Source organism: Rousettus aegyptiacus, unplaced genomic scaffold (assembly GCF_014176215.1).
Source record: "Rousettus aegyptiacus isolate mRouAeg1 unplaced genomic scaffold, mRouAeg1.p scaffold_m13_p_4, whole genome shotgun sequence".
In the NCBI taxonomy this organism is placed as follows: Eukaryota; Metazoa; Chordata; class Mammalia; order Chiroptera; family Pteropodidae; genus Rousettus; species Rousettus aegyptiacus.
The window spans coordinates 82,461,277-82,533,365 of NW_023416307.1; positions in this window are offsets into that span (position 1 = coordinate 82,461,277).

Genomic DNA, 72,089 nt, shown 5'->3' on the forward strand with positions numbered 1-72,089 from the left:
ATACTGTTTTCCATAGCAGCTGTAGCAATTTACATTCCTATCAGCAGTGTATGAGGGTTCCTTTTTCTGCACAACCTCTCCAGCATTTGTCATTATTTGTGCTGTTAATTTATTTTAAAATAAATTAACTTACGCATAACCAAAAACAATTGCATATTTTATACATATTTATAGTTCTTAATATTGCATATTATAAGTTATAAAATAATGTAGACTGGCCTTCCATTATATAATCATGTTGGTAGATTTACATTCTAAAGATATGATTAACCTGCAAATGAAGTATTAGTTGTTACAGAGATATCCTAGTAATAATCATTCACATTCTTTGTTCTGAGATTTTTTAAAATTAATTTTAATGTAGTTAATAATAGATTATCATGTTTTAAAATTATATTATTTGTCTTTAAATATCTTACTATCCAGGTATTACCAGTATAGATATGATCAAAATTTATCACATGATAAATTTTTAGCCTTTCTTTTTGTCGGTTTGTTCTTAGTACAATTTATAGTGGAATTTAAATATATAATAAAAATATTCTGTTATAGTCACACATTTTTACCATTTTTGATACTCTTCAATCTTTTCTGTATATTTCTATCCAAAATAATTTCATTCAGTCTAAAAAACTTTCTTAAGCTTTCATTTAGTGTCTTCTTTTTCTTGACAAAATTTTCCTCAGCTTTTAAATGAAAATGTTGAAAAATAATTTTGGAAAGATATTTTTACAAGATATGGAATTGTAGGTTAGTGGTTTCATTTTCTTCTGGTCTTAGTGGGAAATGAACTGTCATTTTTACCATATTTCAGAGTATGTAGTGTGTCTTTTTATTTGGTATTTTTAAGATTTTCTTTTTTTAAAAAATATTTATTTAAATTAGTTTCAGATATACAGTACAATGGTTAGACATCTATACAGTTCATGAAACAATTCCCCCAATTGCTCTCTCTGTCCTCTGGACCTCCACCTAGTCATAATATTAATACTAACTGCATTCTCTCTGTCATGCTCCGATCCCTGTGACCAGCTATCAACTACTAATTTGTACTTCTTTAACCCTTCACTCCATTCTCCCACTCCAACCCTCCTCCCCTCTCTGTCACCAAATTGTCCACTATATTTGTGAGTCTGTTTTTGATTAGTTTGTTCTTTTCATTCCTTAGATTCTGCATATAAGTGAAATCTCATGGTATTTGTCTTTCTCATTCTGACTATTTCACTCAGCATAATAACCTCTAGGTCCATCCATGTTGTTGCAAATGGTAGAATTATGTTTGTTTATTTGTTTTTTAATGGCTGAGTAATATTCCATCGTATATATGAACAATAATTTCTTTATCCTATCGTCGGTTGATGGACACTTAGGTTGCTTCATATCTTGGTTATTATAAATTGCGCTGCCATGAATATTGGAGTGCATAGATGTTTATGAATTATTGTTTTTGTTTTCTTTGGATAAATACCCAGAAGTGCATAAAACTTCTAGAAGAAAACATATGCAGTAAACTCTCTGATATTACTACCAGGAATTTCTTTTTAGATATATCTCCTCAGACAAGGTAAACAAAAGAAAAAAATAAACAAATGGGACTACATCAAACTAAAAAGTTTGTGTACAGCAAAAGAAACCATCAACAAAACAAAAAGACAACCGACTGTTTGGGAGAAGATATTTATTAATGGTACACACATGTCTCATCCTTGTCACTGATGAAGAAATGAATTTCCAATCAGTGACAATTATGAGAGGTAAGATTTATTAGAGGTACGTTTTGAAATATAATATTTGGTCACGCCCAAACTGGCTAACCACATGGGGAGTAGGCTACAGCACGGAAAAAGATTGAGAGCTGTAACCCAAAGGAATGGGGATATCTTGTCTATATTTGAGCAGTGATGGGTGGTTACAAAGGCATTCATAGGTGACTGGCACATGAGGTCATCTCGATTGACACTTGGGTGCTGCATAATTCTTTGCCTAGTGTGCATGTGCTTATATAGAATTCGATCTGTTATAATTAGATTTGTGAACTTCTGGGCATAAACTTGGTATTGCAATGATGATATAATGAGGCTGAGGTTGTATGCAGGTTAAGGTAGTACCTTCTGCGCAGGTGTCTGTAATCGAATCAAACCAGCTATAGTTTATGGCCCTCTCACCTGTCCTTTGTCTCCTAGAATGCAAGAGGAATTCTTTAACTACTGATAAGGTGTTCTTTAGGTGGTCTCTAGGCTGGGTCTCCATTTCTTTGTTACCCTGTTGTTCATGTCTGACTAGCTACTTAACAAAATGACTATTATATTTTGTGTCCTATGAGTTCTGCAATAGTAGTCTTAGGACATACTTTGAAACGGTAGCATTTTTCAGAATAAAGGTCATGTATATTAGGAATTTTGACAATTCCATATGAAACCTTTTGATGAAAAATAGAACTCTAGCATAATATAGTTATTTTTGTTTGACAACAAAGTTTTATGATCTGTGAAAAAATAAATTAGTATTTTAACAAATAATTATTTTCAATATAGTATTAAATAAATTTTAATGTTAATCTGGACTTGAATTCAGATTTTTTGCAATTTTTTTTTTTAGATAAAATGCCTAGTATAATTTGTACAGAATTATTTTAGCTTTCTTTGTTTTAAAGGCTAGCGAGATAAAATTCCTTATCTGCAAATAGCTTTCTTAATTTGATATATTTATTTTTCTTTCCATAACTTCTTCCAATTGCTAAAAGTTGATATTTCTCCTGTCTTTTATATTCCTCACTGGTGCTCTTAGCTTTTCTTTTCCCTAGAGTTGAAATTATTTTCTGAGTCTAAGCTTTCTCATGCATTCAGACATTTATAGAGAAAGAAACGCAGTACTTCTAGCGATAATATTATTCTAATTAAAAAAAAAAAACTGGTTGCAAAAATTTGGTTCAAAAACCATCATGAAAGAGGAGAAATGATTTTAAATCAGAACTGAGTTAGTCATTCAGAACTTCCTTGCTCTGATCACCCATAGATTTATGCTTGAGTCTTTAAGACCTGTAATTAACAATTGAGTAGAAGCTCGAACATCTCCTTGGAGTATTGAGAGAACAAAGCAGCCATGGTATGGGTGCCAGAAGCTTCTGTAGTGATAGAAGACACTGCCAGCTGCTTTGGCAGCAACATAAAACAATGCTTCAAGGCAGACATCTCACCTTCACATTAAGCATTGTCAGTCTTAGAGTTTGGCAAGTGCTCACAGAATGTCTAGTAGAAAGATTTAACAAAGTGTACTAGGGATATGGGGCAGAAGTGAAATTAGTTAGCATGCTAACTGGATTGCAGTAGATATTCTCCAAGGAATATGGGTGAACCACCTCCTGAGAAGTCTTAGAGTTCTCTGAGAGGCATATGAGACCAGGCTAAAGTTACAAATTAACAGTAAGGCTTGAGCCAGAAGAATATTTATTTTTAATGTTATTGAACTCTGACTTTACTCACTTAATTCTTGTGTCTTTCCTCCTTTGATGTGATCAGAAACTATGAAGTATTCCAGTCTCCTACCCAATAACTACGGTCACAGAATATTCTCTTTTCTAGTCTTAAGGACATAATTTCCTAGACATCTTTGAGGAATTCTGCTTTTCTCATGACTAATCTAGATGCTTGCTAATTAGCATTTTATGGTTAATGGAAATAACTTTCTAAGAAACGAGTGTTGCCTTGAAGTTTCATTATTTTTTAATAGCACTTAATGCACATTTACTATAGGTCTAGGCTTGTTAACACAAAAAAAATTCTAATAACTAATATGCTATTTTTTTGTTTATTTTTCAAGAAAAGCAAAACTTTTAAAAACAACCATCCAAAATATTTGAAAAAAACTCAGAAATTTTACTAATAGTTTCATGGAAATTAGAAAATTAAATTATTCCAATTCATTATCCAAGTAACTTTCTGTTGAGAACTTGTCTAATATATGAGCAAAGTCAAGTTATGGATGCAAGGGTAGAATAACCTAATGCAGATCCTAAGCCAAAACGTCATGCTTACTTATCTGTTTCTATAATTACGGGCTTTGTTTTCCATTTAAACAAATATGCACATATTGGATATGTTTGCTAAATAGTTTAAGAAACTTCAACACATATTTTAATAATTTCAATGATATTTTTATATCAAACTTTTCAGATTGGCCATTTAACTAGGAAAATGGAGTGTATATAAATATACTTGAAATATTTTCACCAAAGAACAGGTTATTCAACTATTTTATAACATATGCATTTGAAAGACAACTTTAATATTAGTTTTCAACTCCCTAGATTTAAAGAAAGGTAATAAAATGGCTTAGAATTTTAAAGTTTCTTTTTTCATGTTTTAAATTTACCTTATACAAATAATGCAGAAATTAAATAGAACATTTATTTCAAACACTAGGCTCCTGTAAGAATACAAGTGAGGTAAGGATGAACATGTTTCCCAAAGCAACAAATGAACAATACTTCAGCAATTATGAAAGAAAAAAGATAATAAGTCCACATAGACCTCAAAATAATTATTTCTGGACTTTGTCTTATCTTTTGTTCATATTGAAGCTCTGAAATAAGGGCCTCTTTAAACTAAAATCAAAGGGAGAGTGAGTGTGTGGAATACACATGGCTGACAGATGCTTTGCTCTTTGTGCATTCTGAATACTTTTCAATAAACGTATTTTTCACTCTTTTTTTAATCTTAAAAATGTGTTTGGATTATTATTTTTTTTAATTTTAAGCATCATTTCTATGGCACTCCAAGGCAAATGTTTCTGCTTTTCCCACTGTCTTTAGTAGAATTTCTGTCTTTTGTCAATGGTTCTTACTCGATTTCTGAGATTTGTCACTCTTTTCATGATTGCTAGGGTGATGCAGCATAGCCCAGAGATTGCCACTTTCCCTTAGTCTAACTCTACTTCATATGCCTCCTATCTCAGCACTGATTCCTGAACAAAAACTTTTATTAATATTTATGTCTTATCCAGAAAGACACCTTGTTATTGGGAATGGAATGTTGTAATGAATAATCATAATACATCTGGATAATAATTCATATACTTTAATCTGAAGTTTGAGTAAAGTCTTAAGGTTTGCCCAGCATATGCAATGTTAATCTGAGGGATTATATTGACTTTAAATTCCCTATCAACTCCTATGTAAAATCGTAGCTATTCCTCTCAAGTAAATCCTATCTAAACAGCTGAAATGTAATTACATATGATTTACTAGTTGTAATTTAAGGATACTATTGAGGGGATCAGTTTTGTTCATAATTCAAGAATTTACAAGTATGCTGCATGCCGCATTTTTTTTCTAATAGTAAATTATAGATGTTTTTATCTATTAATTATTCCAGTAAATTTTATAATTTTCAAGGAACAACCAATATTTTGGTAGTCTTTGAACATCCTAACCAATTAGTAACTGTGGTATTGTAGATGAAAGATGCTTATTTAAATGTCAAGGTATCTGAGTTCTAATCCTTTCTGCCGTAGATATTAACGATTTGTCCTTGGATAGGTTTTTTCACTTCCTGGGGCTTTGTTTTTCTCATCTATAAATTGAAATTTAAGTTTGGATGTTATCTATTGTTTCTTCCCATCCAGAAAAATATTTTTTTCTATGACAAATAGATAACCAGAGCAACCAATTTGCTAATAGAAGTTGTCTTTTCTCTCAATGCTGCAAGTAACCCTACACACATACCCATGTATCTATGTGAATGGTATGAACATTGACCTAGGTCATCAGTTAAATAATTGTGGATTCATATGTAATAATTTATACATATGCGAATATAAACATAAGAGCTTAGAATTTTATAAACAATCTTGCAGTCATTTCTCCTACTATGTTTTGGACGTTCTATCTTAATCTGTTCTCTATCCAGATATTCTGGCCGCACTGACCTCCTGGTTATTAGTCCATCACACTGAGCCTGCTTTAGCCCTAGGAATTTTAAACTTGAATTTTCTACTTCCTAAAATGTTCTTTTCCCAGATATCCATATTCCTTTTTCCCCCCTTTCTTTTAAGTCTCTGTTCTAATCTCACCTTATACAAAAAGGCGCCCTTATTCATTCTACAGAAAAATGTATTCATCTCCTTTATAAGTGTATATTAATACATATATAAAGAGAAGAAAAATAGGTTAAGTGACTTGTAAAATGTTATTTGAATATCTTGAGGTAATATACATAGAATTGACAAGTGACTGCTGCTTCTGTGTATTAACTGCACAGTCATGACAACTAAGCATATTGTCTTTTGTGGAAGGAGCATTTATGTGAAATTTCATTACTGTGATGAGTTTAATTCTACAAATGCATTACTTTTTAAAACAATTTTCCCATCTGCTAAACCATGAAGTGATAGAAAATATATAGATAGCAGCTTCAGAGGAGAGTTATAATAAAACACCAGGGAATGATAGGAATCTCTTGGAGATTTTAGAAACCAGAAATTTGTAGCTCTCTAGAGAAGAAAACTAGTCCTGGTGTGCAAGAGCTCACTATGAACTCTCTAAGGTGACTGGAGGTTAGCATCCCTGGAACCTAGGCTCCTACCTATAAGGAAGTTATTTCAAGTATTAATTTAAAATACAAAAAAGAAAAAAAAAAGCAGTGAGTACAAAGGGCTATGATGTTAATATAAAGAAAAAGATTATTAAAGGAAGAAATATGATCTTTCGACAAATGCATTTTTTCAATAAACTTTATTGTAAAAGTTGAAGACAATGTGTCTGTGTGGAAATTAATCACATCTCAACTGTGGCACCTCACACATCATAATGATGTATCCAGGTCATAGGCATCCTGAAAGCACATCAGTTGAAATCATGACATAAAAGCAATCTCTCCCAAAAGTCACAGTAAGATTGCTTCTGTTTTTAAAGCAGTAACTTATAAGATTTAAAAAATGTCCTTCTTTCTCACATTTCCTTTTGAAGAAACATGTGTGTGTGTGTGTGTGTATAATATATATATACATATAATAAAGTGCATATACGTTAAACACAGAGAACAAATACTCTTAATTTAAAGCTGAATAAGATTTTAATGAATACCTGAGAAATGAAAAAAATCCAAGTCACAAATCACATTTACCCAAATATTCTTAATTAAAAGAAAGAAGAAAAATAAATTATAAATATAATCAGGAGATGTATTTTTTACATATTTATGTGTTTATGTATATTTATGTGTACGTGTACTTAATCTAAACCTAAACCTTAATCTAAAACTAATTAAATATACACAGAAACAAAATATGTTTTTCTGATTAATGTCTTTGACATATGAGCAAGAAAGGGTACTTTTGGGGCCATCTTTCATAATCTTCCTTCTAATGTAGTCAACCTCTTTATGTATGTATATATGAGTGTGTGTGTACACATATATATTCAGATTTAAATAGTTCTTTTTACCACCTTCCCCAATTTAACCTAGTCTAAACTATGACCATCTCTCAATGAAATTCTTACAATAACTTCTTATATAACATTTCTGGTATTAATATTAGCCCATGAAGGAGACACACTCCTCACAGAGAAGTCCTTTTAAATTGTCAGTTCATATGATCACTCTTCTTAGATTCTCTAGTGGCTACTTGTTTCACTCACAATAACACTCATGAGCTTAGAATTTTATAAATGGTCTTACAATAATTTTTCCTACTATGTTTTAAACCTCATATTTTAATACTCTCATCCTCTTTCAGATACTTCAGCCACTCTGGCCTCTTGGTTATTATTCTATCATACAGGGACTGCTTTAGTCCTAAGAATTCTGAACTTCCACTTCCAACTTACTTAAATATTCGTTCCTCAGATATTCATATTCCTTTTTTTCTCTTTTCTTCTAGATCTCTGCTCTAATCTAGACTCTGAAAAGCAATTCCTATTTATCCATATGAAAAGATATCCATCTCTCTCAGACCCTACTCTTATACCCTATCCTTATGTATTATTTTCCTTTGTAACATCAATCCTCCAAGATCATTATTACATATTTTTAACTTATTTGTTTAACAATAAGGGAAATGCCATATCAGTTGGTAGCCACTGATGACAGACTGGATATTCACCAACAGCAGTACTGAGACACACTTTGGTTAGAAGAAGGCTAAGTTGTTGAACCAATGCATAACTTTATTCCATTTTTTATTTGTTTGTTTGTTTGTTTGTTTAATGACTTTCTTTTAAAGTTGATTTACTTTTAAAGGACTTATAACACAAGTGATGAGAAGGATGAAAAGTATGAGAAGTAAAGATCCTTTCTTAAAGTAAAGATTCTCTAGTCCACCTGGATAGGTAAGTTATTCTTGTGCAGTGAATGATTTGTGGTAGGTATTGATGTGAGACACAAAAATACACATGTCTTTTTTCCACTTGTGTAGATCCATTCATATTTCTCTTCTCTGATTCCATTTTATTAGACCTTTCAAAGCCCCTGACCAACCATCAACTCCCTTCTCACCTCAAAGCATTTATGTATATTTTACCTGGAGCTAATTCTCCCTCTATATAAAATAAAACAACCAGCTATATCATTGATAACTCAGAATATTCCTGAGTAGTGTTTTAGAGCAACAACGATTTATTTTCAGACCCTTTAGTAAGCTGATATGTCCCCATCTACTGTAGACCATTGAGACAAAGATCTTTTTTAAAACACTGCCATACAGAACTTCTGGCTTTCACAGCATTCCCTGAGTTAATACTTGATTGAAATAAACTTATGATTTCTCTTTTTTTGTGACTTCTAAAAGAAGTTAACAAAGGAGTTAATAGTTGAAACATTGAACAAAATTATTAAAGCAGTTAACTAAGCAAGATATTTCCGAAATTGTTCAAGTGAATAATCTAAAGATGTTCTTCCACTTGTGCTTAATCTTAATCCATTATAGATGAATGTCTTAATGATTGTGACAGGGGTTATCATAATCTTACTCCTTGCCTGCAGTTACGGTCTTTTTACAGTCTAATCAGTAAGTGAAAAATTTCTAGAATCCTGAGGATCTGCTTGCTAGGGTTATTGCTATTAATGATACCTTATTTTGTGTTCCTCTGAATGCACAGCTTGAAACAGGGTCTTGTGTGAAATTAATTCAGTATATTTTCCAAGAGAACAGGAGTTGGAATGAGATGAGGAAGTAGAAAAAGCCCATTTAAGGGAGAATTATTCAAGTCATCACCATGAGACACTTATTTCAACTAAGGCCTTCTGAAAAGCATGCGGAATGTCTCCAAATGCTATTTTCCTTTTCGTTAGCTCTTATTTTTTACTGACTGAAAATTAGTTCTGAATGATAACTTCCCCATGTTTCTGAGGTACTCCAGTTGCTATGAGAGTCTACTGAATAGGAGTCCCAGGGAAGAAATAAGATGGTGGCATGCTCATTAAGTGAGACTCTGTCAGCTTAAAGTGAATCTTGGCCTGAGCAGGCTGCAGGGTGCCACTTACTCCACCCTTGAATGAAATCAGAGATAGGGCCTAATTGATGTGATTGAGGCAACTGATGTTACTGTTACCTTGGGCTTCATAAATCAACTATTAAACAATTTGGTCAATTTTTTTGTGTTATTGAATTAGGCAGTTTTCAGAATTCACTTCTATCCCTTTTTTAATAAAAAAAAATATCTAGACAACGTATTCTGTCTCCAAATATTGTATAACTCAGTGATTTTACATGATCATAATAAAATGTTAACAGATTATAGGAAAAACAAGGTAGGAGATTTAAATCATAATCTTCAAATTAAAAATAAGAAAAACTTTCCAGATGTTATATAGCAATCTCTAGATCGTCAATTCCATAGGTAGAGTTTTTGAAAAGTAACTGGACTAAAAGTATATCTATGAGCCACTTATTTCACCTTTTCTTTCACAGGTATCTTTCTCCTGTTTTGCAGACGAAAGGCATGCTTCTCAATGGCATCTTACTGTGGCATGTTGTCCCAGGTATGGCACCTTGCAGGGGAATAAATAAAGGTGCAGTTAGGAATGCACTGCTCTTAAGCCGAGACCCATAGAAATAAAGCAACAGAAATTTATTAAGACATTTTGAGGAGGCTGATTTTTTTTTTCTGTTTACACTTAGAATTTATAAGGAGGATGTTTTCATATGATACTTGTGAACTTATTTATTAGAATTTAAAAAATAAAGATTGTTCTGAAGGAAAGAAATTACTTCTGATTTGATTCATTTGATAATATGAATGAGATTTGTCAACTCACCTCTATGGCAGATACTTTCCAGAAATGAAATTAACTAAATATCCAACCTCAACGTATAATGAATATATATTTAATGAAATGTGATCACATACAATACATTGGGATATAAGTTTTGAAGCTATTCAAATTTATGTTAAATTCTATATTTCAATTTAATGTGTAAGGAATAGATAATTTTAAAAATAAAGGGTTAGGAGAATAAATGTTTTGAGTACAATTAGAATTAGAAGATAATCACTAATTATTATATTTGCATTTAATAGAATATTATCAATAAATACCTGAGTAATACTGGAAAAGATACTCACCTCCCAAGTTAGCCAGAATAAGTAGGTTAAAAGAAAATGTACTGAAGTATCCGGGACTTAAAAAAGCAGGGAGCTGATGTTGAAACATGGCTTAATTCATGCTGTAACTTAGGAAAACAGGACATGGATCAAAATAAACAATTAAATTGGTTGAAAATATCTCCTTCTTCAACAAGGGAGCTGATGGTCGAGGCTAAGCATTTATTCTCATCAGCAGCTTTTTTGATAGCTTTATACAATTGTGCATACTTCTAATTGAATGCTTAGGTAGCAATCAGAACCTTGCTTGGATTTCTTTGTTTTCTTATATCTTATCCATGGAAACAGCAGCAAGAACTCATTTCTTTTAACTTTGTTCCTTTCTTCTAGCCTCTCTCATTACTGTTGCACTCTCAAGCTTTTTAGCTAATTTTATATTTATGTGTTTGAAAATAAAAATACTAAAGCAGTATGGTCTATGAAGCCATTATAACATTATTAAGATTTGTTATACAGAGCTCTCTCTTCGTTGCTACAATATAAGAGGATAATAATTACACAATGAGATCACTTAAAATATCGGTATGTTTTCAGTAAAAGAAAATTAATTTCTTTCTTTTTGGTGAATTTATGAAAGAATCTTGTCAAATAGCAACCCTCAAAACAATCAGTGTGGTGTGTTGAAGCTAGTGATGGACATTAAAACAAAACAAAGAAAAGTAAGACTAGCAAGAAAAAAAACTTTTAAAACTGTTTTTGATTTTTTTGGTCATCCTCCTTATAGGCATTTGATATTGTAATCTAATGTTTATTTATCGGCATCTCATACTTCTGATAAATTTCTATATGCAAGTAAGTATTATCATTATATGGTTTTAGCAATATGTATATGAAGGTAATTAAAATAATCACTTCAAAAAAATAACAAACTTCTTGATATCTCAAAAATTTTAGAGGAAATGGTACATATTTATATCAATAAATTATATTAAGGATAACTTCCAATAACACAGATCTTATCACGTGCTAAGTTATGTGTTAAGCACTTTGCATACATTATTTTATTTATCCCACAATAACCTAATAAGGTTGGTTGCATTAGAATTATTTTGCACATGTAGAAACTGAATGTATTATATTAAATAATTTATCCATATTTTATATTAAATGAGAGCAGTAGAATTTGAATGCTGCCCTGCTTAATTCCAAAGCTCATGTTCTTAACCACTATGTTTTACAGTGTTTGTTCCACTGTCTTTTACCTTCTACTTGAGGTTCATTCATAAAATGACTACTACTACCACATTCCTTGTTCTTTGGAAATGATCTTCCTTCTTTAAAACTTTGTCCTGAGAAAGAACAAAAGTATCTAATTTTGTTTCTTCTAAGCACTGCTGAGTCTGACTAGAGTTTTCAAAACAAAGTTTGTAAATAGAAAATGAGAAGAAACACATACATACACCAATCCTATATTGTACAGATATTCAGATGTTTGGACTGACTAAAAACCTTCCTCAGCTTCTATATTCTACGTGAGTAGATAGCGGCACTCTGGCTCTAAAATGAAAATACATTGTGTAAGATAAATGAATGAATTCCTTTCCTTCCAGGTTATGCTTTGAATATACCTATTTACTTCTTGTTACTCAGAAACAATCTCATAAAGCTTCTCTCAGAGCCTACAGCTACACTAAAGAGTCTAGAGTCCTAATCACTCTCCTGGAAATTCCCTTAAGTTCTCTTTCTGGTTCAAGAAGCCTCAGGAGTCTACAGCTATATGCTTAAGTGAGACCTCACCCATTTGCATAGGGTGAAGTGGGGAGGCAAAAAAGATTTCAGGGGTTTATGTGACTAAATATATGAGTAACTTAATAATAAACAAAATAAAAAATTAAATTTTTATAAAGGTGTTATCTGTATATAAGAAAACAAGTGGAGGAAATTATGTATACAGAGTAACATTTTAATTATGCATGAACTAGAAGGAGAAGGTGGCTGGAAACCAAAGGCATATCATAAATATTACAGTCTCTTAGTATTGGTGACTAAGGAAAGACTTAATATGCTATTGAAGCTGAAATTGTGGCAACTGTCTGTATACTTATTTTGCTATTATTCTCCAAAGCTTTGCTGTTGCTGGCTGGACTTTTTACACTTTCAGATTTGATATGGTTTTTTTTTTTCTCACTTATTTAGTCTCATTACATATTTTAGTTCACTTTGTGTGTGTGATTGTGTATGTGTTATGTAGAGGGCTTAGAGATACAGTAGTACATATGTTAACTTATCCATTAGCTAAAAAATATTTTATTGAATGTATGCTATGAGCTAGACACTGTTCATTATATTGGGTATAATTCAATGATGAAGGCTGACAAAATCTGTGCTCTTGAAATATATATTCTTTTGGAAAATGTATTTAACAAAGTAAAAAAGAAAATACAATGCAATAAATGTAATAAAAAAAAAGCTGGAGAAATGGATGGATGGATAGTGATGGAAGTTTGTGGTAAGTAGTTTAGGTAACTGGGTCATAGGGTGTTCAGGTATTTGATTAAACATTCTGAGTGTGTCTATTGAGGTGTTTCCAAATTAAATCAGTAGACTGAGTGAGACTGAGTGAGACATTGCCTTATCTAATGTGAATGGGCATCATCTAATTCATTGAGGCCCTAAATAGAACAAAAGGCAGAGAAAGAGAGGATCCTCTCCATCTCCCTGCCTGTCTGGTTGAGATGGAACATCATATTCTCCTGCCTTCAAACTGAGACTTACACCATTAGCACTTCTGGTTTTCAGCCTTTCAAATTTGATCTGGAACTGCACATTAGCTCTCCTGGGTCTACAGCTTGCAGAGCAGGTCATGGAATTTTTTTGTCTTCATATCATCATGTGAGAAAACTCTTTGTAATAAATGTATGTAAACCAATAACATATATATGTATAATAGGATATATATATATATATGTCTGTGTGTACACACACAAATGACATACATAATGAGATATATATATTTGTATATTATGTATTTTCATATGTGTGTGTATGGGTGTGTATATCCTATTGGTTCTGTTTCATTTCTTTGAAGAACCCTAACTAATACAGGTGATTAGGAAGGCCTCTCTGATTAAACAAATAAAAAGTCTTGAGGAAGAATAATTTGGTATACTGAGGACATCAGTAAGACCAGTGTGACTGAAGCAAGTGGATAGTAGAGAGTTAGACGATGAGACTAGAAAAGTGTGCACAGTTTAGCTGTTACAAGTGTTAAATGATTAGAATTTTATTCTAAATGTGTTGAAAGGTCAATAGATATACTTATCTTTTGAAAACATTGCTGTGGTGATTGTGTAATGAATGCACTCTTGAGAGGCAAAAAGAAAAGAGTCATGTTAAATGGTCCAAGAGTTATGGTGCTGGCTTAAATTTGAGAGATCACAAAAAGGGGAAAGATTAGGGACATGAATGTGAAGGTAGAATTGATAGGTGTGCATGGGGGGTTTTACTAGGTGTATGAGGAAAACGGAATTAAGGATAACTTATAAAATTGTAGTCAACCTCTAAAGCAGGAGGAGCCCCTACCCAAATTTGTTTTGGATATTCAGACTGATGTTGCCAAATTCACACTAAGTGGGTATGAAAAGTTTCATTGCTTACACAGTTGTGGTCTCTGGAGAGAGCAAGGCAGGTCTCAAGAAGGCTAAAATGGTTTGAGAATGCCAGGAAAGGAGATTGGCTGAAGGTTTAATGGTGGTTGTGTGGGGGGCTGATTTAGTGTTCTCATGTGTGGTTTGAATCTCCCCACTATAACAAAGGAGGGAGCACCTGAGATTCTCATCACCCAGAGGGGAGGCATGAGCACAAAAGGGAGCAATGAGGCTTAAAAGCTTTCAACAAACATCATGGATGGAGTTAGACTGCTTGTTACAAAAAGGTCTAGATCTGAATAACTAAAATATGGTAGTATATGAGTATATAGTAGTGCCATTTCAGGAGGAAGGGAAATCTGAGGGAGGAGCAAACAGTATTGGCTGGAGCCGGGGAGTGAGGTGTTCTGCAGTGTGCTTACTAGTCTGAGGTATCTATTTTATTACCTATCCCTTCCTGTCTCTTTGCTCTCATTTCTTGTCACCTTTCCTCTCCATCTGTTATAATTAAAGATATTACCACTTATGATTAAAAGTGTCTGGTAAAAATATGTTATATGCTTAACGATCTCATGATCCAGTTTGGTAAGCAGTTAAGTAAACCAACAATCAAATTACAACATGTGTGAAAAATGCTATGGAAGCAATATTTATAGAATTCCAGAGTATGTTGGACAATTAGTACCTAATGCTACTTGGACAAATGGGAAAATGTTCCATCGGGGAAGTAACATTTAAGCTGAATCCAAAGAGTTAGATACCTGGAGAAAGTAGAAGCTGGGTAAAGTTTTATAGGCAGAGCAAGCAGCATCTGCAAAGACATGAGAGTAATTATGAGTTGGTAAGTTCAAAGCACTGACTCTACCAATAATAAAAAAATATTTCTCAAGTTGTAATAAATATAGTTTGCTTACTGTTAAAGAATGCTCTTCGATCCCTACTCAGTTGTTCATACAGATTTTTTTTTAATGTTTGCCTAACATTAACTTGGATAGTGAAAGTACAGCAAATCTTTAAAATTTTAGCATCCAAGGCCAAAGGGAACCTCTAGTATACTTTGTACATGAAAGTAAAAATATCCGAGCCTTTTTATTTGCACTCCAGGATATCTGGGACACATCTGTGCATTATAGTTGCCACATATAAGGCTTGGTATTAACAAAAATTTATTATTTTGGTGAGTCTGTACTATTCTATTTTATTTCTGCTTTAATAATCTCTGATAATACTGTACTTTTGATTTAAGCCAGACTTGTTTTGTTTTATGTTTCTTATTATTTGGAGAATGTTAGGTCAACTAAATAGATTTCAACTCATTTTGAACTATGTTGAGCCACAGAAGTGGCTCAAAAATTCTGTGTTGGAAAGCATCCTAGTTTGGTGGAAAAGAAGTCTATGGTCAACTAGCAGTGACTGACATAGTTGGAGAGTTAGAGTTACAAGTGTTTTTTTGTGTCCCATATTTAGCATCCTTATTTAAATGAAAAGATAAAATAGGCAAAATTCATCATTTCACTTTGTACTTCTATTTTAATGCCTCTATTCTTCTAACCTCTTGTCATCCCCAAAAACAAGTATATATTCTGTTTCCGATACTGTTATAAACTGAATGTCATAAAATGTTTAAAATATCAGAAATAAAAATGGTGTATCACAACCCAGAGTGTTTCTCTTATAATAGAGTAATTACAGAATGACTTTATATATTGTCTGAATAAAGGGATTTAAAAATATCTACATTGGTGGAAGGCATAGTAGCCCTTTTATGATGCTTTCTAGTCATCCAGTAGTACCCGCCAGTTTCCTAATAAGGCTGCCACTGTCTCCTTGGACTTTAGGATTCAGAGTTGTTTGATTTCTGGTTTGGTTACTTGCAATTCCCTTAATTTCATTTTACTCACCGAAATTCTAGCTCTAATAAGTCTTTTCCAGTTTTTATTACTTAATTGACTATTTCTATTAATTCTATATAGTAATTAGCTCATTTCCTAAGCCAACATGGATGCTTAATCAATATTTATTATTAAACCAGCGAGAGTTAATACTTCCAGGTATATAGGAGAGTTCAAATTACTATGTGAATTTGAGTACTCAAACAGGATTATACCATTTGAAATCTGTAATTAGTATTTATCATAACACATCAAATATATTTCTTATCAGCAATTACCAATAGATAAAAAATGGCTCTAATCCAGAGTGCAATCTGTTTTTATAGTTTCTGTGGACATAACTTGTTTTGGCATCAAAGCAAGTGTCAAAAGCAGTCTTAGATAATAAGTGCATAATACCATTATGTTAGTTATTCATCCTTCATGCGGTCTTTATTTCATTTTTAAGTAAAATTTTGACTAAGGAATGACTGAAAAAGATAATTGAAGATAATTGGTTAACTTAAAATCTTTTCAAATACCAACTTTTGTAATGAAAGCTACAAAAATACTTTAGCCAAGTAAAAAACTACTATGTTGTCGACTGAATGAAAGAAAAGAGGAAATAAAGCAGACCATATTGAATGTAGATGTGAAAGAAGTATTAATAAATGAAAGATGGGATTAAAATTACAGATAAAAACTCAGAATCTAACTTACTTTTAAATTTATTCTGAAGTTTATATTTGATGCTTTTGGATTGATTTCTCTTTCTCCTAAAAACAGATGAAAAAGAAAATGTTTTCCTTCTCTATACTGATAATATTATGTTAAAATTGCCTTGTATTATTATTAAATATGGTAAATATTCAGAGTAAATATTGCCTAGCTTCATGCAAATGTAGACATTTTATTTCTATTGAGTATTGTTGTTTGAGGAACAAAACAACTTTTTTTCAGCTAAAAATCTTTTTCTTGAACACATTTTTGTATTAACTTTTGATTGGCCCCTCAGAACCTTTCCCAAGTTTGCATTATTACAGCTGCAAATTTGTGAAAATCTCATTTCAAAAACAACCAAGAATATATTAGTTTTATGATCTAGTAATAGAATGTCTAGTTTTACATGCTCAATTTTAATGAAAATATGTCGAATATAAAAAGCCTTTCAAACTGTCACCTTCCATGTCAAACACATGCAGTTACTGTTTGTATATTAAAATCCCTGCTGGCCTGACAGCATGCCTATGCATTTTTTTTTTTTTTTAATTAGAGTACCCACATCTCTTCTCTGTCTTTCTGTATCACAGAGGGAACAATCTCAGTTACTATAAGCTCTAACCACTTCTGGACATGACTAGATCTTTTAAATTATCCAATTATAAGCAAGCTGTTTTCATAGATATTTTCTTGCTCTTTTTCAGATGTGATTGTGTGTACCATAATGAGGTAATAGGAAGGGCATTATCATCTATGTCTAGTGTAATCCTGGAACAGTGAGGCAATAAGTAGAAGCATCTGCTGCTTTCCTAATTGTGACTAGTGTCGAAAAAAATTAGAAGAATAGTGAGGGAGAACTTTTAAGGTCCCATTTCCCAAGTTAGGCACAAAGCATCTGGGCTGAGATTACATTGCAGGCAATTTGTGATTTCTAACAACATACACACACACACACACACACACACACACATAAAATCTTATAGATCTATATAATCTTATATATTATCATCTATATCTATGTCTACAATAATATTAATAATAATAAATCTATGCTTACAATATTATATATAATGTAATGTACATTACATGTAATGCACATTATATATATTAACCTTAAGAAGAAATTGATGTATATATTTTGCTGTTTTAGGGTTTAAACAAATAAGCATCAGTCTGTACATTTGTGGAAGATGTTTCAATTGTCCATTATCTAAACATAATAACATGTTTCTCAGTGCCAATATTATTGGTGGCTCCTTTAATTCTCAAGAGTAAAAAGATTGATATTATAAAATTATTATATTGGTATATGGTGAAAATTAAATCCATTACATTAAAATGAGTGGATATTCTTTGGTTGGAAAGCATATAAATCAGTTCAGACTTGCTTAAGTCCAGAAGAGATTTTTTTTTTTAATCGAATAAAGTTGATATTTTAAACTACAAAAATCTGAAAAAAAATATTGACAGATTGGATTCATGTGTTCTTTTTCCTCAAGATAGCTATCAATGAGCTTTAGAAGCTAAATTTGCATTTTATATATGTCTTAATTTTTTAGTAAATAAATACTGTTTTAAAAGAGTACAGGAAGTTGTTGAAATATACTATGAGAAATTAGATGAATTAAATCCCCAATTTATTATGTGTAAACTAGTAAGCCAAAGAAAAGAGTGGTCTGAAAACACACACCCAAAATATTCTTCAGAAGAACAAATGTAAAACATGGGAGAGAAGGTGAACATAAGCTAGCCTAACAGTCTAGAAAGTCTAGGGATGGAAAGGAGCTCTGAGGGAGGAATGAACCACCGTTCTCACTTGCAGTATGTTCCATATGACACACCAACGTTTCTGGTACAATGGACCGGTGCTTCTATGAGCTCTTATACCTGTTGATCTGAGGTGGAGCTGAGGTAGCAATGCTACCTCCGGGGAGCAGCTGCAGATACAGATGAAGATTCACTCGCTCACTGCGTACCTCCTCCTGTGTGGTCAGTTTACTAACAATCAGGGACTGATACTGGTCCGCAGCCCAGGTGTTGGGAATCCTTGCCATAACAGATTTTGATTAACACAACCACCCTAGTCCTCCTCCAGGCTGTCATCAGAGAAAATAATTTATTTCTTGTGGCCAAAGTTTAAGAAAGGATCTCAGCTGAACAGAATTGCATACTAAGAAATCAAAATTTTTGAATTTTATTTTCTTACATAAATGAAATAGCTTTGCTTATTTTTGGTTTATGTATTTTTCAGTTTCGCCAGTGCAAACAGTATACCAGGTAAATAACAACAACAAAAAAAATACTACGCAATTTTAAATTGTATGAATTCTATTATATGACCAAAACTAAGGCATTTTCTAGAAGAATGTAACTATATCGAGTCACTTTATTATCATAAAAATTACTAATAAGGGTAAATAATTAATATTAGTATTAAAATACACTTATTGAGTTTATAATAGTTATATATTTTATCTGTAATTTTTATTTCAGCATGTAATAAAAACATTAGTTAACGATTTTGAGTAAGTGCATGTAGTGGATACTGAGCAGTGAATTCGATCTTCTTACTGATGACAATTTGAGGTCAAGATTATTAACAATCAATTATTCTCCATGTTTTACAGATAGAAAAATTGAAGATTAGAGAGTAACTCACTTGTCCAAGAACTATGGACATCTGTGTCTATTCCCACCTATGTATATTCTACTTTCTTTTCATTATAAACCCTAATTTTTCTTGATAGAATATGCATTTTCTGTTTAGTTTATGTACATTGTGGACTGGGTATATGACTCAGGACACAAAATTCAACTCAAAATTGATCACATATCTAAATAAAAGTGGTGAAACTATAAAATTCTTGAAAGAAAAATGTAGGAGTAAATCTTTGTAACTTTAAATTAGGCAATTATTTCTTAGATATGATATTGAAAGCATAAGCAACTGTAATACAGTAGTCCCCCTTATCTGTGGAAGATAGGTTTCAAGATCTCCATTGGATGTCTAAAACCAAGGATAGTACTGAGCCCTATAAATACTATGTTCTTTTTCTATTTACATAACTATGAGAAACTTTAACTTATAAATTAAGCACAATAAGAGATTAATAGGATTAATAACAAAATAGAAATTTTATAGCAATATACAGTAATAATAGTTATGTGAATGCGTAAATTAAGTAAAATAAGTATTACTTAATTACAAGCACTGCAATGTCACAACAGTTAATCTCATAACCCAGATGGCTATTAAGTGACTAAGAGCTAGGTAACATATACAGAATGGATACAGTGGAGAAAGGGATGACTCATATCGTGAGCACGATGGATTTAGATGGTGTGAGATTTCATCATGATACTCAGAATGACATACAATTTAATATTTATAAGCTGTTTACTTCTGGAATTTTTTATTTAATATTTTTGGACCATGGTTGACTACCGGTAGCAATTCGTGGAAAGGAAAATCGCAGATATCTTTGTCTGGTCATGGTATCAGTGCAATACTGACCTCACAGAATAAGTTGGGAATTATTACTTTCTATTCAATTGTTTTGAAGAATTTGTGAAGAATTGCTGTTAATTCTTCTTTAAATATTTGATAGAATTCATTAGTGAAGTCATATGGACTTGTGCTTTTCTTTGTGGGTATCTTTTTGATGACTACTTTAATCTCTTTGCTTGTTATATATCTATTCGATGTTCTATTTCTTCTTGTGTCTGTTTTAGTAGTTTGCGTTTTTCTAGGAAATTGAGCTAAGTTATTTAATGTATTAAGTTATGTAATATGTTTATATTTGTTCATAGTTATTTAATTTATTAGCATATAGTTGTTCATTTTATTGTTTTAAAATCCTTTTCATTTTTGTAAAGTCAATAGTGGTATTCTCTATTTCAGAGGTCCCCAACCTCTGGGCCGTGGACCAGTACCTGTCCATGGCCTGTTAGAAACTGGGCCGCACAGCAAAATGTGTGCAGCAGGCAAGCGAACAAAGTTTCATCTGTATTTGCAGCATCTCCCCAGTGCTAGCTAGCATCACCGCCTTAGCTCTACCTTAGATCATCAGACATTAGAGTCTCCTAGAAGCACTGGTCTCTGATGCCAAAAAGTTTGGAGACTACTAGATTGCTCATATCGATAACTTGAGTTTTATCTCTTCTTTTTCTTGGTCAGTCTAAAGTTTATTCTATTGATCTTTTCAGAGAATTTTGTTTGTTCGTTTGTTTTACTCTCTATATTTATGTTTTAATCTTTATTATTTTCTTTTTTCTGCTTGTTTTGGTTTAATTTGCTCTTATTTTACCAGTGTCGTGAGGTGAACGTTAGATTGATGATTTAAAATCTTCTTTATTAATATTGACATTTACAATTATAAATTTTTCTTTGAGCATGTACCTAGTTTTTTCCCATATTTGAGGATTTGTATTTTTATTACATTCATCTCAAGACATTTTATAATTTACCTTGTGATGTCTATTTGATCCATTAGCTCTTGAGGAATCATTTTACTTTTCACATATTTAAGAATATTACAAATTACCTCCTGTTATTAATTTCTAATTTAATTTCATTGTGGTCAAAAATTTCAATATTTAATTCCTTTAAATATATTTAGTCATGCTTTATATACTAGTATATGGTCTGTCCTGGAGAATGTCCATGAGCACCTGAGAAGAATATGTATTATTCTATTGTTGGGTGAAGTATTTCATGTGCACCTGTTAAGTCTATTTGATTTTTCATGTTGTTCAGATGTTCCATTTCATTGCTTATCTTCTTCCTATTTGTTCTATTTTTTTTTATTTAAAGTGTGGCATTTACACCTCAAATTATTATTGTTGAACTCATTATTCTTCTTTTTCATTATGACAATTTTATTTCAAGAAATTTTTCATATTTCAGAGAACCTCATCATTTGATAAATCCCATAATAAAAATATATTCATTTTAATATGAACATTTACTATTTTCTTAAGTCTAACCCAGACAACCGGGTTTCTCCCAAGAAGGAAGAAAACAAAATCTGGACCATGTACCTGGGGAATATAGAAGAGAGGACACTATTAGACTAAAAAAAAAAAAGCATCCAAATTTTTTTATGGTCCACTTGCCAAAAACATTAGAAGACACAAGAGATAAATTACTTAAATATTTCAAAAATTATTCAGGTAGAACAAAAAGTGACCTTATTGTAATGTTATAAAATAATTCCTGTTACTAACTTAGAATGGTTTTGAATAAATTGAAAAGAATTAATTTAGCAAAAAATGATTTGGAAAAGCCTAATAATTGATTTTGAAGACAGTGTCTCTTAGGCATTCAAACCTTTTCTGATTATGTCTTTCATCATCTTTTATAAAACAGGAATAAAAATGAGAGCTCAAAATAAAAGAATGAGGATTTGACAACACTGACAATTATCTGCTCAATGTTTTTGGTTTTGACAGTAGCTAAGAAAACTAAAGAACAAAGATAGAGGGTCACACAAAGAAATAAAAATTCATCATTGTAGAAAAAAATTAATAAGTCTTTATTCTCTTATTTTTCTTCACTTAACAGCAACAACAAATTTGTTTTCGGTTATCTTTCTGATCATCAATAATATTAGGTACTAACATTTTCTTTTATTATTGACTTATTTTCAAGAGAATTGAGCTATAGCTGATCAAAATAGATATGCTATTATGAGACAAACCTGTGAAAACATTTATTAAGAAATTGGAAAAACGAGAATCTAGTCATCATGTTGTGAACAAAAAAGTTAAAAGACCATCGCATATTCTGAAAAATATAAAACCTTATTCTATCTTGTTTATCTCTTTTGTGCTTTTCCTCACTTTTCCTCAGAAACCACGATGTGAGGTATAAAGTTGCAATGCAAATGGAAACTAATTGTTCTAGGAACTTGGTCATAGCTTATAACTATTACTTGACCTATTGTACCTGAGACAATTTTTTCCAAAGGTGCTTAAAAAAGTGGTTATCTACAAAGGTGAAGGAAGGGTGGAGTTGAAGACAATAATGGTCTTAAAGATAAAACAAATGTCGTCTTTTATATTCGGACACAAATATTCATGAAGAGATTATATGAGGCATTTTGATTAGATCGGTGAGTTATATCTAAAATAGTTAAGATTGGTTTTTCTTCCAGAACAGAAAAACAGAAATAAACATAGGTTAATCAAGAACAATATATTTACATGATCCTTTAGGACAAAAATAAGTATCAAAAATACGAATGATATTGGATTGCTGAAAAAGATCATGAGATGTTACTCTAGTGGATTGTGAAGACAATAGAGAATATGAGATATGAGAAAATGGAATTATTGCAATAATAGTGAGATGTGAGGAAATCATACAAAGCAGAAGCATGAAAGCAAAATAAAGGTGGTTTAAATGCAGTGCGTAAATAAGTTTGAAATTATAGGAGCAGAAGTACACTAGCAGAATAAAGGTGATTTGAGAGAATAAGTTGGTTTCATCTCAACTAGCATATAGCAAGGCTAGCTGTGATGTCAGGGGTAGATTGCTGATGGTAGGCTCAATGGATTTGCAGAGATCAGGAAAGGGTCCCATAACTAAGCTACTTAAGCTAATCAGATTTCTACTGCAGCAGTTCACAGGTTAAATTAGGGCAGCTTAGAAACCAGGGAGAGATAAATATTTTACAGAAAAATATCATCAGCTTTCAAAGATATATTGCATAGGTAACCAAAGACGTACATTACTCTGTCTCTCTGTCTCTCTGTCCTCTGTCTCTCTGTCTCTGTATCTCTCTCTCTCTCTCTTTCTCTCTCTCTCTCTCTCTCTCTCTCTCTTACACACACACACACACACACACACACACACAGTTCTGCCTGCAAAAGTTACATATCTAAATAAATGAAATAAGAAAAAGGAAGGTACTAATATTAAAAATGTGTTTGGGCAATAGAATTAATCTTGATTATCAGCTCAATTAAAACAATCTTAAGAAAGGGACAGAATATATTTTAACAATTTAGAAAATGTAATGTGTTCAGCATGCCTGATTCTCGAACTTGACAATACCATTTCCTAGAGTTATGAACTTTAGTGAATGAATTAGTCTCTCATTTTCTCATGGCTAAGATAGCATAAAAACAATAGTGCCTACTTTAAGGGGTTTTGCAGAAATTAAATAAAAATATTCATGTAAAGTGTATTGATTCTTGTCTTGAACATAACAAGCACCCAGAAAAAGCTAGCTTATATAATTATGATTATCGATAAAGCTCATTGAATGTAGAAATTAGAATTTATGATTGGAATTTTCAGCTTCAGTATTTTTAAACACAAAAACAAAAGATTACTTAAAGTAGGAAATATAGTTTGCTAAAGCAGTTTCAATTGTATTTTTTAAACACATTTCATTGCATACTGTTAATATACTCTTTTTAAAAAATAAGGCAATTATAGGAGTTGTGGACACAATTCAAAGTAATACATTTAGTAGGCATACTATCTCATTTATTGCATTAATATCTTGTAAGATGCATGTAATTAGACTTTGTCTAAATTAGGAAATTTAATATCTCATGTTGATAATTTTAGCATGTTGGTGTTGTGTTTCAATGAAATGTTGAAGTTCTTAAATTAGGCCTTTCATTAACTTTGAATCTCTTTTAGCTTTTAAGTTTGTTAAATAAATAGTTCTTTTTAAAAGTGGAGATAAAAATAAGCACCTAAAGGAACAACTATTAGGAAATCATATTAGTAGTACAGTTTTGGCAGGATAAAGGTTCATATGAGATTGCTTGCAGGGAGATGACTAAGGGGAAACAGGTATGAGAGTCACCTGGAAGATAAATAGATGACTATGATTTGGTGACAGTTTCAATATGGAGGGATCAGAGAGCCATAAGTCAAAATGCCTCAGAGGTGTGAAGTAGGGATGACTAAACTCAAAGGAGTTATTAGTAGAAATGGAAACCTCAAAGAAATGATTCACTTTGGCCAGGTATGGTAAGATATTTATCAAATGATTTTAATTATCTAGTTCATATGGCTACTTTATTCTATTAAGAGCAGTGATCTTGATTTCATTTATAATCAACCCTAGAGACAAAAGGCTTCATGTAGCACCAAATTTCCTTAGTTTTTAAAAAACCCCTAGACAGAATACTATAGGATATGGCCATTAAAACATAACAAAGATCTTATGACGCATCCCAGGCACATAACTGAATGTCTCAGGCCTTTGGAACCCCAGACAGTCATAGTCACACAGGAGTTCTCAGTATGCATTTAAAACTTTAGCTTAGAAGAATCAGAAACACGTTCTCTTTACAATGATACACAGTTATCTATGTAGCCTCCCCAATGTGTACCTGATGGTGTCCATTCCTTCATGCTTTGGCAGCTCATCAATACGGGTCACAAGTTTATAAACAATTTCACCAATAGATGCATAAACTTAATCTATTACATCTTGCTCCGATGCACTCTCATGTACTTTGGAACTGATATGAGTAAGTTCCTAAAAATGTTTTGTGTTAGTGTTACAAGGGGTATTGAATTGAGAATTAAAGTGTTAGGCTTCTTTAAGGTTAGAGGAAAGGCTGCATAACAAGCCATTTAATTTTCCCCTCTACTAGTTTATTTTTTATTTTTTAGACACAGAGTAATTGTTTTTGGAATTTCCTAGATCTTTTGCTTAAATACTTAGTGCGTCTTCCTGAAGCCTATATTTGAACCATATAGGCCTGTATGTTACCTCCTTTACGTAATATGTCTGCTAATTTAATCTTTATTATACTCAGCTTAAACAAACAAGTTTGAGCCTAATGGCTATCATTATTTTAAATTATTTGGATTACATTATTTCAAAAGTCAATTAGTACTCTAAATATGTAAAGTCAATTTATTCTTACTGAAATATGTTTGTGAGTATGTGGAGAGAGAGAGAGACAGAGAGAGAGAGAGAGAGAGAGAGAGAGAGAGAGAGAGAGAGAGAGAGACAGAGAGACAGAGAGAGAAAGACAGAGAGAGACAGAGAGAGAGACAGAGAGAGACAGAGATTGAGACAGAGAGAGAGAAATTCTATTGAGATATTACTTGTATGAGCACCTGCATGATCCCCTGTAGGAGATCAGGCAAACCTAGCTTGAGATCAAGTTCTAAAGCCTTGGATGGAGGAAAAAGGGAGCGTATACCTAGGACCAAGAAACCTCTGTGTGATTAAGAGAGTGGGACATGGCAGCAATCTGTACTTGAAAGACTAAAGAGCATGAAGACATTTGCATCAGTATAGTGAGGCAGCCTGGAGAACATGGAAGGCATTTCCTAAGCACACTAATATACTGTCTAGTTCCTAAATCCTCTTTTCTTCATATACAGTGGAGATGGTGCAGACATTGCTGCCATTTAAGTCATATACATGTATTTCTATAACTGTTTTAAAAATGTTGAAAAGGTATTTCCTTGAGTTTTATGAGCACCTACTACTCTCCCCTGCCTTTCCCCCAGGACTCTGCTTCAGCACTACACGGAGTGCACATTCTGATAGTTTGATCCCATCATATTTTCCTTTATTTTCACGTTTCATTAAGGTATAACTGACAAATAAAAATTATTTATATTTAATGTATACAGTATGATGATTTGATAACTTATTTCACTTTGGGAAATGATTACAACACAATCAAGTTAATTCCCACAGCAATCACCTCACACGGTTACTTTGTGTGTGTGTGTGTGTGTGTGTGTACAGTCCCATCATATTTTGAATATCACTCCTGGCAGGCTTTCAAAAAAGGGCTTTTTTGGTAGACTATTGTCCTTATAGTACAGCTCATCCCCATTCAGTGTCCATTTTCCCCATTTAGTGTCTCCTTCTTCGTGTCAAGTATCAGTGTCTCAGACTCTGGTCTTCATGTTCGACTACACTTGGTTCTCCTAACATTATTCCAGGACTTTAGTCATCCCAAACTCTGTTTTTTGTTTTTTTTTCTGTATCTGCTACTAGTAAATTATGTAGGTAGTATAACCTAAAATGAATTAAAATGTTAGATATAGAAACAAAAATATTTAGAAAGAGCAGTACAAGCATAAGGTAGTAATGTGGCATTTCAAACTTGGTGGAAATCTACCTACCTGATCTGAACACATTTCAAAAGATAAAAGAATGAATTAATATACAAATGAATACATTGTTTGAAATATTTGGTTATCTATGTAATTCTGGTTTGACTCAGGGATAGAGAGCATTGAATGTTTCCCTGAGATATACCTTTATGACTCTCAGAGGCTCTAAAATGCTGAGTTAATATAGTTCAGCCTAGCTCTAGATGACTCAGGCTAATTACAAGTCAAAATCAATTTGGTGCATTCTCTATAAATAGAAGCATTTACCAGAGCATCCTGTTATCAACTTGGACTTCAGACTCTATAATTTGTGTCACTTCCAGAATGTTGCTCTTTTCAAGATTTTTTTTTTTTTTCATAAACTTGGTTTGACTTCTGGCTTTAAATTGGGCAGGGAAAAATTAGGCAGTGTTTCTTTAAACACAATTCTTACAGCCTTGGTTGTGCCTACAAAGTAGATCTCTTTTAATCTGTGTTCATTTCTGTAATATTGAAAGCTTCCATTGATTCTGATAATGATCCCTACATACTGGCTGAGAAGAAAGCCAAGAACATCAGATCAAATAGATGGGATGGTTATGGGCAGATACTTGTATTTTTCAGCTGAATGGGACTTTATTTTACCTATTTTATTATTGAGGCATCTTCTCTCATCCATTAGGTACCAAATGCAAGAATCATATGATTGTATAAAATCTTTCTTGAAGAAAACTGAAAAGCCAAAAATAATATGTCCCTCAATCTAATATAATCAGGCCCTCTCTATTACTTTGTCACAGTCCCTTGTAAACTTTAGAACAGATGTTTTTAAAAGAGTTGTGATGAGGCTTCCACTGAGACTGAAGTCTTCAATTGCTGAATTCATGAACAACATAGCAGGTAACTGTATTAAGCAATTTTACTAAGTAACAAATTAGGTTCCAGAAACCAGAACTTAGAGAAAAAACATTTCTCTCTCACTTTCTCTCCTCATAGCTCGCTAAAAAACAACCAAAGACCTAGTTGGCCTAATTTTTATAATATTGTGTTTTGTCCTGGGTTAACCTTCTGGTTCCCAATTTCATTAGGCTGGAATTTTTAAATGCAGATTGCATTCCATCTTTGTGTCTTCCTTCAGCATTTACTTTGGATAAAGTCATAAAATGTCTCCATTTTTTTCCTTCAGTATTTACTTTGGATAAAGTCATAAAATGTTTCCATTTTTTTCTCAGTACTAAAAGTTACGTTCCTCTTTTCTTTAAATAATTAATGGCCGGTGAATACTTTATATTAATTGACCTTTTTATTTTTGTGTAGTATTCTATAAAAGTAAAATAATAAAATTTAGATTCACCTTTTTATCTCAAGCAACTTGCAATTTTAACCCCAGCTGATATTTTTTAAACTAACTCATGGATTTTTATAATTTTTGAGAATTATATTTCATGCAAACTGTAAGTAAGCCCTTTCAATTTATTTTCCTTAGAAACTCTGCTGTCCTCAATGCTGGTGTTTGTATCTAAAAGCTCTGGCTTCTGACAAATAGAAAACAGGACAAAAGTTGTCAGAAAAGTTGTATACACCAACTCATAAGTGCCATGACTTTGTTGTTGTTGTTGTTTTTGTTTCAAACTTAACTTAGAGAATTCCTCACCTTTTATTTTCTTTACCAAAAAAAAAATTTTTTTGAGAAAAAAAAAGTGTTTCCAGAATTTTGTTCTTTACTTTATACAAATCTGTAAATAATTAATAAAAGCAAATTTAATAAGTGGATACATCATACATAATCTTTAGCTCTGAGATCTCATTGCTAATTATTATGGGAAACTACTACCACCATAGCCCAAGAGAACACCTTTCTACAGAAATATTCTTCACAGCTTCCTCCCCCCCCCCCAATATTTTGGGTTTTGATTTTTATTGGGTTCATTAACTATCACTCAATTCTTCTAAATTTCTAACATTTCCTTATTCTGATCACCTTCTCCTTAAGCATATCAGACTCAGTAAAACTTTCTCCATCTTTAATACAGTTTTATGGCGACTCATAGAGGATGATCAACCTTAAATTCTGTTACTTGATATTTAGGTATGAGGCAAAAAATTTCTCTGAAAGTATTTTGAATCCAATACTTGATCGCCTCAATCTTCCTTTTTCTTTCATGTTTTAAGTTGGTCTCAAACTTGAGTATAACATCGTTTCTTTACCTTTGAGTAGAAAGCCATGTTAGCTCACAGTGACATTATTTGCCTCCTCAATAACATAATATTTAGTGGAAAATCTCTTTATCTGAGGATCAAGTGGCATTATAAATTATTCTAGATTCTTTATCAATGATCTTTCCATACAGTGTTGCATTCAAAGAGATATAAGAAATACAGTTATGGCTATTTTATTAAGGAAATGCTTCTTGGTCAACACAGTGTTAAGGATTTAAAAAGAAGGATGGAAAGATGTTAGAAAGAGAGAAAGAGAAAAAAATGAAAGTGCGTGTGTGTGTGTGTGTGTGTGTGTGTGTGAGAGAGAGAGAGAGAGAGAAGAGAGAGAGAGAGAGAGAGAATTTATCAAAACGACTGTGATATATTTCCATGATTCCAGAGTTACTGATTTTTGTTACCCTATATAAACACAGTCAAAAGCTTTTAAAGCCAGATTACAAAGGTGAAAAGGAACAAAAATTGAGATAGTATAAAAATGTTGAGAACTTTGTTAATTCATAAACTCCATCTCTATATTTGTGTATGCGTGTACTTGTGTAGGTATAAATCCACACACAGAAACACAGAGAGTTGGAAATAAATTAAGACATGCTAGTACATATTCTCAGCATCTGGGCTGATTCTTTCCCCCTGGTTTGTTACTCAAAGCTACCATATACTTTCTATCTTCACAATCTAACGGCATGTTCTAATCAATCGCTATGTACCTAAAAATAAAATAGATAATAGTGAATTAAAATATTCACTTATTACAGGAAAACTTCTAGATCTGGGGCAAAAAATCTGACTAATGTTTCCGTAATTGCAAGTCACTGATCTTTTTTATCCAGATTTCAAATGTAAGACAGTTTAAATATTCATGAATGGAATCTTAGGCCTCCTTGAGAAAGGATGTTACAATATTGACATTAGTGCGCATTATAATTACTCCTCCAATCCTTCTCCAAAGGGAAATATAGCTATTCTCTAGGATATTTCTGTATGAGCGAAGAAAACATGTAATTATTTTAGCTATTACTAGACACTGTCTGTAACTTAAACTTAGTTTTCATGGACCCGAAATGACTCTGGGGTCTACCAGTAAAAATAGGGATTTCCATTGGACAAATATTACATATTGTCCCAAATTCAAAGGTCAATAAATGCATTGGTTTGACATTACATAACTACTTGCTTATTCCTGAATGGAAGACAGACATGATAATCAACAAGCAGGGCTCGTTTTGAGAATTAATATGATAAGGACACTCAAAAGCCCCTAGAACTCCTTTTTTTTTTTTTTTTTTTTTTTTTTTTTTTTTTTTTTTTTTTTTTTTTTTTTTACTAAGATTTCAAATCAAATAAATAGCATAGAGTGGTGATTCCCACCACATGTCTAATTGATTTGCTTTTGGGGTTCTGAGGTAGGCAGACACATCTTGAAGAACTACTAAGGATTACCTAAATTTAATCAGAGTATAGGTGATTTTCTGGATGGTATATATTTTTACTCAAATACAACTTCACAACCTCTGGCAATTGGGACAAAGCAACTCCATGGCCTACACATTTTTCTCCAAACCCAGGAATCTCAGCCACAACACTATTGAAATTTTGGGCTAAATGATTCTTTCATTGTGTGGGGCTATTCTCTGCCTTTTGGGATGTAAATGGTATTCTTGGCCTCTAGCATTAGATACCAGTAGCATCCCTACCAGTTTTAACAAAAAATGTCTCCAGACCTTACCAATTGTCCCCTCACATGAAAAATTACCTCCATTGAGAGCCAAGACTCCATATCAATTTTCAAATACCACCAGCAGTGTATTTTGCCTTATAAAAAACATCAATAGCGGTTAATTTTATGTGTCACCTTGACTGGTTCAAGGAATGCCCAGGTATTTGGCCACATGTTAGCTTGTGTGATTCAGAAATTATTTTTTGACACTATTAACATTTGAATAGGTAAACTGTGTAAAGCAGATCATCCTTCCTAATCTGTCTGTCATCCAATCAGTTGCAGGCCTAAAAAGAACAAAAAGACTAACTCACCAACAAATAAGGGGAAACTCTCCTGCCTAACTACTTTGCATTGGAACATTAGTCTTTTCTGGCTTTCAGATTTAAATTGAAGCATCTGCTCTCTGGTTTCTGAGCTTCCTGGCTTTCAGACTAGAATTTACACAATAGGCTTTCCTGATTCTCAGGCCTTTGAATTGGGACAGGAAGTGTACTTTGACTCTTTTGGATCTTCAACTGGCCCATTGAAGAAATCCAAATCTTGGGATGTTTCGGCCTCCACAATCATATGAGACAATAATGAGTACAGGCTCATGGAATTCAAAGGTATTACCATCTACCCACAAAACTGTAAGCCACCTGTGAAAAACAATATAGTAGCCTATTGAAGACTCAGTTATGTTTCCAACTGGGAGAGAGAATACTTAAATATAATGGTTTATCAATTGTAGGCATGATTAATGCTTTCAGCTAGTGACCATTATTGCTGTTTTACAAAAGGAAATGTAAAAAGGAGTGGCAATGGAATACATGCCCTGGTAGAATAGTTAAACAATTATCACTATGCTGATGGCAAAATTTTAAGAACAAAAGCTAATTTTTTTTAGAAAAATGAAAAGCAGTACATGAAATGAAATGTCATAGTAAATTGCTTAGCTCTGCAGTGAACACAATTTTTAGAAATTGTGAAAAGTGTAAACATTGAGAGTTCATTAAAATAAGCAAATAAACTGGGAGGATGAGGAAAGACAGTGGGAAATAAAAAAAGCTAAATCCTCTATAAAGAAGTTAATATAATCATTTTAAAATTGATAAACCATGAAGTAACAATGTAAACATATTATTTAGAAATGAATGGTGATACCGTCTTGAAAGCAAAACTGGAGGGTAGAAAGAGAAAGGTAGAAACTTTTGTATTGTAATTGCTACTTGATTTAACTGTGTATTTGTTCCTTTGTTCAAAATATTATGAATTTTAATAGTCTGTGTGCTACAGTCACCATGAGGAATTGGTCTTTTTCTTTCTCCTCTTTCAGTTGATATTTACTGCTAATTGAGCTTATTGTAGACTCTTTATCTTTCAGTACTACAAATTCACAGTAGGCTAACCAGCTTGACATGTCGTTGGGTGCCAGAACTGGGCTGGGACTGAATACACAGAGGGGCTCTCAACTCCATTCTTATTCACATAGGCCTCAAAAAAGCCACATCAGAAATCACTAATTAATATTTATTAGAAAATTCTGGTCATCAAATACAGTTTGATATTCAAGAGTAATGAAATCATGCCATTTTCTCTACTGTCATTATCTTTCCTCTTGACTCAAGGGTCAATAAAACTACTTTGTTCCTTTCAAAATAGAAAGTACAAATCAAAAGTGAACACCTGAAAATTAGTGGCAGTGAACATATGCGGAGGTCAGGGTAGAGGGCGCATCGAGTTCAAATAGTCTAAAAGTCCTATTATATATAATTGATTCTTTTTAACTATCTCTAGAAATTTATCAGTGCTATGTGGTTTAGTTCAGTCTTTCATCATTCTCACTGAGATCATGTTATAACTGTAATATTGGCCTCAATGCCTCCTGTAGGTCTTCCATATTACTTCCAGAGAAATTTTTTTGAAAAAACAAATGACATAATACGTAATTTTTATTTAAAAACCTGTAATCTTTCATATTGCTTTAATCATATTGTATAATTTATTAACCTGGAAAAATAAATCTGACTCATTTTATCCTTCTATCTACCTTATCTTTCATCATTTTTCCACTTATATCCACTACTACAGCTTGAATATTTTTTTCTTCCGTAGTTAATATTCAGACAGAGGCATTTTGTTTAGGAGAACTTTTATTTAAACATTTAATGTTTAATATTCTTTTACTTTTAAGTCTCTTGAGTTAGCTCCTAGTTCCTACTTCATCAGTTTTCCAGAGTCAAAAGAAACTGGATGCTTTAGATAAAAATTTTAAGTACAAAACAGTTTTGGACATCCTTTGTTTTTAACTCTTTTATTTATATCATAATATGTATAGTTGACTTTCTCCATGCCAGACTCTCCCCTTCATGACATATCACATGCTAACAGCTTCTTTGATATAGATCTTTGCAATTAAATATCTACAGATGTCTCTTCATATTTAGTATCATCATCACTTCTCACATTTATAATTGTGTGGCTATAGATTATTCTTGATTCTTTTTTATTTCCTGCTCCATGCCTATTCTCCAGCTCCATTTTTAATCTTACACTTTATTTTCTAGCTATACTACATTGTTTTTGCCTATGTTGTTTCTCTGCTTAATATGCTCACTGTTCTTTATATTCCACTTGGTTATCAATTGTTCACCCTTCGGCACCTCTCTCCTCTCTGACTGCTTGTGATTTACTTGGGGACATTTTTAATATGTTAAATCAGTGGATAATGATAGGGGAGAATATTGTAGCAATAACATATTATTTTCTAATGTTTGCTTTGCTTATCGAGAGCCCTGGTTCTCACTAGAATGTAAGCTCTTAGAGGACAAGACACTAAATCAATGTCTGAATTTGGCTAAAAAATTATGTTTATTAATTTATTCAGCAAACAGAAAATCCACATACAGTCTTCTTTTGACTATTTCTGAAGCTTCAGGGAGATTTTCAGGAGCTTAAGGTATAAATTTGAGGTCTATTTTAAAGAAAACCATCCTCTAAGAGTCCTTTAAGCATACAAATTCTTTTGCAAGTTCTGCAGAGAAAAGGATAGGAAAGACATAAAATTACATTAGTTTATGTCCACAAAGTTATATATTTGGTTATCTACTACTTCTTAACTTTTTTTTTTTTAAGAATCTCTTGCATTAATACAATAACAAAGTGTTAGTGCATACTATAGAGCTGGCTGTCTCCTAAATATCTAAAATATAATATTTTATTTATATCTCACAATGGCTCTGTGAAATAGGCACTATAAATAATTGTTTTAGAGATGGGAAAACAAAGATTTTTTTTAAAGTCATCTGATCCCAAATGATACAGCTAGAATTTGGCCGATTCAGTTGACTCCAGTACAATGAGCTTAATTTTTAAGTTACACTTCCTTTTACCCATTATTTGCAAATCAAAGCAACCTAATGCTGGACCCTTTGGCTTACAAATATTTCCAAAAGTACTATATCATGATTATCAACTATGATGATCACACAAAATAAATTATAAGTTTTATCAGAGGATACAGAATAGAGGAAGTATGACAATAAGGCTAAGACCACTGCGTGAATGCCAGGCTCACAAGCAGAAGCCACTTCTACCCAGATGTGCACTCTCCTTCCCAGGCTGAATTGGGCCAGCCCATGTCTCTAGGTTTGGTTCAAATAAATCAACATCTAGGGAAAGGTAGTTTGTCTTGGCATTTCCTAGGAAATTCTTTTACAAACTAGATCAGCAGACCGTTTTCAGAATAAAGAAGTGAATGGATGAATGAGCAGCATTTTTATTTCTGGTCTACTTTAAATTTTCTATTAACACATATAGCTTCACCCCCTATAACTTTTCCTGCTGTTTCCTAAAAATGAAATGCCACTTTGCCTAGAAGACTAAAACTGAGATTAAAAAAAAAAAAATCAAAACTATTGCATGATTTTAGATAGCAATTTAAAATGTTTGCTGGGATAATTTTCAAAAGAACACATTTCTTCTCAATTATTTACTAGTAAATATGTCATTTTATTATTTTAGAAAAACCATTATTAACTGATTAAGAAGTTTTATATTCCCAACTTACTTTTAAATAAAACTACTACATTACTGAAATTGTTCCAGTTTCAAATTAGAATAAAACTATGAGTACATAAATATTTGTTATTTTTAAAAATCTGTTCTCTCTCTTCACTTTGAATGTCTTTTTTTCTTTGTTTTACCTTACTTGACATCACTTTGTCCCAGAAATCATGTTATTTAACAATACCTAGACTGTTTGATTTAATGGTTTTGAAATGTGAGAGTTTCATAGCAGGAGTAAAATTATGACTTAAAATTTATTACGATCAGCAGATTATAACAGGGAAAGAGATTACATACTTTAATATGCTGGGCTGACCACCAAAAACTCACCTGACACTGAATGCTGGAGCTCAGTCTCATGGTCTAAACTCTGATATTTTAGCCTTTGCCCAGGACATAAAGAAATGAGGGCTTTTGGGACTTTACAAAAAGGATTCCATGGGAGCCATAACAGTAACGTTAACTGGCACTTAATGGGAACATTCTTAGGATTTAATCGGAATGCCTAAAACCACAGAAATGTCAACCAGGACTGTCCTGGATAAGCCCCCATCTGCAAAGGCCAATAAACATAAGGATCCCATCATATAAGGTTCCTATAAACTGAACTCCTTAGACAGAGGATGCTGGAGACTGACCCGATTGCATCATTAACGAGTTCGCTAAGAGCTGAAAACTTTGACCTTTTTGATCTGCCTTAGCGTCTGGCTTGGGACTGACAAGCAGCTCTCTGTGCCGACAGTCAACAGAGCTCACTTTGGAGACTCTAAGGACCTTAATCCTGTCTCTCTGTCATGTAAGACTGCACTTCCTTTCTCTGTGTGTTGTGTGTTAACCTGTGTAGGTAGGTACCTGATTAGTTTATCTGAGAAGGTTCCACTCAATAAACATGGTATTATGGAAAGACACAAATGAGTGTGTGGTTGCTTCTTTGGTAGCTGCTTTCCTTGCTTGCAAAAATTCGAAATCATTTTTTTAACTGTGGTGAAAAGTGAAAAATTACAAAAAAAAAATGTAAAAAATTAGAATTCATAAAATACCAAGAATTAAACTTCTAAGTCCTGGGGATATTCTCTTTTGAGATTACTAATGAACTGTTGTATTTATTATTTTATTTGTAAATGGTTTTGTCTAACTTCTTTTGGCATTATTCAACTATTGACAATATATAAGAATGGATCATCACATTTATATTATTAATCTTTCAATAAACACATTGAAAGATTAAGGTTAAGTGTTTTGGCTCCTAAATTATGTTAACATTTTCTGAATATAAGAACTGCCTAGGGAATTAAAGAAGTTACTTGTTTCGTAGATATTAAAATTTTACGCATTGTATTATACTACTTTTTTAACTCTATGAAAAATGCCCTTTAAAAAAATCATAAGACTGAAATGACAAAGTTATTATTGAGGCCAATGGAAATATTCTGATACTATGTAGCCATTTGTTTAATTATTTATAAAGCCACTAAAATTTTATTTAGAGCAGAGGTAATTGATTTTATAGGGTGGCCTGTTAACAATGAAATGTTATCATTTGTAAACCTTGAGCAACATTTCACATTAGAAATGTACCATGCCTTTAGGCTAACAACATTGCCTTTATTAACACACCCAAGGTAGATGTAAGCTACTATCTGTCAGTAAATTAGATTCTGTCTATAAAGCCCTGATTATTAATTTTAGCAATGTCTCTTTTGTATACCCAAATTATAAATGACCTCTCATTTAGGGATTAATTATCTTATACCTTGACATTTTTGTATTTGTTTCTATTTTCCTGTTACTACTAAATGCTGATGGCTGCCTGTTTTGGTTCAATATTTTAGTAAGCATGTGACAGAGAACAGCCTAGTATAAAGCTAAATGACATATTAGTATCCTGATGAGAATAAGTGGCATATTGGCTAAGGGCCAGGGAAAATAGGATTCTTTGTGATTTCTGCCATTTAGAACATATGAATTATAGTGAAACAGGGACATCTGGTGTAGAATAAGGATGCAAAACTTAGCACAGAAATAAGAAAGACTAAGGTACCTTAAAATTATATTTGGATACACTAAATTTTGTGCATATACTGCACATAAGTTTTACTCTCCAAAATATTAAACTCAGTTTCATGTACATATTCTGAAGTATTTGGGAATAAGGCATATAAAATACATAAAAATATGATCGAAGGATACATAGATACATCATAAAGCAAACATCAACATGTAACAATCATAGAAGAGGGGCAGGTGTACAATATATTCACTGTTTGCATGAAAGTTTTTATAGTAATATATATGGGAAAAATAAATGTAAGAATTGCATTTAGGAATAAATTTAACTTCTATTGAGAATACAAATATTTAGGAATGCTAAAACCAGGTATAACTAATGTACACAGAAAATGTTTTTTTAAGTTGTTTACTACTTTTTATTTTCCATATGAATGTAATGTTTTTCTCTTAGCTATTTCAATGCCTTCTGACATCACTTAGTAAACTAAGATTATGCTGTTAATTATGTACTTTTCTGCCATTTAATTAATCCTTTACATTTTCTGCATTAATAGAATAAATATAAAAGATAGATGAAAATGTACTTCTTGTCTCTCAATAAAAATATATATATATTTAAATTTTAGAATTCTGTCAGATTTTAGAACTTACAGTAAATTTTTAAAATGACTTAAGTTGTCTTATATAATGTCAAAGCAGATTCTGGAATTACAAACATCTGGAACTTCAAAGAATGGTTTAATAATGATTATGTTATAATAAGCCCTGAAATGTCTTTACTTCAAAGCATTTTAATAAAGTAAGGAGCCTAACACTTTATTAAATTTTTTGTAATTCTTAATGCTATTATTTTTTTCCACAAATTTCCATAATTCAGAATAGAAATGAGCAAAAGACTTTGGATATAGTTAGCTTTCTCTAAGTGATTAAGAATGTCAGTTTTGTGCTCAAGCACACTTAAAATAATTTAACATTTTATATTATCTTTTAGTATCTTTAATATTTAGACCTCACCAAGGGAATCTAATTTTCAGTTACTAAATTAAGTGTTCCATTTACTACAATGTCCTTTGTAATCCTATAATCATTGAGAGAGTAAACACAAACTAATAAAAATTGCTTAATTTGATCATTTTTTGTTAAGTGACATTCTGTTTAAGATTATTTGTGCTGTTCCATAATAGAGAAGTTTTTGAAATATCTCTTTTGATCCTGGTTTTTAAACAGAAAAAGTACAATTATTAGTTTGAATAACTGAATATTGTATTTTGAAAATGTATAAAAATTAAAATTATTGTGCTTTTATTTACCACAAACAAGACCATTTTCTACATGATGTAATACATGATATAATATGGAGTTCCTCTCATTTATCTGTTAATCATATAAAATATAAAATTATTCAACTCTGAGTCTAAGTAACTGCTTCAGAACTATATAGTATGTGCCCATCGAAAGTCATTAAATTTTCTGAATTCTCAAATTCCTCATTTAGTTAATAAATTTAATATAATTATTTATTTTGTCAGGTATAGATCAAATAACATGAAACTTATAAGCAAAGACATCATTGCATAGTCTTTAAGAGTGTGGACTCCAAACGACACTGCTGGATTTAAATATTAGCTTTACCACATCCCGTCTGTGAGACCTCACAATTTACTTAATCTCTTTCCTCTCAATTTTTATAAAATAGGGATGAATATAATAGAACTTACTTCATAGAGCTGTTATAATGATTGAATTAATTAACATATGTAAAATTTCTTGATTAGTGCCTGGAAAATAAGCACTCCACACTTTTATTAGCACATATAACATACGTATATATTATATAATTATACAAAATACATAAATTTTAACTGAATAGCTTGGCACACAATAAGTAGTCAGTATTTCATTTTTTTTCTTGAGATTATATTTTGAAAACTTGGATATCTACCTCTTTATGTCTTTTTTTGAGAAAATTTTGGGAGTAAAAATGATACAAAGTCAAATCAAATTAACATATTTTACACTGTCTCTACACTACTTTGTCGAGAATGAAGCCCATTGGGATACCAAGTAGTCTAATAGTAATATATGAATATATGATGCTTATTGGATATGAATAGGGGAATTTTTATAGTCGGTAATAAACAAAAGGTATCTCTGAGGAAAAATAAGGCTTAAAATGACAGGCACATGAAGAGCAGGAACTAGCCGAGCAAAGTATGCTGAGGGCTCTTCCTTGTGGAGAGATGGCACATACAAAGACAAGGGCTCTAAGAATATAGAGTCTATAGGGATTTGTTTGGCATTTAAAAAATTCATAAAAATATTTTTAAAAGATCTAAATAGACTGATAATATTGTCATATTGTAATGGAGACTAATATTGTTAGGATGCGTATTTCCCCCAAATTATTATAAAATTCAATGTAATTCCACTCAATAAATTGGGAGAATTTTAAGAGGATCCTGAAAAACTGATTCTAAAATTAATATGAGATAATGAAAGTCTATAAATCGATAAAACTATTTTGTAAAGATACAAGATGGGGCAGAAGTAGAAGAGGGAAACTACTCCACCAGATGTTTAAGAAATATTACAAATCTGTAGCAATTAAATTGTACAATGTTGATGCAATGGCAGTGAAGCTATGGGAACATAATAAAGCACAGAAAAGGGTAACCATATTTTGAAATCTTAGTATTGGTAGGTCTGCAATGTCATATATCAATGGAAAAGAACTGATAAAAAATAAAATTAGCAATCTGGTGCCAACCACAAGAAACAGATGTCCATATTACTTTGAAAAATGAATAGAAGAAAATATATGGAAATACCTTTATCACAAGATCAAGAAAGACTCTTAAACAAGATCTAGAAGCACAAAATTAAATTATATATATTTATATGTGTGTATATACGCATGTGTCTATATATATAAATTGACTAAATAAAAATGATTTCTCATCACTAAAATATATTGACAAAATTAATTGAGAGGTAATACTATGGGGAAGTTCATTGAAATATTGCAAAGGAATAATAGTGCAAAGAAAGAACAAATAATATTTGGATAACTTACCTTAAAACACTGAACCAGAAATGACAAAGACTTCAAAACTTATATAAATAACCTCCAAATAATAACTTATATGTTTATATATATACATTATCACTGAGACATGAATTCAGTAAATCTATGAGAGTGATAATCAACATCAGGAAGAAGAATATAATTGGAGCAAGAGATTAAAGAGCAAACATTAGAACAACAATGAACAAGATGATGATGCTAATGTCCCATGAATCAGTACAAGCAACTTAGTTCTATCTATTCTTCATGCACTTGAGATTTCTCCAGATAGATGATGATAAATGATGATAGATAGATAAATAGATAGATAGATAGATAGATAGATAGATAGATAGATAGATAGATGTAGGTGTAGGTATAGATGTCAGTACTTTGTATTTATATCTCAGTATCTCTATTTGCCTCTATTTAGCTATCGTACATTCATAGCCCATTTATCTATCTTCTTGCTTAGCAGCCTACATTTGTGTCACAAACTGTTCACTTCTTTCTGAAATAGAATGTTGACTTCGAATCACGTAAAACTGCATAGAGAATAGAAAGGAAATCTACCGCTAAGAAAAATTGATTATTTCCAAACACTCTAAATTAGAACAGAACAAATAAAGCTTGTTAATGGGCTCAGAGAGAACTCTATGGATCTACCCACTTTCAAAATGAAGGCAATTGTTTATGAGTAGAAAGGAAATGATCTCCTAAATGAATTTATATTAGGGAATATCAGCACAAATATCAAGAACAGAGCCATAGTGGCGATAATTTAAATGATATTTTAATGGCAACGTATTTTTAGAATATTTGCACAAAAACTCTTAAATATTTAATATTCATAAGATCATTTCTATATTAACAAAAATTTGAAACTATATTTTTCAGTATTTGGCACAGACTGGTGTTGCCTAAACTTCAGATTCTATCTTTTTTCATGTTTAAAGAAACAAAAGATATTAGATGAGTAAAATAGTATATTAACTGAAAATTATATAGGTAGTATGTTTACTTCATGGATTTTAAATGGCAAAGTTGTGTACAATTTCATGGAAAAAAATCTAATTAGCACTGATTTTCAAATATTTTAAACAAAATGACAATTGGCATTTTTATTCTTAGCTTCTCCTCCAAATCCTAATTCTTAATTTAAAAAATAGGAAAACAACTATACAGAATTATGTAGACTTAAATTAACTTTTCTACAAATGGAATATATAACAACTCACCATGATTCTGAGAATCAATCAATGATGAATGAATAAAGGTTATGATGTACCAAAAAAAATGGCCAGGTACAGTTAAAGTTATTATTGTGACTTCAATCTCAGGCAAATTAAAAAAAATCCGAGCTAGAACTATTTAATAAAATAATGAAGAAGAGTCACAAGGAAGTAAAAATATAAAATTCAGTAAAATATTTTAGAATATATTCATTAAAATAAATATCATTTCAACAATATCTAAGAACACTAAGACTGAAAATATATCTCAAACATTTAAAACTAACTTTTGAAAGAAAAAAAAGTAATTACAGAAATCTATATGCTATTAAAATAGTTTATTTCCTTGGGACAACAGAATATCCACTTTAAATTGTTTTTTAAAATACTTCTTATATTTGCACAAAATATTTCAATGAATATACAATAAATTGGAAACTATTTATTACTGAGGTGGAAATCTGGGAAACAGGGGTGAAAGAAGGGGGAAGAGACTTACATTTTTATTTCTTTTTTTTAATCTTTTGAAATTGTATGGTATTTGTCACTACCTCCCCACCTCAAGTAAATAATATAACTTAAACCAAAAAGGTAAAACAAAGCAACCTTAAAACTCCATAATTAGCATATATAGAGAAATTTTGTAAGCTTTTATGTTATTGAAGTATAAATTTTTTTTAGTATAAAAGAAATCTTATTGTTTTAAAAACTTTTTATGTTTATCTTTTCTGAAATTTATTTTTTCTTTTTTTAACTATATATTATTTTTTAGTTACAGTTAGCATACAATATTAATTTCAGATGCATAACATAATGATTAGACATTTGTATAACTTACAGTGATCACCCCAATAAATCTAGTACCTATTGACAATATGCATAGTTATTTAATATTATTGACTGTATTTCTATGCTATAGTTTACATCCCTATGATTATTTTATAGCCATCAATTTGTACTTTTTAATCCCTTTCCCTTTTTCACTCACCTCCAGAAACTCCATTGCACCTAGCAATCATGAAAATGTTCTCTGTATCTATGAGTTGGTTTCTGTTTTGTTTGTTTGTTAGTTTGTTTTGTTCACATGCAAGTAAAATTATATTGTATTCATTTTTTTCTGTCTGACTTTTCCACTCAGCACGTTATCCTTTAAATCTATCCATGTTGTTGCAGATGGCAAGATTTCATTCTTTTTATGACCGAGAAACAAAGTTCTTTTAAAACATTGCATTCTCATCTCAAATTGCCAACTCTAGAAGCATTAAAATAAATGTCAGTTTATAATAATGGAAAACTTTTCTAACCTTCAAAGAAAATAAACATACAACCCAGGAAGTGGAGAAAGTGTCAAACAAGATGAACTCATTGAGGCTCCACCAAGACACATCGCAATTAGAATGCCAAAAGTTAAAGACAAAGAGGTAATCTTAAAAGCAGCAAGAGAAAAGAAGTTAGTTACCTACAATGGAGTTTTCATAAGGCTATCAGCTAATTTTTCAGGCCAGAAGGATTGACACAAAATATTCAAGCAGGGAACTACAACCAAGATTACTCTACCCAACATGGCTATCATTTAGAACCAAAGGACAGGTAAAGACTTTTCAAGACAAGAAGAAGCTAAAGGAGTTAATCGCCACTAAACCAGTATTGCAAGAAATGTTAAAATGACTTTTAAAAAGAGAAGAAAAAATAAATTAAAAATATGAATAATAAAATGTCAATAACTATATATCTATCAACAATTACTTTAAATGTAAATGGATTAAATGCTCCAATCAAAAGACAATGGCTAAATGGGTAAGAAAGCAAGACACTTATATATGTTGCCTGCAAGAGAACCACTTCAGATCGAAAGACACATGCAGCCTTAACGTAAAGGGATGGAAAAATATATTTTATGAAAATGGAAACAAACAAACAAACAAAATGCTGAGGTAGCAATATGTATACTAGACAAAATAGACTTTAAAACAAAGGCTATAATAAGAGACAAAGAAGGACCCCATAATCCCACTTCTGGGTCTTTATCCATAAAATAAAGAATGAAATCTTGACATCTACAATGACGCGAATGGACCTAAAGGGATACTATGCTGAGTGGAAAAAGTCAGACAGAAAAAAATGAATACAATATAATTTTACTTGCATGTGGAATCTAAAGAACAAAAATAAACAAAACAGAAACGAACTCATAGATACAGAGAACATTTTCATGATTGCCAGATGAAATGGATTTTCAGGGGATGGGTAAAAAAGGGGAAGGGATTAAGAAGCACAAATAGGTAGTTACGAAATTGTCATGGGGATGTAAACTATAGCATATAGAATATAGTTAATAACATTATTATACTATATATGGTGTCAGATGGGTACTGAATTTATCAGGGTGGTCATTTTGTAAACTATGTAAATGTCTATGTCAAATTTAATTGAAAAATGATTCTTAAAAAGAAAATAAAATATAAAGATAAAATAAATCTGAGTCATTGAAGGTATTTACTTTCAAGTGATAACATATTACTGCACAAAATTAAATTCTTAAGTCTAAAGCTAACGTATCACTCGTAAGTAAATACTGTATGTGCTTGTGAGTCTGAGATTAAAGGTACTCTATATGAGTTTGGGCCTGTGCAAAAAGCAGTTATCCTATGTACAAAACTCTAAGGGCAGAAAGACAAAATTAGACTTGTGCCATTTAAGAGACTCAAAAGCAACATATTTGGTAGTTTTTCTTCTTTAATATAGCAAGAACATAAAAGAGGTGGTTTTCCCCTCTCCTTCAAATCTTTTAAGCTAGATAATACAAAATACATTTCAAAAAGAAACACTAGTAGGTGATTTGTAATGTATATAGAAAGATTGTTCTGTTCACGGATAATCTACCCAGGCAATAATAGCTCTGTAATTGTCATCAAAGTGTCTGCAGCTGTGCCCTGAACAAGTCCGATCCCTTCTAATCTCAGAAGGTAAGCAGGGTTGAGTCTGGTTAGTACTTGGATGGAAGACTACTGAGAAAGAACAGGTGCTGTAGGTGTAAAAAGATAAATAAATAAAAAATAAGAGATCTTAAGCTGACAAGGTCCTTGCAATCTGTGAGGTCGACCAAGGGTTGCCTCACTTAAAAAAAAATAAATAATAAATCTCAGTAAAGTCATTTTTGCTATATGGTGTATGGGATATATTCATTCTACTTTTTTTTTTTTTTATAAATTATCAAATTAATTGGGAAAATAACCTTAGGATAAATAATATTTGTTTAACCTCATAGTAGTGTTATCATAACTTTTATTTTCAAATAGAACATTAGAAAACTTACATCACTTAAGAATTACAATGTAAAATTCAAACAGTTTTTAGAAATTCCAATAAGAAAGTTAGAATTCCAGTAGCAAAGCAAGCCTGTATGTATAAGGGTAGAACACATGGGTAAACACTGATGCTTCTTGAGAATTGTATGGGTTAGAGTATACCCTTTCATTAATGCATAACCGATTCTAATGCTTCTAGGTGCATCTGAACTCTAGTTTCTAGGCAACTTGAAGGAGAAACTCATTCTATTTATATTCTCATCTTTTTAACTCAAGTTTTTAACTTCATACAAATAAGCCCATGACCAGTTCTTGGAAAATTCAGCTCCTATTGTGATCTTTTGTGCTAATCTAGAAGCCTCGTATTTCAGCATTTAACAGAACCTAAGGTTATCCTGAGTTCTAAAAGCAGTTTATTAAGAATAATTTATTTTGAATAAAATTCAAATATGCCTACATATTTGTAACAATTTCAATTAACTTTAGGAATTCTCCCATAGTTTCCAAATGCTTCAACAAATATTAGTTTTTCTTGGCTTTTCAAAGACCTAGGAACTTGGAAATGCCCATTTACTAACTACCATGAAATGTACTGTCAGGGTTTCAGCTACACTGAATGCCTTTTAAGAATTTTGCCAGGTCTACAAATATTTAACTCTGTGCGTCAGTGGTAATCTCATTTTGCAGACTACGCCAGTACCGAGCTAATTGGGAAGGAAAGGTTCGATGGTGAGACGCTCAGTTGGAAGAATGCACAAAAGGCATATGTAAGAATGAAATGGCAGGCACCAATTTATTGTGAGGAGCACAGTTTTACTGGGAAGTGCAGTCTATTGGGGGAGTGCGATATTGCATGCACTTCTTCTGCTCCTCTTCTAGTGCTCCCCTTCAGCTCTTTAAGAAACCAAATGGCTCCGCATATAGTAGAGAACAATAGTGGCATTCAGCCACACATGTGGGATACAATAACCTGAATTACGCTTACATAACATTCTAAATCCAGGGTCCTATTCCTAGCCATGGGCCTGGATCACAGCCAGACCTTGGATCCAGCCAGGCCTGGCACCCACACTGTGTTATAACAATTCCATTTTTGGCAGACCATTTTATAATATTAAATGCTTAATGATTTGATCTAAAATAAATTAGGACTGATTTTGAGGAAGAGTTGTATCAGAGATAAAATCATCTCTCTCACAAGCAGTACAGAAGCTGCACACACACACACACACACACACACACACACACACACATGCGCACTCATATACACACATGCTCTGAACTATATATGTTTTAGTGAATGTACAAACTCCAAATATATTTTACTCTCTGTGACTCCATTTTTTGGTTCCATATTTCATTTAGATTGTGAAAAGTAAGGTTATGGTCAAAGGGAGAGCAATTTAACAGGTGAAATCTCTGAGAGGTTAAAGGAAGAACAAATAAATGAGTTGGTAATTCAGGCTATAGAAGAAAAACTAAGGTAATTTACTAGCTCCCGTAGCACCCTTGCAGGTTGTATTTCACAACTCACCAATTTTGTACTTTCTCATCTAGATCTGCAATCAGTGTTTGTTCATGAGAGAATTTTTGAGGAGAGACTTAATTATGTATTCAATATAAAAATATTGTTATAAAGCAAAAACACAGTTATTTCCTACAAACAAGTGCATTTAAAAAGAACTACTCTCATGCTAAAGTGAAAAATATAGATTGAAATCAAATGGAATTGGGATCTAATAATTATTGTCAACAGATTGAAACATACTGTTTTTAAACAATGATAGAGTATGAATAATTTTACATGATAATATAGGATTGTATAAATTAAAATACAGATTAACTAGATAGAGAAAAGCAATGATTCTTAAAGTGTTTACCAAACCACCACTAGCATTACCAACGAATTTGTTAGAAATGCTTATTCTCAGGCCACATCTTATATTTACTGAATCTGAAACTCAAGGTGTGGGATCAGCGGTTTTCTTTTAATCAGATGACTCTAATACAGCTAAGGTTTGGAAAGCACTGGAGTAGAAGAGGATAACGGAATTTTAGTAAAAGGGATGGTAGTCTTATGATCTTATCTTTTATCTATGTGCTTGAGCACAGTTTAAGATATTCTTCTGTCCCTGATGTTTTAAGACAGAGGTAGTGAGAAATAAAAACACATTTCACTAATTCAAAGATTCAAACTTTTCCTGTTTTATCACAAATACTTGTCAGGCATATTTGAGCTGAAATGTTTATTTTGTATATTTGGTATATAATGATATAATTATAATTCATTTTGATTCATTTGTTATAAATTTAATTTTTCTTATTTCTTCATGAATTACAAAATTAATCTTAATTTTTGTACTTTTATTAAAGGAAATAGTTAATAGTTTGAGACGAAATCACTTGTATCATCTTTAGACTACTGCAAGGACACATGAATTAAAAAGTTTATTAAAAGCTATGTTCTAGATACTGTGTCTTTAAAAAAATGAGACATAGCAGAGGAGAAAAGAACATTAAACTAGAAATCTGAAGCCTTACGTATAATTTGGATTTTGCATTAATTTTAATGACCTTAGGGAATTACCTGACCTCCTGGGTTATTTTTAGTTGATTTATAAAATGAGGATGGACTTTTAGGTCCTTTCTATGATTTGAAGTTTAGGGGATTAGAACACCTCCATTAATACAGTTCAATATAGCATTGCCTGGAGATTGTACTAATTGAGCTGTTTTTATTCCTAGCATTTTTGTACCCTTCTGTACTTTTGTTCTGTTACATTCTCTTTGTATGTTGCCAGAACTGCATGTTCCTTACTAGGCAACTCACATGACTGTCGCCTGCCTCCTGATTTAATACAGCTATTTTAATTCACTTTTCTCTGACTTCATGAAAACTTTGTTTAAAGTGTCAATTTAAAGAAAATAAATCAAACATATCCATTTAATATCATTCTGAAAATAAATCTTAAAATTTCTCTGAGGAATTTTCAAATGCTGCCTCTACTCCAAGATTAAAATTACAAGCAAGTTTTATTGCTTATAAAAGTTTTGTTTAATTTATACAGCTATATTTAGTTTCTGAATTAATTATAAGGATGGTATTAAATTTTAAACCCATTACATTTTTATATGTAAATCACAATTCTAAGCCTTATTAGGGCATCTCTTTATTTTTAACCACCCCATCATATATGAACAAGAATTTGAAATACTTTAAATACTTTTGCTTAGACTGTCAGTGTTAACTGAGTTATTCTTGGCAGCTCCATTTTCCTTCCACGTAACTACTATCAATCTTCTCTTTGGGTTGAGATTCTTTCCAATATTGTGCTTAATTAGAATTAGCAAGATTTTTTATCTGTTTATGATGATGATGATGATGATGATGATGATGATGATGACATTTTTAGTTGTATCAGATAGAGATATGTCTTGAATGATTTTTTAAATCTCTATATTATGACACCAATAGCAATGTGTTTTAATATTCATATATTTAAAATAATTGACATGGAGAAGTTTCCATACTTAAGAAATAATAAAATCAAAGATGGAATTTTTTTTTTTTACATAATGAAAGTAGGCTCATATTGGAATATACAGCTCAACTAACTACTGAAAGATTTAATTATGAGCTTTGTGACCATTAACGGTTAATTAAGAATGTGACTATTTAAAATCTATATGGATCAATCTGCTCAATTAAATGTTATAAATTGAAAATAACATTATGCATATTAAAAGCCTCAGAAATTTCAGAAGTCATAGAACTTTACAGTGAAAGAACCCTCTGTATGTCACCTCTTAGAGTTACTTCTTCATTTACATGAGGACACTGCACCTTGAATGGTTAGTTAAGTGATTCATTCAGGGTTGTATATCCTGGAAGTGGCAGAGACAACATAGTCACTATCTTCTGATTCTCATTTAGCAGTTCTTTTTACTAAAATGTGGCTTCTAAATTAGGATGTCTTTGCTCCTATGATACTGTTCTATGTGGCTTTTTTGGGATTTTTCCCTTCGAATAGATATTTTGTGTTTACTATATGCAAGGCCCTGTGCTACGTAATGAGTTTATAACACTTAATGAAATAAGTGCCTAGAATTTACACCTTTAAAAGTAGCACTAATTGTTGCAATAAGACACCAATTGTCATTTGTGTGAAACATTTGGGTTACTGCAGGATTGTGATTTAGAGCTCTTGGGATGCAATCTTTAAAAGTTGAAACTTTATATTAAAATTTTTGAAAGTTTCAGTATTGATTTAAGCTATATCAAATAAGTGAGACTAAAAAAATTAAGAATTATATAAAAAGCAAATTGGTATTAGACACCATGTTAATATTGAGTCATGTTTGAAATATCCATGTTAATAATATAGAAGTTTAGTTTGTGCTCAAGAACTCAATTGTAATAATAATAATTTAAAAAAAAACATAACGCTTGTTCTTTATTTCCTAAAAAATTTATTCTAACTTCCATATCTTGTGCAGGATATTACTAAAATGGAATCAGTATATTATACAAGTGGGCTAGGGTAAATGGGTATTTTAAGGACATTAACTTGCACAATGTACAGTAGATTTACATCATCCATCTAGATTTAGGTTGATATATCTTAGCAAATAGAACTTAATTTTAAATTATTTTAAAAAAATTTTTTATGAAATCTCTATACAGAAATTTAACCAGTGAAGAGTCCATTCAAAGTGAAGAGCTCTATTAACAAAAATTGAAGATTTGAAACATTGCAAAATTTGAAGTTTAAAACAAATATGCTTATAGCAAAACACTACTCAATTGTCATTTTTTTTCTCTCAGTATAGATAACTTGGAAGAAGTTATTAACTATATTGACATAGTACTCTATTAGTATGTTTATTACCTTTCCAGAACCACTATATTTTAAAAGTGTTTTTAAATCTTGATTATACCCAGTTCAGTTAATAGTTATGAACCTGATTAATTTATAAGTGTATTCCAAGTAGGTCATTCTATAAAGAAGCACAAGACAAAGCTATTTGTCAATTTTTTTTAAGTGTTAAAGAATTATATATTTGCAATATTCATTTACATGAGGATTACAGAAAGAAATTAAATATAATTTACTTAGAATTATCAACATTTGAAATTTCAGTTGCTTTTGAAATGAAATCACCACAGAAAAGATAACAGAGTGCAGATACTTAAATCCTTTTTGAATGAGAATAAGATGTGCAACATTACACTAATATACTTCTTTATAGTCCATTTGGAGATAAAAATTCTTTTTTGTGCCCAAAAGAAACCAGTCAGTCTTACTCATTTGAAGTATTTAAAGGAATAAATATCACTTCAATGCCATAATAATGTGAAACTATATTAAATGTATTATTTAAGTAAATGCTTTTCTAATAAGTAAAATGATTCTTATCTGGATGATTTAGAAATTAAGAATATAGGTACCAATTCACAATATTTTAAAAAACAAGTTTGCTCACTAATTAGGTATAGAAAAAGTAATACAAAATATAGAAAAATATAATGAATCTAGGGAATTCTGGTTTAAAACAATGGTTTCCATTATTTTAAAGGAGTTTAAAATTATATTTTTAACATACAAAAATATTCACTCTTGCTACAATGTGAAAAATTAAATATTATTTATATAAAAACTCAGAATTTGCTTACTAAAATACAGATTATACTTTATTAATAGAAGCGATATGAAAATTTTCTTAAAATATTTGTGTATCAATGATGCAAAATTATAATGCCAGTACTTAAATTTTGTATTATTTAAATTTATAAAGAAAGCAAGCAAATATTCTCAATTCAATTTTTAAGTAAAATAATTTGAGAAATTTGGTAACATGAAGTCATTCTCTAAATTATTTCCAACTTTCAAAATCCCTACATTAGAAGTTCAATGGAAATTCTATGTATTACCATAAACATTCTCTAACAAGTATAATTATAGTTTTTTTCTATTCTTCTCTCTCCCTTTCTCTCTTTCTCTCTTCTTGCAGCCCTTCTAAATTGTTGAACACTTGTATAAATAAATACTTGCAGTAAGTAATTGAAACTTTGATAAACCTTGTAAAAATGAACTTTGGTACTCTGTAAAACTTTGTCTTAATGTCGTTTTTATTATAAAAACATACATATGAAAACAAAAAATTACTTTTTAATTATTTTATTTTTTAATTGAGATTTAATTGACATACAACAATAATTAGTTTCAGATATATAACATACTGACTCTATATATTTATTTATTACAAAATAATCACTATACTAAGCCTAGTTAACATCCATTACCACATATAATTACAAAATTTTCTTGTAACGCTTACTTTTCAGGTTGGCTTTTAGCAACTTTCAAATATACAGTACAGTATTATTAACTATAGTCGCCATGCACATTACATCTTCAGGGTTTATTTTTTTATAACTGACAGTTTGGACCTTTTGACCATCTTTATCCATTTAACCAACCCCTTACTTTTTACCTCTGGCAACCACCAATCTGTTCTTTATCTACGAATTCATTTTTTTGTTTGTTTTTTGTTTTGTTTCTTTTCGTTTTTGTTAGATTCCATATATCAGTGAAATCAGAGAGTATTTGTCTTCCTCTGCCTCACTTATTTCACTTAGCATAATGCCAGCCAGTCCATCCATGTTGTTGCAAATGGCAGGACTTATAGATCAAAGATGTATTGACTTTATGATCATACTATCATTTGGTAATAAATTTGCTCAAATACAACTTACTGGTGCAAATATTTCAGCTTCTTTCTCAGTCTATTTTCCATTTGCATTTCTTCATTACAGGACTATTTGCTTTAATTCCAGATTTAAAAAACAAAACACTACCTATAGACCACCTAAGTTGAACTGAGTGTGTTAATTTTATTTAAAACCTGAAGTGATATACAAAGAACACTGTAGGACATTTTTAGATTTAGTAATATTCAGGCTCAGATGCTATAGAAGAAAGATAAGTTACGAAGACTAGTTGAAGCCGGAAGGTCTGGGCTGTAATCCCTATCCCACCATTTACTGAGCTTAAATCTTGTTCAAGTCACTTTCTCTGATTATAAACTTACGGTTTCTTCATCTGTAAAATGTCTACCCTGATTACAACAAGAGATAGCTGTTCAATGCAAAATCTTAATACATGTTTTATAAGTATTATACATATGCAACTTAGTATTAATAACATGAATGCTTAAGTTTTCACTGGTGGAAAAATAGGACTGTATGTTTCATTGATGTATGGAAGCTATACAAAACTTTAATTGGAGACTTTTAAATTATATAATCTAGTCTTCGTGCCTCTAGTTCCCTCCTCCTACTTTTTTTGACTGCTTTTATTATCATGGGATAATAAAATGAAATCAACAAATGATTGTCAGTATAAGGAAAAGTGAACAGATTCTACTCTTACTGAGATGAATAAAAATCAAATTCAGAAATGTATTCATTATATTTACCTGATTGTTACAGCCAAGGATGAATAAAGTTGTCTGGAGAACTAAGTGTATAAGCCTTCCAAATTAGCTAAATAAAATAACTCTTTTGAATCTTCATTCATTTTGATAAAAGAGAATAATGACAAAAAAAAATCATTGTCTTATACAAAAATTGTCTATATTTGCATAAAATTTTATTTGAGTTCATAATTATTCATTATGAATCACTTTTCTTCTGCCTTAATAAATCTTGGCTAAGTAAGGCTAAACAAAAATGGAAAATTAAGTTATCAACATAAAATCATGTGTATTAGATTTTGTTCTTGAAGAAAGTTATATTGCTCAAATGTAAATTCAAAATTTACCACAGTCAATAAGTTGATCTACATCTATTGAGCACTTTCACTGTCCTGAATGAAATAGGCTTTTTAATTCTACAATTTGCAACAAAGGATCACAAAATATAAGAGTTAATAAAGATTGCATTAAAATATACATTAAATTGTATTAGTTTATTTAAATTTAAGTAGAAAAAATGACACATACATCACTTCTTTTACTAAGAAACATATTACATAATTACTTGCAAATCTTTAAATTAGAAAGCACCTATTGACTAAAATTTAAAATGTTAAATAAAGTTTTAAAGATAAATAAACACGTATCAGTATATTTTGTGTAATGTTTGCTTAAATGTAAGAAAATTTCAATTTGTGAGGAAATTGTTTCCCACTCCTTCTTGGGTTCATTAAGGACAAATTATCACTGGCCTAAAAAAGAAATATCAGAATTTATAAATTAATGAAATTACCTTCAGAATACCTTCAAAATTGAGAATTAAAAACAAAGATTATTTTTATCACTCAAATACATTGATTGATTTGAGGTCTTTTAACAATATGTACTATCACAAGACATCTATATTTCCTTTTGTAAAATACTTTATTATTCTCTTGATTAGCCAACATTAAGAATGCAATATGCAGAGATGAGGCAAAAAATATCTAGTTTCTAATGTTTTTTTAAAAATGAGTTTTTCGTCGGATTCATACCTTTGTAACCAATTCTTCAGAATATCTCAGCTAAGCATATCTAAGGCTATGACTCACTTTTAATAGAAAAGTAATTCTTCATGACAATATGTATATTAATATTAATTAACAATAAAGTTATTTCCCATCAACTGAAAACAGTACTTTTTTACTTTCAGAGAATGTGTCAAAAGGTAACTCAGATTATTTGAATAAGTGTTATTTTCAGAACTTTCTACACTTAAATATTTAAATATTTCTACTTTTAAATATTTAAAAGGACGTTTTCAATATTTTTCTAACTATATCCTACATTTGACTAAAAGCAGACAATTAAAAATACTGTTTTAGAGGTCATCATGTATGGTTGGAAATGGGAGTGTTAAAAAGTAACATGGAATTCAAAACTATAGTTTTGAGGACAAAATTGCATTAAATTGAGTGTAGCATATAAGCTTAGCAGATTAATCTTTAAAATTGGGTATTATTATCTGTAATTTGTCATAGGCATGTTTATTGTTCATAATTAATGCAACACTACTTGAATCTGATAAACTTGATTTCAAGCTATTTATTTCCCCAGCCAACCTGAATGGGAAATTTACTAAAGCTTTCTTAAGCTTCAGTTTTCTTCTTTATGAAATAAATACAATAACTGGATCTAATATTTTAGATGTGTCTTATCAGACTCAGTGAAGAAATGCAAATAAAATGCTTAACACCTGATTGGCATATTCCTTTATCAATATTAAATATATTTTGTACAGTCTCTGCACTCTGCGTCCTTCAAATAGCTCATCCACACGAGATGTCAGTTAGAGACTAGACTATTGTCTATCGCCACACACCAAAATTGACTCAAAATGAATCCAGCACCTGAATATAAGACTTGAAACAATGAATTGCATAGAAGAAAACATAGGCACTAAACACATGGACCTTGGATTCAGAAAGGATTTTATGAATTTAACCTCAAAGGCAAGAGAAATAAAAGCCAAAGTAAATGAATGAAACTATATCAAACTAAAAGCTTCTGCACAGCAAAACAGTCAACAAGGTAAAGAGACAACCATTCAAATAGGAAAATATATTTGCAAGCGACACCTCTAATCAGGGCCTAATATCCAAAATATAAAAGAACTCATACAACTCACAATAAAAATAAATGATTCAATTAAAAATAGGTAGAGAACCTAAATAAACATTTCTCCCAAGAAGACATATAAATGGCCAACAGACATGTGAAAAGATGTTCAACTTCAGTAGCTATTAGGGAAATGCAAATCAAAACCACAATGAGATACCAGCTCATGCTTATTAGAATGACTATCATCAACAGGACAAGTAATAACAAGTAGTGGAGAGTTTGGGGGGAAAAAGGAACCCTCATACATTGCTGGTAGGGAATGCAAATTGGTACAACCGCAATGGAAAACAGTATGGAGATTCCTCAAAAACTAAGACTTGATCTATTATATGACCCAACAATCCCTCTTCTGAGCACTTACCCCAAAGAACTGAAAACTCATATCTGAAAAGGTATATTCACCCTGATGTTCACACCAGCATTATTCACAGTGGCTAGAACACAGAAGCAACTGAAATGTCTTGCAATAGATGATTAGATAAAGAAGATGTGGTACATTTAGAGAATGGAATATTAATCAGACATAAGAAAACATGAAATACTGCCATTTGTGACAACAGATGGACCTCGAGATAATCATGCTAAGTGAAATAAGCCAGAAAGAAAAAGTTGAAAATCACATGATATCACTTATATGTGGGATATAAAACTAAAAGCAACGAATGAACAGGACAAAGAAACAAAGAATCATGGACATAGACTATAGACTAGTGGTTACCAGAAGGTAGGCGGTGGAGGAGGAGGGAGGAGGTAGGTGTGGTAAAGGATGTCAAATATGTGGTGATAAAAAGTAATCTAACTATGGGAGGTGAACATACAATGTAAATATATATATGCCTTACTGTTAAAGTGTACAACTAAAACTTATTGGATTTTGTTAACCAATGTCACCATAAAATAATTAAGTAAGTAAGTAAGTAAGTAAGTAATTACAAAAAAAGAGACAACATTACAGAGTAGTGTTGTTTTATGTAGCTTTGGCATGAATACAGTGTGACCTTGTTTAATATGTTAAGCATTCTACAAAATTGTTTATTTTCATTAGGAAACACTATAATCCTTCATAATTTCTATAAATGTGAGCCATAACTTCTGCTTGACCCAATCTCTTCAAGAATTCATGTACAAATAAAATACAAATTTTATACCAGAATATTTAAGAGTAATGGAAAATTTTCGCATAGGCTTTCTTAAGAATTAGTAGCACTAGGATTTTCTATCGCATATGTCATAGTTCTTGCTCCCAAAATTCAGTCACATCTCTTTTTAAAATTAATTTTCTCACATCAATTTAGAATGGTTTTGAAGCTAAAAGGCTTACAAATTAAAATTCTTGGAAAACTTTTTATTTATTTAGAGATAAAGAAAATAATTTTGTATGTTTTAGCTAAACTTCTTTGATATTATAGCTTATGTTATAGTCATAAATTCATGTTTTAACTGACCAAGTTCTAATTAAAAAGCTTAATAAAAATAAAAGTTATTACATGCTCAGATATCTGAGAATTGTACTAGGACAATTCAAAACATTGATTTTAGCCATTTAAAAAAGAATGAAACCTTAACATCTGTAACAGCATGTATGGACCTAGAGGGTATTGTACTGAGTGAAGTAAGTCAGAAGAGAAAGACAAATGCCATATGATTTTACTTATTGTGAAATCTAAAAAACAAAATAAACAAAACAGAAACCAACTCATAGATACAGAGAACATTTGTTTGCCAGATGGGAAGAGAGTTGTGAGCAATAAAAAAGGGGAAGGGATTAAGAAGTACAAATTGATGGTTACAAAATATTTATGGGGATGTAACAGCATAAGGAATATAGTCAATAATATTGTGATAACTATATATAGTGTTAGATGGATAATAGATTTATCGGGGTGATCACTTTGTTAAATTATATAAATGTCTAATCACTATGTTGTACATCTGAAACTAATGTAATATTGTATGCCAACTGCAATTAAAAAATAAAAAAATACTTTATATTTAACCCTTTTCCCATTTAGGAAAAAAAATTGCAGCTCACAGTCAGCTTTAACTTAACATCACGTATAGGATTGCTATAATTTCTAAGATTTTACATTTTTAGTAATTGAGAATTACTATATTTTGTAAATGGAAATACCACTACTAAAAACAGAATGCTATGAGTATAATGGTATTATCTGTTTCCAAAGACTATTATATACTGGAGTGATGTGAAAATAATAATAAAAATAAGATACTGCATGGCAAACTTTGGGGGTAAGGTTAAGACTATAATCCACGAGTTATCTGGGGGTAAATGCTGGATCTGCAAGTGCTGTCCTTCAGTATTTTTAGAGCAAAATGGAAATGGGTTAAAAATAATAAAATAATAATTTTTTTTAAATGTTGATTTTAGAGCTGCAACAGCCATATTTTCAAAGTTAAGGATTTCCAGAGTTATCTCATCAACCTCATATCTTATCTCTTCTTTACTCTGCTCATCTTTATTTTGTTTACTGGCTTTATTTACATTACAAGAAAGATTGCAGCCAAAAGTCCACATTTAATATCCTCCTTGCACAGAGAACCTAGAAAAAAGATAGGTATGTTCTTCCAATATCTAGATATTAGTTTTAAGGAAAAAACCTAATTGTCATTGAATTATACATTAACCCTTTCTTCACTCATTCTTCCAACATTATAGAATATAATTATTGCTTAGACATGTGTAAAATTCTCAACCCAGGTCTGCAAAGGCATGTGTGGGATGAATAACCACACAAAACCATATGAATGGTAAAATAGGATGGCATGTTAACCATCAGAAGAAATTATAGATAAACTAAAAGCAATATTTATTTCTCCTATGCAGTCATATCTGCAGTTAATTATCATTTCAAAATAGTTTGAATAAATTGTTATTTTCGATGCAGATCTTATTTCAGGGTGGTGAAGGCAAATAAATCAACAAAATTTTATAACAGCACTTTTATATTTTCTAAAAATTCTTAATATTTAATGCCTTTCATATAGGCTCTGACAATTCAAACTTCACTTCAATAACAGGGACATATATCTTCTCTTCAAAGCAATGTGGCAGACATTTGTGATACATTTTATAACATCCTCTAATTCCACATGATTTAATAATAGTGATCATTTTCATGCATATTACCAGCATGCAGTATAAAAGTTTCAGATTAAAATAGTTCTTGCTTTATACTTCTAAGTTTTGCTAGAGACAGAAAAGCCCCTCAGCCCACTTCCAGGCACAACCTGAAAATATAGAAGTATTAATTTATCTGGGCAATCTCGGGAAATGAGAAATCGGGTCACCAGAAAAGAGTCAGCTGTTCCATTTTTCAGTGCTACAAGAGCTAACCACTTTTTACTTGTTTTCTCAGAGAGTTCCAAGAAGTTTGAGATATGTTGTCCATAACTGAAGCTAATTAATTAAATTCCTCTTCTCAAGGTCATGTATTTGAAAGAACTCAGCTAATTCCACCAAGTATAGTCATGATGGTTTCTTATTTAAAGGCAAATTGTATACTGAGTGAAGAATGCAGACAAGCATTTATGATCTGAGTGACAGCCAGACACATACTCTACAATATTCTTTGACACATAGATGAGCTCTGTCCCCAGTTTGAACCAACAAGGTCTACACAATGAATCTAGATTTTAGGATAGTATAAATTTCTGATTTCTAGTGGGGGCATTTTCATGTCCTCTGGTCATGTAGTCAAGAAAGTGTGTCTAACTAGTTATGCCAAATACACGTCTATAAACAAAACCACCCTAGACATCATCAGGGGTTCATCATAAATCTCAGTTTTTTTATATTTGTCAGGTAGTAGAAATGATAGTAAATGCAACCAAGTTGTAGCCTTAATAATAGATGCTATAATGAATGTGATACTTTTACAGGTACTGATGAATACATTTGTGCAGCTATTGTTCTGGAGCATATATTTTTTAAAAAGGATCAAAAGTTGTTTGCCTTTACATAAAAATGATGCAATAAACTCTCATTCTACAAGTTCATAAATCTCTTAATTTTTGTCAAATCTGCAGGAACCTGACTATAATGACATTCCTCAGAACTTTGTTTTGGTATACTATGTTATTGACAGTATAATATTGGGCTCTATTATCAAAAAATGGCAAAAACTTTGGGTGGCAAAGATTAAAGAAAAATCAATTCCACAGGGTTTCAGTTTTGCCATAATAGTGAAGTTTTTATGTGCAATTTGGGGCATGACACACCATTTCATATAATATTCAAGATAATTTATCTTATCCTGCACTATTTGCCACTAAGAAAGAGACACAGTAATTATTTGGGCCTGTTTGACAACATATATTTTTCTTTTGGGTACTGCTTTAATAAATTTTTAAGTTATTGGGATACTTCACTGGCAAACTTATCAAACTCCAGGTTTGACTAAAGGTCATAGCAAAAGAAGGTTCTGCATAAACTGCAGAATATGGTGCAAACTTCCTGTCAATTGGTCCATATGCCCAGCAGATCCAATGATACTAGAGGAGTAAATGCAGGTAAGGATGTAGTACAGAGTCTATGGCAAGCCCCATTAAGAGATATGCAGTATGCATCCTCGAGTTCTACAGTACATCAACAAAGAATCGCTCGTTGTTTAAAATGCAGCTCCTGGAAGCTACTATGCCTAGCAAAGCCTGAACACCAGATTGCGAGAAGACAATTGAATGTGCAATCAAGGCTGCATCTCATGAACTGAATAGCGTTAGGTTCATTCAGATATATAGCTAGGCGGGTGCAGCTGTGATCATTTATAATGCAAAAAAAATATATATATATTACTTAATTTTACAAAACTTTTCAAAATTTTTCTGGACAGATCTAGAGAACAAAAATGAACCTAATGAATGGGTAGTTTGGACCTCCATTACCTCTGTTGAACCGACACCTTTCTCTCAGAGTTAACAAATGAGTTAATGGTGGTTTTCTAATACCTATATAATGGAAGATAAAAAACATTGTCCTGATTCATGGACAAGTCCGCCTGATATATGTGCTCAAGTCCTACAGCTCCAATCCATAGCGGTTCTAGAAGGCAGTGGTAAATAGATATTTTTTATTAGGCAGAGCAGAGAGCTCTGATAGGTCATCAGCTTATAAGGATAAGTGATCTGGTGTCATTATGTATAGAGACTACTAGATAATAAGAATTTTACTAATTGGCCAGGGCCTGAAGAGAAAATCTGAGAAATTCAGAAGTATAAAAATGCTTCTAGAGAAGTAACATTTAGAGTAACAGAAACAGTTATAAAATTGGTGGATATTTGCATTTCATGTAATTGGTCACTAAATAGCATCTAATATAGAGGAGGCAGTGATCAACTAGGCTCCTCTATCAATTAGAATGATCTGTCCCATGAGGATTAACTAGCATCTTCTCTCTACCAGCCCAGTGCTTGCACAAAAAACATATAAATATGATAAGTAAAGAGGAGGCTAAACATGATTTTGATGGCAAGAGATTTTTCTCATTAAGGCTGATATAGCTAATGGCAATGCTAGACACCTACCAGTCAACAGCAGAGACTGAAGTCATGTGTTGATATTGCAATTTTCATTTAAGATTCTGGCTAGTCACTTGATGTCAAGCCAACTACATTGTTCCCTTACATTCTAAATAGGGAAACAGTTTTCCTTACCAGAATTCACGCCCAATCCTGAAGTCTATCACCTTACTGCTTTGGGGTCCATATGTACCTGAGCAAGCAGTCAAAACAAACAAGAAAAAGGAATTGCTATAGTGGTAATGATAATTGATTCTAATTATAATTAAAGGCTAGTGTTGATTAAACAAAATAGGATTGAAAGGGAGTAAATATGGAATTGAGCTACTACTGATAGGGGCATCTTTTGAGCTTCCTTTCCGGTGATAACTTTAAGGAGGAATTATGACAACAAGTACTCCCAAAGTATAAATCTCTCTCAAAAAATGAAGATCTGGATAATATCATTATGCAAACAATCAAACCAAAGAGGTAAAAAAAAAAAAAAAAAGTGCAAGGACTCTAGATTGTGTAATAGAGGAGTCAGCGATTACATATTATTATTTGTCTTGGGAGTAGCTACAGATATGGGGTCTATATTTTATTTATCTTATCTTCTTTTCATCTGTTCTCTCTGTCTGTCTGTCTGTCTGTCTCTCTCCTCTGTCATCTATCATCTATCTATCATTCATCTATCAAGAACCACAACTGTAAAGAGTAATTAACAGTGAATTTAATATGAGACACAAATGGATCTAAAGACACAAAGAGTACACTAAAACAGACACTTTCCCAATAATATCACATTACCTCACACTCCTGTTCGTCTACAGTGGACAGACTCATGCAGCTTTCCAACATCCACCTCAAGGATGTATCCTGAGTACTTCTATATGTTAATGTAAAGTTTTTTTTTTTTTAATCATGTATATCAATTACCTATTGCTGTATAGTAGACTGCCCCATACTTTAATGACTTAAAACAATAAACATTTATTTTTCTCACACCTCTGTGTTTCAGAAATCTGAATATAGCTTAACTGGGTCTTCTGCATCGGGATATTTCATAAGGAAGCAATAAAGATATTGATCAGGGCCGTAGGCATCTCAAGGCTTGATTGAGGAACGATGCACTTCCAAGATTACTCTCATGGCTTCAGTTATTCACAAACTTTTCAGCAGAGGACGCCCTCAGTTTTGTTGTTGTTGTTTGTTTGTTTGTTTAGTGTTTACTGTACCACATTGGTCTCTCTATATATAGGTCAGCTCACATTATAATAACTGGTTTTGATCAGAGCGAGCAAATAAGAGAGAAATGAGCAGAATGCAAGGCAGAACATTTTTATGAGATGATCTTCGGAGTGACTGTTTTTGTATACTATTCATTAGAAGTAAGTCACTAAGTAAATTTCCTTGTATTAGCTATAAAATAACTAGCAAAAACTAATGACTTGAAAATATAGTACTAGAATAGAATTAAGATAGTATTTGGACATTTTATTGTAGTGTCTATGCACAGAAGACAAATCAGAACAAAATGTACATATACATGTTTATATATAATTTAATGAATAGTCTCCAAATCTCCCAAAACTTTCTTGGTGAACAAAGCTAGGCTGTAACATCAATGGAGAGGATCCTTAAGTTCTCAATGATGAAACTGACTTTAACATTTTGCGGTCCTAATTTACCTGCTTGTATAATTAATATTATTCACATCTAAGTCATTTTATGTAACTAATTTGCAAACTATCATTTGAGTTATGTTATTTTATAATAGTACATTCTAACAATTTAATAAGTATAGTATTATTTCCTTCAAATTACTTTTAACTAATTTTCAAATTGGCTCTTCAGGCCTACAATAAATTTTGTTGTAGCTTACTTTTAGCCTTATCAAACCTATTACAAATGTACTTTTTCAAGATTATATAGCCTGGTAAATAAGTGTTGTGACAAACTCACTCACTGAATATAAAATACTTAAATAAATATTGTTGGTTTCTGATTTTTATATGCATGGGAAGTGCACATGAGGGAATTTGATTTTCTGAGACAAAAATTAGGATGTATAGTCCAGTGTATTGACTCAAAAAAGTAAAGTCAGAATACTGTAATCAACTCTGTACTGAAAAATCTGATACATATATTTGCCCTGTGCAAATATACAATTCTCTGGAAAAAAATGCTTTTTGAACATTTTTCTTGTGTTATTTTCTAGCATCTACTTTGTCATTTTCTTCGCACTGAAATTGCAGTAAATTTTACTGAACTTGGTGCATTCTCAGGAATAAAAAAAGACAAAAAAAAATATAAATTTAAAAATCAATACCATAGTGCTACTAACTTATAGCCATGCAGAACTTGTTCTATTTGACAAGTGTTTGAATTTCAAACTGATGAGTTAAGTTGCAAGAACATGAGCTCATAAAAATCATCCATTTTCTGCTCCCATTTCATACTACCATATAATCAACATTTCATTTTCATTTCTTCCCCCTATCATTTCAGTACTTCGGAGAAAAGAAGCAAAAGTGTTTGTGTTAAATTTTTTTTCTCTGTTCCTGCAGAGAATATCAGGACATGACTCATAAAGCCAACAAATTTGGAAAAAAAGAAAGACTGGCACAATTAGAAATTATACTTGGTTTTATAATTATCAACATAGAGAGCACTTCAGGACAAAATTTCATCCCCAGTGTGATTGGTTATTATCTCTCTGTTGCCAATTTCCTGCCCTAAAGTCCCCTCTGTTACCTGAATTTTGTATACAGTTTCTCCTGCACACACTATATTCTTATTTTCACCAATATTTCTGATGTTTCTAACACTAAGTGACTTCTCTTCACACTGCTGAGAGACATAGAGTTTACTTTTAGCCCTTGGCTATTCACTCCCTTAGACTTCTTATTTCCTTTGTAAGAAATAACTCTTGGTAACTGAGACTCCTGATAACTGGGACTGTTCCCTCTTCTGTGAGTTTTTGAAAAAGGTTGGGAATGGAGGAGATGGCCTCAAAGTCTTTTAAGCTAAGTATGTTGAGTGTATAATATACTTTTTGTACATATATTCTAATATACTGTTTGGAAGCTTGCTATATTTTGAGAGTAAATGGTAAATTAGAGTATTTCATAATTGATCTAGGAAAGAACAGGACCACAAGAAGCAATGACACATAACTGGGTGGTGTTTGGACAGGGTTATATAAAAGAAATACCTTCCAACAAGAGACCTTCCAAATACAGCAGCAAGAGGACACCACTGGGAAGGGGAATAAGGTAAGAAAACTCCAGGAGAAGAAGAAGAAGTTAGAGAAGGAGGTTATCTGGGTAGGTAATTTTGCTCAACAGTAAAGTGGAGAGTCCCTGGGTCAGAGAAGTCCAAAAGGGAGGGGTTTACTGTTCTTTTGTAGCTATAGGATTTGTTACTTATGGTTAATAAATGTTGGGTGCAGTTTTGTGGGGTATGCAACATAAGTAGGCTCAAAATGGCTAAAATTGTCTTACTTGGACCATATTTAAAGCACTTGGATGTGTAAGAATTTGAATTTAATACCTGTGCTTTGGTTAACAGTATAGCCTGCTATGAAGAAGTAAAAAGCATGGAGGCCATTACACTGGGCTAACTCTGATCAATTTGTATAACACACTGTTTGTCAAAATAAAATGTTTGCTATAAACTGGAAGGTAAAGAAAAAGTATGCCATATATACAATATGTAAGGGATAAAAAGAAGGCTGAGAATGAAAATGGATTCTGGGTGCTATGACTGTATTATGGGATTTGAATAAATTATATGTTGGGCTGTTTGTACAATAAAAGATGACACAATTACAATGGAAACAGAGAGATGATATGAAGATTAGCAACTACCCCAGGCTAGTAAACCAAGACACTCATATTTTATATCCCCATAAAAATATCTAATATAAGGTATTATTTATGAAACATAAATATTATATCACCTACCCACAAGTTCTGAATTTCATGTGATATAGCATTTATTATCTCAACCCCTAGGATTCTGGAACATTTATTATTGATGATCAATTTCTACAATAGTATGAAATAAGAGAGGTCAACTTCAGCAAAAATATAGCTAAAGAACACTACTCAGTCACTTGCGTTGGAACTAGACATGACGGATTGCTATCATTATTGATAACCAAAGAATGAACCATGAGAGGAAAGTAGAAAGATTTTGAGGGAGAAGTCCCAGAACTATAAGTTGACCTGTTTAATTTTGATGAAATGCACTACCTAATAATTTCTGTTAAAACAAGATTCCTATGTAACTAAGGAACTTTCTATAAAATGGAGGAAAACCTGGATCTAATGGAAGATAACACAAAATATGATAATACAAGGATGACATGAGAGAAAATCTTCAATTATTTTGAACAAATTTTTATTAACATGTCCCCAAAGCTCTTAAGAAATACACACATACACACTACTACTACTACTACTTACTACTATTACTACTACTACTACTACTTCTCTATATATGAGTAGTTCATTGTGCTCTATGATGTATGTGGAGATCAATATAGAAAAAGTACAATATGGGCTGTTTGAGTTTTGGAACAAAGCCAAACCTTCCTTTTTATTTATCTATTTTGTTTTGGTTTTGGTTTTTGGTTTTTGTTTGTTTGTTTGTTGAGATATAATTGATGTCAGCATTGAGCTGATAAAGAAGGAAAGGTTTCTATGGTGAGACACCCAGTTGAAAGAATGCACGAGGAGCTGACATGAGAATGAAATGGCAGACACCAACTTTATTCCAGGGAGCATGCGCTAGGGGGCAGTGTGGGCTTTATATATGTCGTAGTATTCCTCCACGCATGCGTAATAAACAAAAAGCTGAATCATACTTGCATAAGTTAGGCACAGGTGCCTTACTACATTAATGTAACATTTTAAATCCAGACTCTTATCCCTTGCCATGAACCTGAGACCCACAATCAACATATAACATATAACATTATATTAGTTTCAGGTATACAGTATAATGATTCGATATTTATATATACTGAGAAATGGTCGCCACAATAAATCTAGTTAACATACATTATCACACGTAATTACAAGGGTTTTTTTTTGCTTATGATGAGAACTTTTAAGATCTACTTTGTTAGCAACTTTCAAATATGCAGTACAGTATTATTAACTATAGTCATTTTGCTGTACATTACATCTTCATGACTTATTTATTTTATGACATTTCTTTTCTAACTAAGTGATGCCTTCTTTGGGGAATAGTTATTCTACTTCTGAGACAGAGGTCAAAGTTTGGTATTGAGTCCTGGTAGAGACAATGTTTAAACATGTCATACAAAGGACCTATACAATTTGAGCTGCCTTTTTCTTCCTTACTGAAACAGAAAGTTGACATGGCCAGCAGCATACATATTCTGACTCAAGCAGGTTGAGAAATCATAATTAAGTTGTATTAGCAGATGGATTCCCAATGTGAATATTCTTGTTGCAGAGACAGGTGAACCCTGCTCACTTGGTAGCATTGGTTACAGTGAACTTTCATCATCAAAAAGACTTCCATACTTCCATATGTGTTATGTATGTACAGTGTGTGTGTGTGTATGAGGAAAAAAAAATAAATTTATTTTAAAGAATTTTCTCATAGAATTGTAGTAATTGGCAAGTCTAAAATCAGGGCAAGCCAGGGAGCTGGAAATTCAAATAAGAGATAAATTTGCAGTTTGATTCCTAATTCTTGAGGGGCAAACCAGTCTTTGCTCTTTAGGTCTTCAGCTGATTGGATGAGGCCCACCCATATTATGGAGGGTGACATACTTTACTCAAAGTCTATTAATTTAAATGTTAATTACTTAGATAAAACACCATCACAACAACATTTAGACAGTCATTTGACCAAACAGCTGGGCACCATAGTCCTGGCCAAGTTAGCAGATAAATTTAAAAATCACACAAGTCCACTAGATACCTAGTCTCACAGTAGTGGGTCTACAAGTTTGTGTTAAATTATATTGAGATTCAAACTCAATATAGTCTACCTCATAGGCTAAAATCATTTACAGACTAACTTGTATGTAACTTATGCCTCCAACTAAAGTCATATCTGTATACTACAATCTGGCTAGATAGAATAGAAATTCTTAGACTTTTGTGTATCACATCCTGATGAACATAATATATGAGATTGTTGGAATACAAAATATCAATTATAGTACCCCACATTTCTCAAATTAAATAAAATTAAAATTTTCTTACCATTTTCATGTTCTGAAGGTCTTAGATTATAGTTTACTGGCAGAATATTATCTATTTCTATACTGAAATTATTCAGGAATCCTATATACTTCTTATTTAAGATTCTAGATTTTTTTCTAAAAGACCAAGCCTCTTCTCTAGTAAATATGCGTGGAAACTAAACTTATCATTAATGCTTGAGTAAATTTATTACAGAACTTAGAATATAAGTCTACGGCCATGCTACCCTAACCAAGCCCAATCTTGTCTGATGTAGGAAGCTAAGCAGGATTGAGCCTGGTTAGTACTTGAGTGGGAGATCACCTAGGAATACCAGGTGCTGTAGGTGTAAAAAATGAAAAAGTAAGGAATTGTAAACTGACAAGGTCCTTGTAATCTATGAAGTCAACCAAGAGTTGCCTCACCTGAATGAATAAATGAATGAATGAATGAATGAATAAATAAATAAATAAATAAAAGAATAAAGAATGAATTCTTTATTGTACACAAAACATAAGTATGTGGATTTATTTGGATTTCTTAAGGATCCCCCCAAAAAACAATCCTACATTTAAGAGAGTATTAAAGACTCTGAAGTCATTGAAAAATCTTTAGGGCCATTCAATTTGACTTGAAAAAAATTGGAGCTGCAAGCATTAATAATGGAAAAGGGTGTTAGAGTCTAAGAATGAAATAAATAAGTCAATTTATTGAAATAAATAAGTTGAAATAAGTAAGTCAATGACACAATTGTCATTATGTCAATATTTGCATATGAATATATGTGTGGCCCTACTCATCCAAAAGAAGTAAAGAACTATTAAAATCCATTCATATAAACATTCTATATTATAAAATTAAGCCAGGACATGGTAAACCTGTCTTTCTGACTTGACTGACTTTCTCTATTATTGTGCTTTTAAAAAATAAGATAGCTCTTAAAATATGATTGAGCTAATTAAAAATAGAGAATTCCAAATATACCTAAATTTTTCTGGCATCATAGCAGGAGGTAATAGCATAATCATTAACAATTTTGGTTCTCTTTAAGTTGAGAAATCATCATTTGATTTAAAGCAAAACACATAAAACAGAAAAGCACATGTGTTAAATCATTCAGGTGAAGTTAAAACATATATAATGGCAAGGCAGTTATATGAATAAAAGAGAAAAAAGAAGAATGATTCTTTAGTACTTCACATAGGAGAGTAGGTTATATACTTCATAATTATGTTTTCTTTTAGCTGAGAACGTTAGTTAGGTATTGCTACATAAAGCTGGGTAACAAACAGCCAACAAATCCAGTCAGCTAGTGCAGCTATTCTTACGTCAGTTGGGCTCATTTGCTTGACTAATGAGTGTTCAGGTGATAGACGTTGATCTTACCAGGGCAGTTCTGCTTCAAGAAGCAGGTCTGATTGCTATTGGCTCCTCAATGCTGTAGGTTGGGCTCAGGTCAGCTTCAAGGAATTAAGTAAAACGGAAGGGCAGATTCTTAGGAAAGTCTTTTTCCTGGAAATGGGAAATGTTCAAGAGAGTAAATCCAACTCCACAAAGATATTTGAAGCCTCTCCTTTGTCATGTTTGGCAAGGTAAATTACATGTGCATGCCCAATGTTGAGGGTTAACTGGTGTGGGAGTGGGAAGAACATTTGGCTACCAGGAGGTCTGAATGGAGAAGGGAGTATAATTTTCTCAGAATAATCTCATCTACTGTATTTATTTCTCTTTTTCATATTCATTTTCCCCTCACCTGCAAACCCCACTGATCTCATTCCATGACTGCCAAAAGTGTCATCCAATTATGACATCAGCTTGAAATCCAAGATTCTGTGATCTATGTTTTTAGGTATTTCCTTTTGAAATGAAGACCTGTATATAAAGGAGCAAGTTATATCTGTCTTCCAAAACCCACCATATAATGCTGAAACAGGGAAAAACTAATAGTAGTGAAGAATTTTTTGTTCTTTTGTTTTTTTAAAAAATAGAAACATAGCAGCCAGTGGTTTATGGGATGCTCATAGCAGTTACTGTTTCAAGGCAAGTCCAAAATGTCACTGAGGCAATATTGTCGTGTCTCCCTACCCTGACTTTAGAAAACGTACCGAATTTAGACTTCTTAGGAGTGGTTTCCTAGTTCATTTTTCCCCACAGTTCATTAATCTGCTTTTGGAAGTTTATTTAATGATGCTGCTTGGTTATATTAAAAAAGTTTTTTGAATAATTTCCCTTTGGCAATTGTGCAACTTTCTCAATTCACTTCTTATGTGGAAACTTGGGAGCCAGAGATATTTTATCTTAAACTTATTCTCTTGTATTCCAGGCTAGTGATGGTTTGTCAATAAAGTTCTCTCAAAAACTTAAATTCACACAGCATTTTATTTTAGTTAATGCAGAATCCACATGATAAATCTATTATATGCCTCTCCATATATACTTAATTATGGATATTTTGATGCATTAGGCTATGATGAGGCCATACCTTTAATCGTTTTATAAATAGTTTTACCAGACAAGAAGCTCTAATAGGGACAACCATTATTATTTAAGAGGTCTTATCAAAGTCAAGATGGCCTGCAATTGGTTTGGTCTATGGCTATTTGGTATATCTTAACGCACTTAATATTTCTCTAGGCTATTATTAATTTTAGAACTTTCTCTATTAAAATGTTGGTGTTATGAGTTGAATTGTGTCCTTCTAAAAGATATGTTGAAGTCCTACTCTCCAGTACTTCAGAATGTGATCTTGTTTGAAAATAGATAATTGAGATGAAGTTATTTAAGGTAGACATTAATTCAATATGACTGAAGTCCTTATAAAATGACACAACACAGACAGACATGCACAAAGAGAAGACCATGAGAAAAGACAGAAAAAATACCATATGAAGTTTGGAGTTTTGCTCCCATAAATCAATGAATGAGGCTACTAGAAGCTGGAAGAGGCAAGGAAATATATTTTCCCTACAAGAATTCTCTCAAAGAAAGCATAATTCTTTTGACAGTTTGATTTTAGACTTTTAGCCTCCAGAATTGTGAAAAAATAAATTTCTATTCTTCTGAATCACTTAGTTTGTGGTATCTTGTTATAACAGCTTTTAAAAACTAGTATAGTTGGAGATAAGAGAGGATTTTAGTTTCTAACCCCTGAGGTTTGAGTTCTTTACATTTTCTCTAAATTATGTTTTGTTTTGTTTTTACACTGGCCACGTTCTTTTTCTAGGCTCATCTTTCTTTTAATACCTGACCAAATGCAGTGGTTTGTTTATTTGTTTTTCTTTTTTTAAAAAAGAAAGAAAAGGAAAAATCATACAATAAGGTGATCAATGGTATTCAGAATCCCTAGTCCCAACATTAGTGGGGTCCTCAAAACTAAGTGGAAAATTTTTATAATCTAGTAAATTTTTTATTATTATTTTAAACTATAAACTATGACCAAACTGCTTAAGTCCTCTCACACTGCTTGCTAATATTGAGATACATCTATTTTACTATTAATTAAGAATATAGACTAGAACAAAAGTCTACCATTTACTAAATGTGTGGTCATCTGTTTGTTATTTTAATTTTCTGTGTTTTAGTTTCTTCATCTGTAAAACAAAGACAATACTTGTATCTTCCTCATAGGATTATTGTGAGTTTAAATGAACATTGATCACATTAGATGTTCATTAGCTGTGAATTGTTATGATTGGTATTAGTATTAGCATATGTTCTTACCTCCAACTTTAAAACATGAATAGAAGACACTAACGATAAAGTGACTTAAAAATTACATACACATGACTCTATCCTCTCCTTCCTTACCACATAGGAAGTTTCACTGTTTTTTTTTTTTTTTAAACACTCTGGATTTAAATATATTTCTCTGTAACTATTAAGATGCCTTTTTACACCTATTTGGTAGAAAGAATGAATTGTCTCTACTTTCTCTTTTAATTTTCTTCTCTTCTCTGTTGTTGTAGCCACCAGCCCCCTATAGACACACGGACCACCAGAAATCAGTGAGTTATAGGAAGCATACTCTTTATTCAGCCAGCTAGGTCTGCCATGGGTACGCAGACCCCAAATTAACCAGCCCTGAAATGTAGAGGTACAGGGTTTTTAAGCCCTAAGCCCCATTCTTCATCATGTTTGAACACATAAGTCTATTTTTCTTTTTACTGTCAACCCACAGGTCGGTTGTGCAAGTGAGGGTATAGAAGCAGAAAGCTTATTGTTAGAGCATTATGTTCCTACGGATGATAGCCAAGCAGTAATTTTCCAGCCAGCACATCATTTGGACTTGTTTAGTCTGGCTTCTTCTCTACTTCTAACTTCCATATGCATTACATTGCAATTGATTATCTAAGGCAAATTTCTAAAGCCAACTGACTTCTTTCTCCTCAATTTTAATTATTTTCTTTGTTACATTTTACACTGTTTTACATTTTACTCTTAAAACTCTCAAGGAACATGAAGACATCACCAATTAGAGGCTAAGGGCTTAGGATGGACTCAAGTCAGCTAAAAGAAACATGATCTACATTGTACGATAAAGCAACAGTGAGGTCCTTATGGCAAATTTCCCAGAAAAACAAACAAAAAACGTGTGTTCACAAGACAGTCAACATGTTGACTTATTCCACTAAGAGGGCTCTTCTGTAGAATTATAACAGCATCTCTCTTCCTGCCACCAATGTATTCTAAATTCTAACACTAGTAAAAAGTACAAAAGTAGTAACTCAGATACAGATTCCCTCCAATGAGGAAACTTTGCCTTCAAATGTTTGTTATTTACTGAATATAAAAAGAGTAGCACTTTCAAACTGATATAATTCCTCCATTCTCTTTTGTAATTTTGAGTTTGCAATGTTATTTACTACTTCTCTAAGCCCTGTTATACCTTAGCTTTAGGCTTTATCTGTTTGTCAGAATAGAATTTCTCTGCTCTTTGCTACTCCATTGGCTTCTTCTTTTTATTGTCCTTTCTATCCCCTGCAGTTGATCAATACCATCTGAGGCGATACACTCTACCAACTTTTTTTTTTTTCAGAACTTGCTACCAAAAAAAAAATAATGTCTAAGTATACTAGATTAACAAAACGACATCTTCTTCCTTTTCATCATCATCAAAAGCACTTTACTCATTACGATATTGTTGTGTGTGTGTGTGTGTGTGAGAGAGAGAGAGAGAGAGAGATAAAAAACAAGACAAAATAATAGGGACTCAAACATTTATGTTCACACAAAGAACTTTTTTTCCATTGCTTGAACTCAAAATTATTTCAGTATTTAAAGAATAGATGATCTTCATTTTTGAACATAAAAAAAAATCAATTCATTTTTTTGTGTTTTATGGACATAAAATATAATCCTTATTTCTATATATTTTTAGTTCACATGAAGCCAAATGATACTAGTTAAATCTAGTGAGATAAATGAACTAGTTTAATATTTAGTAAGCAAAATACTATTTTAGTGATAACTATGATATTAAATGACAAATGCTGACATTTTGTCTTATAAATTCTACCTTTCATCTCATAAGTGTTAACCTTAAACATGCAGCACTTTATTTTTAAAACATACAAAAATATGTTGATAACAAAAACTACATATTTTCTATTCATTCTGCAATAAAATTCAGTGCCAAGAAAGAAGAGGGATTTATTTAAAACAGAACTCTCATTCATGAAATGAATACCAGTGCTAATAAAGACAAGTGTGATTCACATAAGCAACTCTGAAATTTTATCATGGAGCTTATTGATTATGTTTTTCCCTAATCTCTAAAACGATAATTTGTTTTTATTTTTTTTCCTCAATTTTCCTTCATTTATTAATCTGCCTACTACACTGAGCACCTCCTTTTTCCATCTCAATCTCTATCCATAGCCCTCACGGCAAGCTTCAGAACTATTCCAGGGCATCTTCCCTTTATTACATCCTGGTTTGTTCCAGCTTCTTGATCTTAAATAGTTCTTTTTCTTTTCATTTTTATTTTTCTAAGATATATCCCACTGTATCTTTCATTAAAAAATGTAAACAAAAAAACCTTTCTGTGTTTTTCATATCTAAAAGTATTTTCTTCTGTCTTAAAAGTTTACAGTTTGAGTATAAAATGTCTTGAGTGAACATATTTTCCCTCATTCCTTTGAAACCACTGTTATTGTTTTATTCAATATTACTAATACGAAATCTGGTTAAAGTGCAATTACTGGTTTTTATAAGTGAACTGCTTTTATAATTTTTTTTAAT